Source organism: Pristiophorus japonicus, chromosome 2 (assembly GCF_044704955.1).
Source record: "Pristiophorus japonicus isolate sPriJap1 chromosome 2, sPriJap1.hap1, whole genome shotgun sequence".
In the NCBI taxonomy this organism is placed as follows: Eukaryota; Metazoa; Chordata; class Chondrichthyes; family Pristiophoridae; genus Pristiophorus; species Pristiophorus japonicus.
The window spans coordinates 222,765,669-222,837,757 of NC_091978.1; the positions used below are offsets into that span (position 1 = coordinate 222,765,669).

Here is a 72,089-nt window from a genome sequence, read left to right on the forward strand (position 1 = left end):
AAATCGGGGATTTACCTTCTGCATTGATCTTCTCCCGTCAGAGTCCTGCCATGGCCCAGAAAGTGAGTTCTGGTCGTTCGGGTTGGATTATCTCGCCGTTGGGTAGTGCGGTCTGTGTCATTGCCGCACAGTCGAGTTGGATGGTAGGATCTTCAGGTGCTGCGATGGATCCAAATTGGGGGCCATCAAGGATGTCGATCGCTGGGGCCTGGAGGTTTTCCCAGCTCCAACAGATTTGGATTTGCTTCATCCATCTTCTTCCTAGCAGCATTGGACCATCATCAGCAACGATCCACAAAGGTAGCTTGTGCATCGCGCCGCCGTAGGACACCTGGACCTCCACGCTGCCAACGACTGGGATGGTGTCATTTGTGTAAGTGAGCAGCTTCGCTGGATTGCCAGCATTTTAGGTTGTTCGATACGGTTGTCCCAGAGTTTCTCGAAGGCCGCCTGGTTCATCAGCGATTGGCTTGCCCCTGTGTCGACCTCCATCAAGACCGGAACACCATTGATTTCAACTTCTATCTTCAACGGGGAACTCTTGGTGGAGCAGGTAAACACTCCATACAGCTCTTCCTGGGGCTGAGCTGTCTCCTGGAATCTCTCTTTGTCTTCATCAGTGCTGAAGACCAGGTGATCGACCAACTCTTCAGCGACTCTGAGTAAAATTTATTTTACACATTTGTTACAGCCCTTGCAAGTATAGTGTCTGTATCTGCATTGGTAGGCTCTGTGATTTCCTCCACAGTGCCAGCAGGGGGCTGGCCACTTGGCCCCTGCGGCGGATTCAGAGTTGCGGGGCTCGGGGTCACAGTCTTGCCTTTGAAAAGCGCCATTCGGTTCACTGTACTTGCCGTGTTGGAGTCTTGGGGTTGAGTCATCATCCTTCATAGCTAGGGGATTTGAGTATAGGAGCAGGGAGGTCTTACTGCAATTGTACAGGGCCTTGGTGAGGCCTCACCTGGAATATTGTGTTCAGTTTTGGTCTCCTAATCTGAGGAAGGATATTCTTGCTATTGAGGGAGTGCAGCGAAAGTTCACCAGACTGATTCCAGGGATGGCTGGACTAACATATGAGGAGAGACTGGATCAACTGTGCCTTTATACACTGGAGTTTAGAAGGATGAGGGAATCTCATAGAAACGTATAAGATTCTGACAGGACGGGACAGGTTAGATGCGGGAAGAATGTTCCCGATGTTGGGGAAGTCCAGAACCAGGGGACACAGTCTTAGGATAAGGGGTAGGCCATTTAGGACTGAGATGAGGAGAAACTTCTTTACTCAGAGAGTTGTTAACCTGTGGAATTCCCTGCCGCAGAGAGTTGTTGATGCCAGTTCATTAGATGTATTTAAGAGGGAGTTAGATATGGCCCTTACGGCTAAAGGGATCAAGGGGTATGGAGAGAAAACGGGATAGGGGTACTGAGGTGAATGATTAGCCATAATCTTATTGAATGGTAGTGCAGGCTCGAAGGGCAGAATGGCCTACTCCTGCATCTATTTTCTATGTTTCTATGTTTCTGGAATCGCAGGCCGAGGCCATGAACACTTGGCTCACATTAATTGCTTTCTGCAGGACGACGGTGGTGTCCGCAGAGAGCACCTGTGGAGGAGGCCTTCATGGCCGATTATAATAACAAAGATGTCCCTCAGTGCTTCGGTGAGGTGGTCGCCAAAATCACACGGTGCAACCAATCGTCTCAGGTCTGCAGCATATTTTGCGATTTCTTGGCCTTTGGGCCGCCTGTGTGTGTAGAACCGCTGTCTGACTGTTAGGATGCTCTCTTTTGGCTTAAGCTGTTCCTGTATCAGCTTTACGAGCTCCGCGAACGTTTTCGGTCATTTTCTCTGGGGCTAGCAAGTCCCTGACAAGGCCATGAACGGTGGGCCCACAACTGCTGAGCAGGATGGCTCGGCGCTTATCAGCCAACAAGGTCAGTATGTTTATAGCCAAGTCGTTCGCGATGAAGTAATGTTCTAGCGTTTCCACAAAGGCATCCCAATCTTTTCCATCAGTGAATTATTGAAAGTTACCAAGGTTAGCCATTTTTCGTGTGGAATTCGTATTCTTGTCATCAATTGTGGTGTCTGTAAGCACTCTAGTAATGATTTCATGAGGTAAGGTATTGCACTTGAACTGTTGTGACCTTAGTCCATTTATTGCAGCTCCTGAATGAGGTTACAGTAAGGTGGGCTCCTTTTTATATCTGGTTACCTGCAGTGTGCAGGTGACCTCTAGGTCTCCACCAGTTGCACCCTCTGGTGGTACAGGCATATTGTATACAATGTAAAGATACATTCATTGATCTTATGTAACTGTACATTGAGTGTATAGGGTATATACATACACAACAGCCTGGATGAGTGCAGCTCCAACAACACTCAAGAAGCTCGACACCATCCAAGACAAAGCAACCAACTTGATTGGCGCCCCATTCATCACCTTAAACATTCACTCCCTCCACCACTGGCGCTCCGTGGCTGCAGTGTGTACCATCTACAAGATGCCCTGCTGCAACTCACCAAAGCTTCTTCAGCAGCACCTCGCAAAACCATGACCTCTACCACCTAGAAGGACAAGGGCAGGAGGCGCATGGGAACACCATCAATTCCAAGTTCCCCTCCAAGCCACATACCATCCTTACTTGGAAGTATATCACCATTCCTTCATCGTCACTGGGTCAAAATTCTGGAACTCCCTCCCTAACAGCACTATGGGAGTACCTTCACCACAAGGACTGCAGCGGTTCAAGAAGACAGTTCACCACCATCTTCTCAAGGGCAATTAGGATTGCTAATAAATGCTGGCCTTGCTAGCGATGCCCACATCCGATTAACAAATAAAATAAAATAAAATAGGGCAGGGACCAGTCATGCCGGCTCTCTGCACACACGTATTTGCAGTGCTGAATCTATTGGTGGTAGGAAGATATTGCTTTAAACACTGTCATATTTAAATGAAGTGAAAATAACATCTGCGAACATCTCCTTGGAGTACTCCACAAATATAACATTAGCTACAGTGCTTTACATTTTCCACGCAACTCACAAACCTTCCATTCACGCCACCCAATGGAACCTTTGATCGAAGATATTCTGCACACACATCATTTCTAAAGAACAAAGATGTGTGAGTGCCTAGTGTGTGTTGGCCCTGAGTGCGATATGTGCTCTTAGATCTATCTGATGGTTTGTCCAGGTGCTATCTCAGGTGGCTGGCTGCTGTGTCCTCTTTGGATTGAGGTGGCCGTCCAGAGACTAAGTCCTGAGATGGATCTGCTGTAGGTTGTGACATATCCATTGCTGTGGGCAGCCTGGCCCTGTGTGGTTTCCAGCACCTGTGGTGGCATCAGAGGGGTTAACAGCAGGATCCAGATGTGCTGGCATCCTAAGTGTCATTGTCCATGCCAACCCCAGCATGCCTCTAACAGCAGAACTAATGATGCCAGTGATCCCCAGCCTGTTGAAGCTGTAAGAGACAGCCCATGTTCGCTCTCAAACCCTGTGCCTCAATGGCAACAGTCTGAGCATCCAGGGGGAAAGTACTCACTGTTCTAAGGGCCTCTGGCATGGAAAGGCTCCGGTGTCCCTGGAGTTGCTACATGCTTCGTGCAGGACTGCAGAGTTGAGAAACCAATATGTAAAGCAGTTCACTAGTAGCCACCCCTTCTCATTTCCCTGAACTACCCTTCCTGGGGACCATTGGCATTCACTGATGAAGGTGGTTCACTTCATCCAGGAGAATCTTTGTGGCCCCATCCAAGAAATGCTTCTAGTTTCCTGAACTCCTTCCAGACATCGATCCCAGAAAAATCCTTGGTTAAAGCTCCAGTTATAAGTGTGGTGGAGCAGGCACTGTTGACTCCCGCTCCTGATCACACTGGAGGATCCAGCATCAGAGCAGGGGTGGCTCACTTTAATATCTTTGGCGGGTGCCCACACATTTAGGTGCCTGCTGCAGCACTAGATATTCTCTTGGGAGGGGTTGCAAGCTTCCAAAATTACAAACGCTTTAGATGATTAGCCCCCTTTATTTGAGGGCTGATCAAAACATTTTAGAAACATAGAAACATAGAAACATAGAAAATAGGTGCAGGAGTAGGCCATTCGCCCCTTCTAGCCTGCACCGCCATTCAATGAGTTCATGGCTGAACATGCAACTACAGTACCCCATTCCTGCTTTCTCACCATACCCCTTGATTCCCCTAGTAGTAAGGACTTCATCTAACTCCTTTTTGAATATATTTAGTGAATTGGCCTCAACAACTTTCTGTGGTAGAGAATTCCACAGGTTCACCACTCTCTGGGTGAAGAAATTCCTCCTCATCTCGGTCCTAAATGGCTTCCCCCTTATCCTTAGACTGTGTCCCCTGGTTCTGGACTTCCCCAACATTGGGAACATTCTTCCTGCATCTAACCTATCTAACCCCGTCAGAATTTTAAACGTTTCTATGAGGTCCCCTCTCATTCTTCTGAACTCCAGTGAATACAAGCCCAGTTGATCCAGTCTTTCTTGATAGGTCAGTCCCGCCATCCCGGGAATCAGTCTGGTGAACCTTTGCTGCACTCCCTCAATAGCAAGAATGTCCTTCCTCAGGTTAGGAGACCAAAACTGTACACAATACTCCAGGTGTGGCCTCACCAAGGCCCTGTACAATTGTAGCAACACCTCCCTGCCCTTGTACTCAAATCCCCTCGCTATGAAGGCCAACATGTCATTTGCTTTCTTAACCGCCTGCTGTACCTGCATGCCAACCTTCAATGACTGATGTACCATGACACCCAGGTCTCTTTGCACCTGCCCTTTTCCTAATCTGTCACCATTCAGATAATAGTCTGTCTCTCTGTTTTTACCACCAAAGTGGATAACCTCACATTTATCCACATTATACTTCATCTGCCATGCATTTGCCCACTCAGCTAACCTATCCAAGTCGCTCTGCAGCCTCATAGAATCCTCCTTGCAGCTCACACTGCCACCCAACTTAGTGTCATCCGCAAATTTGGAGATACTACATTTAATCCCCTCGTCTAAATCATTAATGTACAGTGTAAACAGCTGGGGCCCCAGCACAGAACCTTGCGGTACCCCACTAGTTACTGCCTGCCATTCTGAAAAGTCCCCATTTACTCCTACTCTTTGCTTCCTGTCGGACAACCAGTTCTCAATCCATGTCAGCACACTACCCCCAATCCCATGTGCTTTAACTTTGCACATTAATCTCTTGTGTGGGACCTTGTCGAAAGCCTTCTGAAAGTCCAAATATACCACATCAACTGGTTCTCCCTTGTCCACTCTACTGGAAACATCCTCAAAAAATTCCAGAAGATTTGTCAAGCATGATTTCCCTTTCACAAATCCATGCTGACTTGGACCTATCATATTACCTCTTTCCAAATGCACTGCTATGACATCCTTAATAATTGATTCCATCATTTTACCCACTACCGATGTCAGGCTGACCGGTCTGTAATTCCCTGTTTTCTCTCTCCCTCCTTTTTTAAAAAGTGGGGTTACATTGGCTACCCTCCACTCCATAGGAACTGATCCAGAGTCAATGGAATGTTGGAAAATGACTGTCAATGCATCCACTATTTCCAAGGCCACCTCCTTAAGTACTCTGGGATGCAGTCCATCAGGCCCTGGGGATTTATCGGCCTTCAATCCCATCAATTTCCTCAACACAATTTCCCGACTAATAAGGATTTCCCTCAGTTCCTCCTCCTTACTAGACCCTCTGACCCCTTTTATATCCGGAAGGTTGTTTGTGTCCTCCTCAGTGAATACCGAACCAAAGTACTTGTTCAATTGGTCCGCCATTTCTTTGTTCCCCGTTATGACTTCCCCTGATTCTGACTGCAGGGGACCTACGTTTGTCTTTACTAACCTTTTTCTCTTTACATATCTATAGAAACTTTTGCAATCCGTCTTAATGTTCCCTGCAAGCTTCTTCTCGTACTCTATTTTCCCTGCCCTAATCAAACCCTTTGTCCTCCTCTGCTGAGTTCTAAATTTCTCCCAGTCCCCGGGTTCTCTGCTATTTCTGGCCAATTTGTATGCCACTTCCTTGGCTTTAATGCTATCCCTGATTTCCCTTGATAGCCACGGTTGAGCCACCTTCCCTTTTTTTATTTTTACGACAGACAGGAATGTACAATTTTCTTGCATCATTTCTTCCAGGCCATGACCCGAATCGGGAGACTTAAGTAGCTACACTTCTACCGCTCAAGGTTCCTCCTGGTATCCAAATCACTGGACAAACAGGGAATTTGGGAAATTCTGGCATGGGAAAGTCCTTCCACCGACTACACCTCCTGATGTTAGGGGCCATGTTTGTGGTAAATGGAAGTTCTGCTTGCCCAGGCTCCCTCGGATACTTGCACCCTGATTTATGCTGGGCAAGCACCTTGAAGCCTTGAGGAAATTTGGGGCTTTTTTTCCCCCACACAGTTTCAAAAGAGTTTCAAATGAGATACCCCTGTCTCTTTAAGCTGCTGCAGGGCAGATGATTTTCCTCCCACCAATGGGCAAGCTCCCAGTCACTGGCATTTTCCACATGTGATGCCCACCCACAATTCTACACATGGGGTCTGGAAACTATATAGGCCCGTTTCGGGCTGTGCTTATGTCCGACCTGAAAATCGATGTTAATGTGTGAATTTCCTCACCACCTTTTTAAGGAAGCATCTCACCTCTGACCTGAAACTTTCCCAGGCATTCTTATCTGAGATCAAGGATGGAAAAGCATGTGAAACTGTACAGTACCATTAGCACTCTGGTGCAGTGCACCATTTCACCATAGCAAGAACATTATTCAAAATGTGTATAAACTGCTTTATAATGGTTTAATTACTTGGTACTTATTATGAGTCGAATGTGGTTTAAATAAGAGTGGAAAGATTATTCTGCTGAAATTGTCAGAAGCATATTGTTAACTTCGGAGCCTCTTTAGTTTGGGGCTTTTTCTCTCCAACTTTCTTCCTTTAGCCTTTCTTTCTTGATGGCAGTGAATCATACTGAACACAGCTCCATGTGTAGCAGCGGCCCTTTGGTAACACTCTCAATCTGCCACCCTTCACTTGTGTGATCCTGGATAAGTGTTAGCAGGCCATTCATCTCGGATGGAGGAGGGGAGGGGGACGTTAGAGCTGAGTTTGGTCCACTACCCTCCCAGAGTTCACACCTAAGCACTTCCAGCAGGAATTAATGAACATCAATCAGGAGCAGAAATTCCAGAAGATTTTATTGTCCTCCCTAATCTATGGGCGTGAAACAAATTGGGGGAGAAATTGGCATGGTTTGCACCTCCCGTTAGTGCCTTCGGGGGGGGGGCGATCACGGGACGCTAAGGGGTTACTGACTGGGCGCGACGAAATCAGCGATGTCAGTGAATTTCAGTGGCGAGTTTGCGCTGGTGCTAAACCTTACCACCTCGCTCTCTTGCACTCAAGAGATCGTGACGTCTTCCGGTGCGCAGCGCCCCATTAACGCCCCAGATGTAAAATAAGCTTCTGCCTCCTCCAGCCTCGCTGGGCATCAACAACGGCAACTGTGGGAGGCATTTTCACCTCGGCTGGCCGCTTGGGGAGCACTAATTAAAGGCAGTGGTGTTCAGATAGGCCAAAATTTAATTATGTCCTTAGTGTGTTGCATTTTGATTTCTTTGTACCCCACGATTGCTCAGCCCTGCACTCTCAGAGTGCTTGGGGCTGCTATGCACAAATCGCAGGTGCCATTGCCCAACATACATACCCTTTGGCTTCAATGAAGACCTTTCCCTTTAAGGAAGGGAAGGAGCCTATAAAGACAGCAGTGCTGTATGAAACATTGTTCAGCGCTCTGCCGCTACCAACCCTCTCACTTCCTTTAACGTTCAAAGGGAAGTGGTGGCGCTTGATTTAGCGCTCCACTTCTCTCTTGGAGCGCGAAAGCAGAAGTTCCCGGCAGAATCAAATGTTTAGCACCTGGTGATGCTTTTGTGCTCCCGTAAAAGTTAGCGCCCCAAATGCGGCACTATGCAGTTTCTAGCCCATTGCCCTTTAAAATTAATGAAATATTGTTAATGCTGTTTTTCTGTGGCTGGAAGAGGAAACTGAGCTTCCTAGTGAGTACTTAAGGAGGAGGGGGATAACTATACCCCTTTATACTCAATAATATTCGCTTTGTGCTAAAAAGTACATACTTTATGAATTATTATAGATCCTCAATAAAGATCTTTCGCACTTCCAAATATATGATGAATCTTGTAAATTAACTATTACAGTACTTGTAGACTTTTACAGAAACTGGGATGAAAACTGTGAGAGCTTAAAATATGCACAAATTTCATTTTTAATGGCCCAGAAATCCCGGTTTCTCCTTCCCGCGGGCGTTCGAATAGATTTTAGAAAAAAGATGCCCACCTACCTGAAGCTGCTGCGGCACACGAGATCCCAGTCCGGAGGCCTCTCCTGATGTGCACGCGCTGCGCGTGCACGTTGGGACGTGCGCAGGCCTGGAGCTCGAGACACATGGCTCTGGGCAGCCAATCAGGTGCAGTATATTCTCATTCATAGCAGTTGCGTAAGTCTGAAACTCCTGTTACTATGAATGAGAAACACCCCCAAACTGCTGCAAATTGGCTTTTCCGATGCCTTCCCGGGTCTGTAGAAACTGCGGGGAGGCCTCGATTTCCGGACCAATGTATTTTATACAATGGAGTAGATTTTTTTGTCTTCAGAGTGGATCACCTGTCTTTATAGATTTCAATGGAATTAAAATCAGGTAGATCTGTAAAGGGTGGGCGATATGCTCTGCCAGATTATTGCCCAGGTGGGGAAGATGAAAATCTATGCCAATATGTCTTCAAAGAAAAAAGAATGGACAAAAATCCCACAAAATGTAGGCATTGCTTCTCTAAGCTATAGCCTTATACCATTAACTAATTTTATCTGATTTGCTGTTTGTGGGACCTTGCTGTTCACAAAAATGACTGTCCTGTTTGCCTACAATAATAGCAGTGACTAGACTTAAAAACAAGTAATTGAATGGACGCGAAGCATGTTAGAATGTCCCAAGGATGTTATAGGCTGCTATATAAATGCAAGTTCTTCTTTTTATGTTCTGAGAGGAAGATGTGCTTCTTTTTCTTTTCTGAGAAGAAGATGTGTACAACTGCTGCTTGTTGTATGATCAGTAATTTCACAATTACCATACAAAGAAGTATCATATTGAATCTCAGAGCAGTGGTGTTGGGATAATTGAATATTTTGTTTAAGTGCATAGAAAAAGGGAGATGCTGTCCAGGTGAAATGAGCTTCATGTAGAAGCCATCATAATCTCTTTCTGCATCATTCCTGTGAATCAACTGCTGTGCCCTATAATATGTGGGATGTTCCAAGTTTATGACAAAAGTAACTTAGACAAACTTCTTAAGAAATAAATACCTTTTAGAAATCAAGATGCAACTTAAAGTAAAAATCTTTTAGAAATTATGTTTGTCACAAGAATGCTATTTTACTTCTGACAAGAGCTATGATCACAATAGGCTCTACATATTTTCAAAATATGTTTGAGTCATGTTTTCTGTGACACTTTTGGTTTAATATATAAACCAAATTTACCAGCAGTGTGTTCTCCCATGCAGAAAGGGATGAAGGGCTACAGTGAGTAGGAGGAAATGGGTGGGGGAGGAAAAGTGAGGTATAAGTTTCTAGAAGAGGATGAGGCACAAGATAAAAGTTCACGGGGTTGGGGGTAATATATTAGCATGGATAGAGGATTGGCTAACTAACAGAAAACAGAGAGTCGGGATAAATGGTTCATTCTCGGGTTGGCAATCAGTAACTGGTGGGGTGCCGCAGGGATCAGTGCTGGGACCCCAACTATTTACAATCTATATTAATGACTTGGATGAAGGGACTGAGTGTAATGTAGCCAAGTTTGCTGATGATACAAAGATGGGAGGAAAAGAAACGTGTGAGGACACAAAAAATCTGCAAAAGGACATAGGCAGGTTAAGTGACTGGGCAAAAATTTGGCAGATGGAGTATAATGTTGGAAAGTGTGAGGTTATGCACTTTGGCAGAAAAAATCAAAGATTTTTTAAATGAAGAAACATTGCAAAATGCTCAGCGGGACCTGGGGTACTTGTGCTTGAAACACAAAAGGTTAGTATGCAGGTACAGCAAGTGATCAGGAAGGCCAATGGAATCTTGGCCTTTATTGCAAAGGGGATGGAGTATCAAAGCAGGGAAATCTTGCTACAGTTATAAGGGTATTGGTGAGGCCACACCTGGAATACTGCGTGCAGTTTTGGTTTTCATATTTACAAAAGGATATACTTGCTTTGGAGGCAGTTCAGAGAAGGTTCACTGGGTTGATTCCAGAGATGAGGGGGTTGACTTATGAGGAAAAGTTAAGTAGGTTGGGCCTCTACTGATTGGAATTCAGAAGAATGAGAGGTAATCTTATCGAAATGTATAAGATTGTGAGGGGGCTTGACAAGGTGGATGCAGAGAGTATGTTTCCACTGATGGGGGAGACTAGAGGGTATGATCTTAGAATAAGGTGTCGTCCATTTAAAACTGAGATGAGGAGGAATAGCTACTCTCAGAGGGTTGTAAATCTGTGGAATTCACTATCTCAGAGAGCTGTGGAAGCGGAGACATTGAATAAATTTAAGACAGTGATAGACAGTTTCTTAACTGATAAGGGATTAAGGGGTTATGGGGAGTGGGCGGGGAAGTGGAACCGAGTCCATGATCGGATCAGCCATGATTGTATTAAATGGTGGAGCTGGCTCGAGGGGCCATATGGCCTACTCCTGCTCCTATTTCTTATGTTCTTATTAAAGAGGCAAAGGAAGAATGGAAGGGAAGAGGAAGGGGATGTGAAGGAGGAGAATAAGAGCACAGGCGTTCAAACTGACATCCAGATGTTAGGCGTCAGTGGAAGAATCCCAGAGGTGGTCAGATTTGTGTGTTAGTAAATTTCTACGATATTTAATATTTGTTGACTTACCAGTAAGTTATTTCTATTGCTGTGTCCTATGTTTTCTTTCAAATTTTGTGTGCCTTTGGTTAGCTGAACAGTCTTGTGTGTGGCCTTGAATTTGTGGTCGGTGGCGCACCTACGGATTACGCCACCGGCATCCGAATGAAATGCGCAATTTTCAGTCGGGGTTCCTCCTTTGAAAACTTGCTGGCAGATGCTGCGTAGTAGAGGGCAGCGGAGTGGCCCACAGACCCCAGGGGCGCAGCGTGTGCGGAAGTGTACCTGGAATCACATGGGGCAGTGTTCCAATCAGCAAACAGAAGGTCTCCCATTATTTATAACACAGATGTTTATACACATTAAATCCCGGAAGGCTCTCGTAATGAAGATTTTTTTTTCCCTCCACTTTCTGCACGTATTTTTTAAGCTTATGTTCCACAGCGATACAAAAAAAATAAAGCCCTCAACGCAGCACCCGCTTCCTCTGTACTTTTCATGGATAATAATTACTTTTCATGGATAAAAATCCTAAAATGCTTCCATTTCCGGCCTCGCATAGTTTTTTTAATTACTTGGATTTGTCAGGAGATATCGTCTTATGCTGTGGAAACAACTCTTTTGGGGGGGGGGTGGGGAACAAAATAAACGTTAGATCAAGTGCCCCCCGATCTGGGGGACACCAGACACTTAACTGCCCCTTTTTTTTAATAAATGTTTTTTTGTGGGTTTTTTTGTGATTTTTTGGGGGGGCATTAAAACCATATATTTTACAAGTGCCCCCTATAAAAGGGGAGGGGTGCTGTGGAAACAACTCTTTTGAGGAAAACATAATAAATTAAATCAAGTGCCTCCCGACCTGGGGGACACTCCACTTTTCACGTGCCCTTTTTTTTTGTTTTTTTGGTGATTTTTGTTTTTTTTGCAACAGCTCCACAACTCTTTTGGAGTAAACAATAAACAAACATTAAATCGTGCCCCCCCCCCCCCCGATCTGGGGGACACTCCAGACACTTAACTGCCCCTTTTTTTTATAAATTTTTTTTTGGGGGGGGGTTTTGTGGGGTTTTTTGTGATTTTTTGGGGGGGGGCATTAAAACCATATAATTTACAAATGCCCCCTATAAAAGGGGACGGGTGCTGTGGAAACAAGCCCTGCGCCTGTTTGCACCAGCTGTAAAATTTGCATACATAATTGCTGGGCAGCTGGTTGGGAATTTGCCCGCACTGCGTCACAATGACTATTTCCCGCTGGGTGCAGATCATGGAGTGGGAACTTGACAGATCGCAAGTTCGGGATTTAGCGCATGCGAACTTGCTGTCCATTGCAAGGCGGTGTGACGTCATACCCACTGCAAATTCTGGCCCAATATTTACTTAAGGCTCCCGCTCGGGAAGGTGTGAGCTGAGGAGGAAGGAGGCACTGAGAGCAGCCTGCGGTTGGGCGGAGGCTGTCCAGCACGTGATGGCTCTGTTTATCAAACGCTATAAAAGGAACTAAGCTGTGGCAGAACAGACCGAGAGCTGGGAACAAGTGATGGGATGTTCGTGTAAATTGTGATCTTATATAATAATAATCGGAGGAGAAAAACGCCCGCAGCAAGTTTGCCGACAGGGTCGGGTCGGGCCGGGCGGACAGTACGGGCAGTGCCGCGCGGACAGTGCCGGGCCGGGCGGGCAGTGCCCAGCAGCTGGCGACATGGCCACTCAGCTGTTCAGCAAAGAACGAACCCTTGAGCTCCGGGACAAGCACATCGGGTGAGTGCAGCACCTCTCCGGGTCTCCTCTAGTTCTATCCGTCCGCTCCCGAGTCATGCTTTTAAACTGTCTGTTGTCACCTGTTCCGTGCCGGGCCGTGCTTTCCCGGGGAGTTGCCGCTCAGTGAGTGAGGGGCCCAGGCACGCAGCCACTGCTCTTTTATACTGCAGAGTTTTTTGTTGTTGCCCCACTCATCTGCAGCAATAGGGTTTTTTTTTGGGGGGGGGTCTTTTGTAAATCAACAGTTCAGTACAGGTGTGGAATAAAAACAAACTGTTGGAACACCCAGCAGGTAAGGCAGCATCTGTGCACAATGACATTACATCGAATATACAGCACAGACACAGGCCATTCAGTCCAACAGGGTTTATGCTCCACACGAGCCTCCTCCAACTCGACTTCACCTCCATCATCATCATTATCATCATAGGCAGTCCCTCGAAGCGAGGATGACTTGCTTCCACGCCGAAAAGGGATGAGTTCACAGGTGTTTCAATGAAGGACCTAATATTCTGGATCGTGAACTACATGTTGAAGGGTGGAAGAGGCCTGTGTGTGGATTTTGTTAACATGTGGTGGCTGTTGCACGCCAGCCACCACACAGACTTGACAGAGCTAGGTCTTGGTCCAGTGGCAAGGATTAACCAAGATGACTGGAGACCAGCTTTGCTGCACGGACCTAGTGCACGCACACATCGCAGTGTGGGCTGGCCCGTGCTGCCCCCGGGCCCTCGCCTCTTGGCCCCGAAACTCTCGCCTGTCCTGGGCCCCGATCACACATCTCGACGAACTCTTGCTGCTTCTTTGCCCCGACATCACCACTCCTGCTGTAAGTGCCTTACTTCATCTAACCCCATGAACACATCCTTATACTCCTTTCTCCCTCATGTGTTTATCTAGCTTCCCCTTCAATGCCTCTGTTCACCTCAACTACTCCTTGTGGCAGCGAGTTTCACATTCCAACCACTCTCTGGGTAAAAGCAAGAGAAACACAGTTAACAGGTCGACGAGCTTTAATCAAGACCTGGAAGGCTACACGTAAGTGGGTCCAGAGCATGTCAAAGGGTGGAGGGCAGAGGTCTGTGAGATAGGGTGGAGGGCAGGAGATTATTAAATTGCAGAAGACAAAAGGAGTTGGTAATGAGAGAAATTAGAGAAACAAAAGATGGGTCCAGAGGAGGTGTAAATGGTCACAGCAGAACAGCGCTGGGACCAGTCCTACATGACCGGCACTGCTGATGTCGTAGCGTAGTGCTTAAGGAAAGCAGCACTTGTAATTTTTATGCTCTGGATAAAAGGCTGGTATAATAATCTCGTCAGATACAAGATCCAACATTTCTGTCAATAGAAATTGCATTGCTACTGAAGAACCTGTAAGACTGCAGTCATTGAACTGGTTTCACGAAGAACCTTGTTCCTGTGGAGAGAAAGAGTTAACGTTTTGGATCTGTGGCCTTTCGTCAGAACTGGAAAAGTTCAAGATGCAACAGGTTCTTAAGGAGGTGCAGGGGCAGTGAAAGGGGAGGGGAGGAAAGAACAAAAGGGAAGATCTTAAAAGGAGTGATTTAAGAGACAAAAGGGATGATGGGCAAAAATGAGATGATGGCACAAGTTAGGAAACAAAAGATGAGTCTAGATGGGGTGTGAATGACCGAATCATCACCAGCTGCCATGGGAAAGAGAAAAAAAGGGACGGGTATTTAAAAAAAAACGTGAGGAAAGAGAAAAAAAGTATGGGCAGAGGTTATGTAATTGTTGAACTCGATGTTGAGGCCAGAAGGCTGTAAAGTGCCTAAACGAAAGATGAGGTGCTGTTCCTCGAGCTTGCATTGAATTTCATTGGAACAGTGTAAGAAGCCAAGGATGGAGAGGTCAGAGTGGGAGTGGAGCGGAGAATTAAAGTGACTGGTGACCGGAAGCTCGGGGTCACGCTTACCAACTGAACGGAGGTGTTCTGCAAAGCCTTGTATCCTGTTACACACAGATGTGTTCTGTAGGTTCACTGGAAGTGCCCATTCTGTGAAGAACTGTGTGTGCAGCATGCCAGGTGTGCCTCTAACGAGTGGCCTGAAAATAATCAGTTGGTAAAATAAGGACATGGGGAAGAAATTAAAGATCAAAGCATCCGATTTTAATGCTGAAAAATAACGCTGAAGAGTCGTATTTTGGATTGTGATCTTCTGCACCTGATCTCCCCCCAAAAGTGCGCTGGCTGCAAATTGGAAGCCAGTGGCTTCTAGGTAGTCAGGGCATTGGGTGTCTTTCGTATGAAAATTGGGGTTGTAACACCAATGCAAAATCATTCACCAAATGGGCAGAGCTTATGCAGCACATGCTCCGCCCAGTTGTTCCGGGTCTACAGTGGCTTAATCAGCGGTACTTGCTCCTCCTATCTCCACAAAAATACTCCAGGCTGCAACCGGCTGGACGCTCACCCCCACTCCCAGCACCTACTGGCCACCTAGGCATTGGATCCAAATGAAAATCCCAATTGGCATCGGCAGCTAGCCGGCTTAATTCAGTTGAGGCCCGATGCAAAATTTGACATTCGCCTCTTGCCAATGTCTTCGGGCACGTGTTCAGATTGCGCTGGCCATTTCGTGCTAGAAATCAATTTTCTTCCCCCTTCCTGTCTGTGATGTCTTACTTGCGTATCTTGACCCAGGACAATCTAGACCAATAGGTATAAGATATGGCAAATGCTTTCACGAGGGCTGTTAATGGATTTAATATGGATATAAATGTAAGTTTTTCTTAATCGCCTTTAAATTGATTTAACATGCAAAGGAGATGGTAGAGAGTTGAATGCGATACAAAGATCATTTTAGTTGACTGTGAAAATGGATTCAAAAAAACAAAAGTTCAGTTAAATAGCTTAAGAATGCATGGGAAAGCAGTGGAATGTAAATGAGAGATTTCAGCAGGAAAGACAAGGAGGTTTGTTGGAATCATAATTCGGGCCAAGGACAGAAGAGAGCCTGGAGGAAAATGAGGCACTGTTTGTTTGTATTAAACTTGGCTGTAACAGCATGGAGGAGGAGGAGGAGGGGAGGGGGCGGATTCAGAGGAAGTTTGGGAGGGGGAGTTGAAGTGGCAAAGCAGCTGAGGGTAAATTTAATCTTTGGACTCCCAGTGCAGCAACAGCACCATATCAGGGATTCAAGTGCACGCCCACCCCCCATGATTTTCTGTACGTAGTGGGAGGGAATGCCTGAATTCTCAAAATGCACTCTGAACATGCAAAGTCCTGTGCCAGGAGCGTTGCAAGGTAGCTCAGAAGTTAAATGAAGCCCAATCTGCTTTTGATCTTCCCAATGGAAGGTTAGGAATTACTATTGGCAATGCTAACAAACAAAAGTTCATATGACATTCCTTTGTTTGCCAGAGGTATTAATCATTTCATCTTAAATAGATTAACACCCCTATTAGAATGGTAGATAGAGGAATGTCATATGATCTGCTAAAAGCAGAAATTTCCAGGTTATAGTGGAGATCACTCCTTAGAAAAGATATCAGGGCATAATTCCAAAACTTGTGTTGGTATTACTGTGATTACATTCTCAAAACTTAGCCGCTGCTGTTTCCAAATCTTCAGATTTACAAAACTATGGGTCAATCTTCAACAGTGCAAAATTATTTTCCCTAACACCACAAAAACTTCAATTGTATTTTTCAGACTGTACATTTCATTGTGTTTGGATATAAAGAGACATGAACATCCATTATAAATCCAAATCCTGATGTGTTTTTTCCCAAGAAAATGCATTGGTATCCAGCACGATCTTACTCCAGTGGGATTACAGCAGAAGCCCCGGGAAATAGGCTGGGACCCACATACACCAGCTCCCATTCTTTGCTGATAGTTTCTGGGAGGCGTTTTCTGTGGAAGTTCCTTAGTCCATCTGAAACATGGTCCCTCGTGTTAGAGGGGATGGGTTCTCCTTACACTTCCCGACCTCAGTGGGACCTGGAATTAATGTGGAGACTGGAAAACTGAGTGAGATGAGGCAGACCAGCCTCCTGAGTGGTGTAAGTAGGACCAGATGGGACCTTCCAGCCAGAGAAGTAACTTGGACAGCTGAAGAAAAGGACATTTTTTGGGGGGGGCCATATACTGTCGCAGGGTCCCAGAGTACGATCATAGAGTCACTGGAATGAGAGTAGTTAATTCAGCCACTCAAATCTGTTCCGCCATTCAATTAGACCATGGCTGCTCTGTACCTCAACTCCATTTACCCACCTTTGCTTGATATCCCTTGATACCCTTGCCTATCAAAAATCTAGCATTCACGGTCTTGGAAATTTCAATTGACCCAGCATCCAGTCTTCTGGGAGTAAGAGAAGTCCAGATTTCCAACACCCTTTGTGTGAAAGTGCTTCCTGATTTTGCTCCTAAATGGCCTAGCTCTAATTAAGGTTCCGCCCTCCCTTGTTCTTGATTTCCCCACCTGCACAACTGCCAGGCTTATGTCCCCATGCAATTTCAGGGCCAGGGTAGTGAGTTATAGTGTTTGGATTCAACAGAAATGGTCTCTTATTCCCTTAGTTTTACCATTAATGCAAAAGAATTCTGTGATATTAAAACATAAAGGTATGAAATTTGCGGTCCGGATGAAGGTGAACTGGCAGAGTTCGTCGTCATTTTGCCTTTGAAACTGACCACAACTTTGGGAATTGGCACATGTAGAAATCCTGAATTTGCAGTTGGTCATTGGACTTCGCTATGCATCCCCTGTCTACAGAGCTGGCAGTCTGTAATCGGCCAAATCATTGGGCTCAATTTTCCCCAAAACATTTATTTGGCGTACTTGAAGAGTTACGCCCGATTTTTGGGGGACCTAAGTACGCCAAAAAAAAGTTCTAAGTTTCCCCGTTGGATTTCTTCATTTTGGCGTGGCGTAACCCGACCTTGGATCTGCGCCAAAAAGATTGGGCTGCCATGGTAACCAGGGACACAATGCGAGCTGAGGCAGCAAAGTCCCAACACATTAAAAGAATTGAAAAACACATAGCAGCAACTTACCTGCAACCCTGCCTGAAAGGCTTGCCGGTCCAGCCACACACCCCCGCACACCCCCGCACACCCCGCACACCCCGCACCCACTGGGACTGGAAAGCCTACTGGCGGGGTTGGAGATAAGTTGTTACTATGTTTTTTTTTTCAATTCTTTTAGTGTGTCCGCGCCGCTTTCCTTACCTGTGCCGATTTCCTTAACTCTCCAGAAGGTTTTTCTGTAGAGGCCACATACACTGGCCTAAGCACAACTGGAATAGTTCTCAGCTGGCCAAACTTCCCCAAATGGCCAGAATTGGTGTAGGTGGCTGGTCACGCACTCTTTGGCTGAAAAAAAAACTGGCCTAAAAAAATCGTAACTAATCGAGTTAATCTGGTGCAAATTGATTGGGGAAACTGGTTTTTCAACTTAGGTCAAAAAGAGCAGCCTGCTCCAAAAAATCGGCGCAAATCACTGGGGAAAATTGAGCCCATTGAAATTGACACAAACTTCGGCTCTTCCACATTAAGTACGCTGTTAAATTCCCCACTAAATGTTAGACCCAAAGGGAGTAGATGTAACTGGGGTTTTGACAGCACCATTATTGCTAAACATATGTTAAGGGCCTATAAAATGAATTTTAATTTTGTGCAGAATGAAATTTGTCCATTAAAATAAAAATAAAAATTTTTAAGAAACTTTTCAAAATGTTCAAAAAAGATTTAAGTTTGTCCATCTTTATTTCAGGTGTGCCTTTTCCCCTTTGTGAAAGCCCCAGTCTTTGTTTTGCTCTCTCTAACATTTTTAAAAATTAGAATTTTAAGAGCTTACTCACTTCCTTGTTCACTGTCTGAGAATTCTACCTTTTGATTCGCAGCTTAGACAGCCTGTTGACATCATAGCAGTTCGCACAAGGGGATTTCCACTACAGTTCGTTGATTTGAATTGGGCTGGAAAACCCAAAGTTCTCAACACGGGGATTGCAAGATCCTTGTGCGAAGCGTCCTTTGGGGCCAGCGGCTCACTTCACTGTTGATCACAAATTCAGGGCCAATGACTTTGATTGCCACAGTTCTCCCACCGATCCAGCCTCCAATGCGCTCTCACCGACCCAGCCTGCGATCCACCTCGGCCTCCTAACTCTCGATCGCCAGCTTCACTTGCCTGCAGGCCACTGAAACGTTAAGAGCAGCCTGATCTTGGTTCCCTCTTCACCGACTCTATTGAAATAAGGCCTGAGGCCCAATATCGGGGGCACCTCTGGCCTCGCCATTCAGCTGTTCTTATTTCCTGATATATTGGACCATTGTCACTTATTTTATTGCCCATCAGGCTATTCAAAGTAAAGCCCCGGGGGGGGGGGGGGGGGGGGGGGTGGTTGTTGAAAATGTTGCACTTTACTGTGAAATGTTTAGTGCTAACATCGTGTAAATTGGTTTTTAGGTGAATAAATACCACAGGGAGTAGTGATTACAGACACGGCTGGTTCCTTTAGCACACCCTTTGTTAATTCTTCTAAGCATATTTGGGCAACTGGTTTGTTTCAGCAGGTGTCGATGGCCACTCAGGATTGGTTAACCACCTACTGGGAAAAGCCTCTTTTAGGTTTTTTAACCTGTAAATGGTCAGACACACTTTTTTCTTGTATTCGAATACGGTTCAGCTTTTGACCTATTACTTGTTTCTATTCAGGCCATCATGCAAGCTGTTCTTTTCGAAGGACCCACTCAAGATAATCCGTGCCCAGGGCCAGTATATGTATGATGAGAATGACAAAAAGTTCTTGGACTGTATTAACAATGTAGCTCACGGTAAGGAACTTCTGCTTACAAGTCTCTACAGTGCAACACTCTGTAATATTGATGCAAAATTTCCAGCTTAGCATTGAAGTTTTTATTTCAAAATTCAAGGAGACTGGGTGACGTAGGCCGAAGACCCTTTCAACTCTGGGAGTTGTTTTTAATCCAGCGCCGACTTGTGGGATGAAAGCTCAAGCTGTGACAGTGTTAGTGAACATAAATTAAGTGTGTCTGGCAGTCCAGCTGGATTCTAGAGGGTGGAAACAATTGCTCTCGACTGGCTTGTCTTTATCGACATTATAATAAACTGTTTGGGTCTTTATCAGGAATACAATCATCATCATCATAGGCAGTCCCTCAGAATCGAGGAAGACTTGCTTCCACTTTTAGAATAAGTCCTTAGGTGGCTGAACAGTCCAATATGAGAGCCACAGTCCCTGCCACAGGTGGGACAGACAGTCGTTAAGGATAAGGGAGGGTGGGACAGGTTTGCCGCATTTTCCTTCCACTGCCTGCGCTTGTTTTCTGCATGCTCTCGGCGATGAGACTCGAGGCGCTCAACGCCCTCCCGGATGCACTTCCTGCACTCAAGGCAGTCTTTGGCCAGGGACTCACAGGTGTCGGTGGGGAAGCCGCACTTTATCAGGGAGGCTTTGAGGGTGTCCTTGCAACGTTTCCTCTGTCCACCTTTGGCTCGTTTGCCATGAAGGAGTTCTGAGTAGAGCGCTTCCTTTGGGAGTCTTGTGTCAGGCATACGAACAATGTGGCCTGCCGAGCGGAGCTGATCAAGTGTGGTCAGTGCTTCAATGCTGGGGATGTTGGCCTGGTCGAGGACACTAATGTTGGTGCATCTGTCCTCCCAGGGGATTTGTAGGATCTTAAGGAGGCTTCGTTGGTATTTCTCCAGCGACTTGAGGTGTCTACTGTACATGGTCCATGCATCTGAGCCATACAGGAGGGCGGGTATTACTACAGCCCTGTAGACCATGAGCTTGAACAATGTGTGTCTTTATCAGGAATAGCTGGTATGGGAAACTATAGTGTTGTCCAGGTGTGGTTAGGTGTACCTTTAGGGTTAAATAGAGGGAGCTTGTTCTCTAATGCGTGCGTTATTGGAAATGCAGCCTACAAGGGGATGAAAAATGGATATCTGTATTGCACCATAATTAATGATATGCTGACAAAACCGCATTCTAAGTAATGCATTCCTGTGATTTCACTAGTGGGTGGTCGATCATGGACAATATCAAGCATTCTCTTTTGCTCAAAAAGGAATTTCAGACTTTGGTGTGATTAAACTTTTACTTGTAGTTAAAAATCCTTTTTTCCTTTTTTAGTGGGACATTGCCACCCGGAAGTGGTGCAAGCTGCTGTCAAGCAGATGGAATTGCTGAACACAAATTCTCGTTTTCTGCATGATAATCTCATCCAGTACGCTAAAGAGCTCACTGCAACTCTCCCGCCAAAACTTTCATTTTGCTACTTTGTCAACTCTGGGTAATGTCTAGCTCATATTTGCTAATGTTTGCATGTTTTTGAGGGAAATGGGTGGTATGGGGTATTGTGCATATACATACTTTTGAAAGCATTTTGGGGAAAGATGTGATCTTTAGGACCCATTACACTGACAACATTGATTTATCTTTTTGTACAATTTTATTTTAATATTTTTATGGTGTTGTGCTTCACACACTTTTTGGCACAACCAACCACTGGGAGATGTGGGGTCCCTGCTCCCTCAAGTACACACATGGATTATATCCCCTTCACTTCACCTCATTTTTAAAAAAAAAAAACTCTGATTTGCCATTGATGTGCCTCTCCAGCTCTTTATATGTGGTTGTTCACCTGCATGAGACCAGGCACTGATGTATGGGCCTAGTTGCTTACGGCAAGATGTTGGCCGCAAGCTCGGCACTGAGTAGCGCCCTTAATGGTAGGTGGTCCGAGGCTTGGTTGGGAGCAGGCATTGGGAGGGACAGTGGCCCACTGGAGTTCAGAGTGGCAGGTTGGGGTGGTCACAGCCATGGTACCGAGGACGAGGACGAGAACGAGGACGCGCCAGGCAACCTACCCGCCAGACGGGCCGAGGGTGGGCGGAGGAGGCCGTACAAGGCCGCCCTGATAAGGCGCACCATCCCCACTCGCACCTGGGAGGCCCCGGCCAAAGACCGCCCAAGTGGAGGAAGTGCATCCAGGAGAGCGCCGAGCACCTCGAGTCTCATTACTGAAACCATGTAGAAACCAAGCTCGGGCAGTGGAAAGAGCGTGCAGCAAATCTGTCTCTCCCACCCCTTCCCTCAGCGACTCTGTCCCACCTGTGACAGGGACTGTGGTTCTCGTATTGGACTGTTCGGCCACCTAGAGTAGAAGCAAGTCTTCCTCCATTCTGAGGGACTGCCTATGATGATGATCTGCATGAATAAGCTTGAGAGGAGAATATTGAATAAAATGGCCTGCAGTGGTGCGATGTTAGTATTTGTACTGATGATCAAATGAAAAGAAAACAAATTGACAATTAGAATTGTGATAAGTTTGTTTGATCACATCTCCATTGTATGAAATTAGTTAACTGTGCCATTTAGGACCGAGATGAGGAGAAACTTCTTCACTCAGTGGTTAACCTGTGGAATTCTCTATCACAGAAAGTTGTTGAGGCCAGTTCGTTAGATATATTCAAAAGGGAGTTAGATATGGCCTTTATGGCCAAAGGGGTCAAGGGGTATGGAGAGAAAACAGGAAAGGGGTACTGAGGTTGAAAGATCAGCCATGATCTTATTGAAGATCTTATAGGTATGTAAAGAGAAAAAGGTTGGTGAAGACAAACGTAGGTCCCCTGCAGTCAGAATCAGGGGAAGTCATAACGGGGAGCAAAGAAATGGCGGATCAATTGAACAAGTACTTTGGTTCGGTATTCACTAAGGAGGATACAAACAACCTTCCGGATATAAAAGGGGTCAGAGGGTCTAGTAAGGAAGAGGAACTGAGGGAAATCTTTATTAGTCGGGAAATTGTGTTGGGGAAATTGATGGGATTGAAGGCAGATAAATCCCCAGGGCCTGATGGCCTGCATCCTAGAGTACTTAAGGAGGTGGCCTTGGAAATAGCGGATGCATTGACAGTCATTTTCCAACATTCCATTGACTCTGGATCAGTTCCTATGGAGTGGAGGGTAGCCAATGTAACCCCACTTTTTAAAAAAGGAGGGAGAGAGAAAACAGGGAATTATAGACCGGTCAGCCTGACCTCAGTAGTGGGTAAAATGATGGAATCAATTATTAAGGATGTCATAGCAGTGCATCTGGAAAATGGTGACATGATAGGTCCAAGTCAGCATGGATTTGTGAAAGGGAAATCATGCTTGACAAATCTTCTGGAATTTTTTGAGGATGTTTCCAGTAAAGTGGACAAAGGAGAACCAGTTGATGTGGTATATTTGGACTTTCAGAAGGCTTTCGACAAGGTCCCACACAAGAGATTAATGTGCAAAGTTAAAGCACATGGGATTGGGGGTAGTGTGCTGACGTGGATTGAGAACTGGTTGTCAGACAGGAAGCAAAGAGTAGGAGTAAACGGGTACTTTTCAGAATGGCAGGCAGTGACTAGTGGAGTGCCGCAAGGTTCTGTGCTGGGGCCCCAGCTGTTTACATTGTACATTAATGATTTAGACGAGGGGATTAAATGCAGTATCTCCAAATTTGCGGATGATACTAAGTTGGGTGGCAGTGTGAGCTGCGAGGAGGATGCTATTAGGCTGCAGAGTGACTTGGATAGGTTAGGTGAGTGGGCAAATGCATGGCAGATGAAGTATAATGTGGATAAATGTGAGGTTATCCACTTTGGTGGTAAAAACAGAGAGACAGACTATTATCTGAATGGTGACAGATTAGGAAAAGGGAAGGTGCAACGAGACCTGGGTGTCATGGTACATCAGTCATTGAAGGTTGGCATGCAGGTACAGCAGGCGGTTAAGAAAGCAAATGGCATGTTGGCCTTCATAGCGAGGGGATTTGAATACAGGGGCAGGGAGGTGTTGCTACAGTTGTACAGGGCCTTGGTGAGGCCACACCTGGAGTATTGTGTACAGTTTTGGTCTCCTAACTTGAGGAAGGACATTCTTGCTATTGAGGGAGTGCAGCGAAGGTTCACCAGACTGATTCCCGGGATGGCGGGACTGACCTATCAAGAAAGATTGGATCAATTGGGCTTGTATTCACTGGAGTTCAGAAGAATGAGAGGGGACCTCATAGAAACGTTTAAAATTCTGACGGGTTTAGACAGGTTAGATGCAGAAAGAATGTTCCCAATGTTGGGGAAGTCCATAACCAGGGGTCACAGTCTGAGGATAAGGGGTAAGCCATTTAGGACCGAGATGAGGAGAAACTTCTTCACCCAGAGAGTGGTGAACCTGTGGAATTCTCTACCACAGAAAGTAGTTGAGGCCAATTCACTAAATATATTCAAAAGGGAGTTAGATGAAGTCCTTACTACTCGGGGGATCAAGGGTTATGGCGAGAAAGCAGGAAGGGGGTACTGAAGTTTCATGTTCAGCCATGAACTCATTGAATGGCGGTGCAGGCTAGAAGGGCTGAATGGCCTGCTCCTGCACCTATTTTCTATGTTTCTATGTTTCTAATGGCGGTGCAGGCTCGAAGGGCTGAATGTCCTACTCCTACACCTAATTTCTGTGTTTCTATGTTTCCTCAATTTTTCCAACATTCACACGTCATGCCTCATAGTGAAAGGTATACAATGTGGTTTTAATACAAGATGTCCATTTTTATTCTCCAGTTTAAAGTTTTTTCCCCCCCTTACCAACAGCAATTTATATGCAGTCATACAGATGTTCAGTCAAAGTATATGGACCATGAGTAAGTTGACCATTTAACTCTCTCCTGTTTCCTGTGTAAAGTTGTAACTTGAATATTGCCAGGAAATTCCACCACTCTGACACCTTGTGCTGATTGAACTTGGCAACAAATATACCTGCAGATTATTATCTTGTTGCAAGATCACAAGTACATGTTTGTTAAATCCACTCTTGTGATACTGTATTTTCTTTTCACAGCTCTGAAGCTAATGATCTTGCTCTTCGATTGGCTCGCCACTATACTGGTCACCATGATATCCTAACCCTTGACCAGTAAGTAGCAGAAATTATAGGAAAAACATATTGAAACTGGTCATTTTGATTCGTGAAAGTGAGACCAGATGTTAAACTGTTTTTAAACCAGGTACTGAATAGCAAGTGAGTTAGACACTATCCTTTTGGCTCTTGGATCTGGGTTCGGATGCAGCCTATTGTGCTTTTATATTGATGGATGCTTGTTATGTTTTGGATTGAGGGAGAAAGACCAGCTGTGCATTGGCTTCTTCTATTTATGCTGGTAAAAAACATTACTCTTATCCCAGCTGCAGGAATTGACGATCTGATTTTTTGTTTCAAGTTAAAGTACTAGAACAGAATTCCACCTTGCTGTTGTGCCATAAGAGTGAAGGGCAGGCAGTTCAGAAACTTATCTGAGCCGTGACGTGCTATAACATTAAATAATTGTATTGGTTGTTGACGTTGTGTTCAAGCCTTCACTGTCAAGTTTAATGGAAAAAATTTCCTCTGTCAGCTAGAGAATATGTGCTGCAGGGTTACAACATGGGAGGAAAACAGGAAGTCTTCTAATATTGTGACAGTTTACTTCATGCAGCAGGAAGCAGAGGTTTTGCAATAAAAAAACGTTCTGTTGTTGCACCTTGCTTTGTCTATAAAGGTGTGTCATATCATTATAATCTCAGTTCACCTCACGAATGCCTCCCAGCAAATTCCCAGTCATCTATTCTCTTCAGTTATTTCTGTTTACTACTTCGGCATCCTATTTTACCCTGAGGTAAGCCTTCAACCCCATATATGCTCGACCACAAAGACCACCGACTTCCACCTCCATAACATCACCTGTCTCCGCCCCTGCCTCAGCAAATCCGTTGCTGAAAATCTCATTCATGCATTTGTCAGCTACAGACTGAGCTATTCCAGTGCTCACCTGGCCGGCATCCCACCCTCCATCCGACTTGAACTCATCCAAAGCTCTGCTACCCATATCCTAACCAGCACCAAGTCCCATTCGACCCTGTGGTCGTTGACCTACATTGGTTCCCTGTGCTCCAATTCCTTTATAGCCTCGTTCTATCCTATCTCTGTAATATCCTCCAGCCCTACCGCTCTCTGAGAGCTCTGTGTTCCTCCAACTCTGGCTTCTTGCACATCCCCCACCTCCTTCACACCACCATTGGTGGCCATGCCTTCAGCCATCTGAGCTCTAAGCTGTGGGATTTCCTCTCCTCTCCTCTCCTCTCCTCTCCTCTCCTCCTTTAAGGCCCTCCTTAAAACCTACCAAACGTTTGGTCACCCCCTTGAAATATCTCCCCCTTGAAAGCGCGTGGGACATTTTCCTACATTAAACTCGCTTTATAAATGTAAGTGGTTGTTAGTATTTCAGGATTATCCACTTTCTCTCTCTGCATTTGTTGCGATTTTGTGAAGTATGTTAGTAGTTTCTGAAATTGACAGCATTTGTATGGCAAGATGATTACAGAAAGTAGGGAAAATCTGTAGATTTTAAAAGCTTTGCTGGTTTGTACTCTAAAAGGGATCGCCTCCTTTAACATTAGGGTCATGTAATTTTAAAATTTAAAATGCTCATTCTTATTTTCAAATCACTCCATGGCCTCTCCCTTCCCTATCTCTAATATCCTCCAGCCCTACACCTCTCCGAGATCTCTGCACTCCTCCAATGCTTGCCCCTTGCTCATCCCTGATTTTAATCGCTCCACCATTGGCGGCCATGCCCTCAGCAGTCTAGGCCCTAAGCTCTCGAATTTCCTCCCTAAACCTCTCTGTCTCTCTACCCTCTCTCCTCCTTTAAGATGCTCCTTAAAACCTAGCTCTGTGACCGAGCTTTTGATCATCTACTTATCATATTTCCTTATGTGGCTCAGTGTCAAATTGTGTTTTATGACACTCCTGTGAAACACTTGGGCTTTTTACTAAGTTACAGGTGCTATATAAATGCAAGTTGTTGTTGTAAAACCCCTGACTGACTGAATTCTGTTAGTGTTGTTCACTTTACCCCCTGACATTTGCAACTGTAATATGTCACCACATCAAGCAAGCTCCCGAAACACAACTCTGTGCTCAGCCTAGAAGCAGAAGTTGATTTGAACAAAGTTTTATCACATCTCCTAGTACAGGAGGCTGTGTAAAGTGTGAGAATAAGCCAGTGAGGGCAGCAAACATTCTACGGCAGAGCGAGGGAATAGATTGTTCCTCAAACAATTCCACTCATTGAGGGTGGAGGAGGAACATGGGATTTATTATTTCAAAGGCCTCATGCTGGTCTTTAGCAACCCTGGTTGCTAGTAACATGCTGATGTGATTTGGTTAAGTGTTGCTAAGGCGCTCCTGTGCTAGGAGATGTGATAAAACTTTGTTCAAATCCACTCCCACTTCTAGGCTGAGCACTGAGTTGTGTTTAGGTCTGAGCACTGAGTTGTTGTGCTTGATGGAGACACATTGCAGTTGCAAACTTCAGAGTGTAAAGTGTATGGTATGGTATCAGTTTGTCATTGCCACCTAATTCGAATATGAATTTGGGCAGGTTTAGTTATCCACCGTCACTTTCAGCACATAATCCGAGAAGTGGCAGTGATGAGTTGGCAGAGCAGCTTCTTAGTTGATTTCCTGCCCCGCCCATCCCAGTACTCCTGGAAATCGGGTGCTAAAACTGAGGAGATCCCACACCACCTGGTCTCCCTTTGTCTGATGAACCCACATAAAGCTAGAAATGAGTGAACGCACTGGTATAATATTTCTCTGCTATTTTAGCACGGCGTTTATCCATTTAAGAACATGGGTTACAATAGTTGGCAGACAAATGCATTAAATATTTGGCTGCTGTTAGTGCCAAGTGTAATTTCAAGGCTCTGGTGTAAAAGCAGTCTGACCATCTGTCCACAACGAGTGGCAGGGGGAAATTGCTGAAAGTATTTTGGTTTTCTGAAAACCTTTATAAAGGAGTCTTACACTACTAAAGAAACATGTGATGCAATTACACGCCCGAGAGTCCAAATGACACGTATTTGAATTAAACCTGGATTTCTTTCACCTCTCATACAGTGCTTACCATGGACATGTAACATCTTTGATTGACATCAGTCCCTATAAATTCCATGAGCTTCAAGCAGGAGGTCAGGAGGAGTTTGTGCATGTTGTGAGTATTGGCAACAGTTGGACATTTCTTGCTTTTTGCAAATTGTGTTAAGAAACAAATAGACTAGTAGTTCATGATGCTTAGTGAGTAAGTAGACACTTTTTAATCTACAGAATATCTGCCAAGTCTCTTAAAACTTTCCATGGTTCCATTATAAAAACACTCCATAGTCTGGAACTGAGCCATATGCACCAGATAAGATGCGACTTATCTGCTAAGTAGCTGATCTCGTGGTGGTAGGGGTGCTACAATTAACCTTAGTGCAGCAAGGCTGGGCAGAGAGAAAATCAGCTAAGTTTCCTGCTGCTGATTAATAGCCCACTGTATTGTGGATAAATGTAGGTGCGGACAGAATCCAGGTTAGTTGTGATGCAGTGTCGACTCGCGCATAAAGCATGGCCACCTGGGTGAGTTACTGGGCAATGGCTGCTGCTCAAATCTGCAAACCAGCACTAGTCAGCATCTTCAAAAGAGAATGGAAGGAGTAAAAATAGATGTAGTAAGTCATCAACTCAGAGTAATATGAACATGTGGCCATTTTAATCATAAGACTGCCGATGATGATTTTACAGGAATATTTCTTTATTTCTGTTCTACTGAGCCACTGGAAATAGATCCAGCACTCAAAACCTGCAGTCTAGTTTGGACAGCCTAGGGACATGAACACCTGAAACGGTTTCATTTTTGCTATTCTGCTGAATGGGGTTTGTAAATTGAATTGTACATTTTTGCTTATTCTCTTTGAGGCACCATCCCCAGACATCTACAGAGGCAAGTATAGAGAGGACCATCCTGATCCAGCCTCGGCCTACGCAGATGAAGTAAACTTTCTGATTCAAGAGGCAGAAAAGAAAGGCCGCAAGGTTTGTAGTCAGCTGAACAAAATTAGTTGGTTGCCTTGGTGGGATTAATATTATCCACCCAGTACTTTAGGTCAGAATTCAACATTACCCTGGAGTGCGAGATCCTCATACCTAGCCTGAAACAGGAACACCATTATTTTATGATGCTAAGCATTTGATCGTATTGATATGTAATATTTAATTTGTTGTATCTTTTTGTGCATATGTTCACTGACAGAAATAGTGTGAGAAAAATGTGGTTCTCCCTTTTTGTGATGAGCTTTACTTCAGTATATGTTTGCAAAAAGACTTTTCCCAAACTTAAATATTTTTGCGTGACCTAGCATTCACCTGCCAGAGGTTCCGTAACCGGAAACTGGTTTGAAAGTTTTTAAAAAGTGAAAAGTTTAGTTGTGTATTTCAAGAATGATCTCAATTCCTTGATAAAAGTTGCTTTGGTAAGGAAAACACAGTAAAGCTGTGTAAATGAGGTACAGTTGTGCTGTAATATAACACAGATGCCAGCTTGCTGTATTTAGTACAGACTTTTCAAGCTTTCCATTAAAATTTGGCTCTTTCACCCCTGAGTGCTGGGACCAAGTGCAGCACAGACCGATGGGATGAAAGCTGGAAGGGTGCAATGTGAAATGATTTGAGCTGTCTTAGTCAAACACAAAGTTCTCCCTAATTTGGCAATGATTGGCAAAATCACTCAAGCAGACTCAACATTGGTTGATGTGGAAATGGAAGGGAACAAATTGTCGTAATGGAAGGTGTTTTTATGAAGCACGTTGTAGGTAGTCAAGGGAGCTTTACACTTTGTGGAGCTCTGCTGCTGCTTACTGACTGTGTATGCTTACACTAGGTACCAGAAATGGGAATGTCCAATTTCCACTGAAGCTTGGAGAAATTGTAAGAAAATAAGGTTAGATGGAAAACACATAGGGGATGGATTTCTGTGGTGGTGGAAGGGGCGGGGGAGATCTTTTGTTTGTTCAGCGTAAACTTTAGAAGAAGAGCCATGTGAACCCTCAAAAAAAAATATACAAACCCTGTGTAAATTCATCCCCAGAATCTTTGTGTTTAAATACAACAAGTTGCCATTCTGGTTGCATCATAACACACAAACTTATTTCTTCACAGTGGTGCAATGACTGCTCAGATTGGGGTGCTGGCATTCTAAATTCTGACTGGTTTATGACTTGGGCCTTGGAATGTGAATGAAAGAATTGGTCCTGACGCTGTACCTGCCCACTGCTTGTGTTACAATGTAGTGCTAATTAATTTAATGTCTGGGAATTACCTCCGGGATGCTCCCAGTCGGGTCCACCACCATCACAACTTCGCCAGACATGCAATGCGATTTCTGCCGCACTTCCGACAAAGTTATGACGGTAGAGCGGGAGGAACTCCCAAGGAAATTCCCAGCCCATATCTTGAGACACTGATTGCATTGTAAATGTAATGTACCATCAGCGGGGCAAGTGATTTGATGCAGGTAGTGATTTACCAATTAGATCCACTCCAACACTAGCTTTTTCACTTCCTCTGGCACTTTATGTAAAATATGGAAATTCACAGGATATTGGGCCCAAGTTTCTACATGATTTGCGCCTGATTTTTAGGAGCAACTGGTGGAGAACGAACTATCTTAGAAATCGCAATTCTCCACATTTTTTTTCTGCAGTTCTAGTGAGGTAGAACAGTTCTACTTTAGAACAGAATTTTTTCTTCAAAAGGGGGCGTGTCCGGCCACTGACGCCTGATTTCAAAGTTTCCACAGTGAAAACATACTCCAAACTAAAGTAGAATGGAGCAAGTGAAGATTTTTGTAGAACTGAAAAAACCTGTTCTACACATTAAAAAATCAGGCGCAGGTTACAAATTAGGCGTCCAGAACGAGGTGGGGGGGGGGGGGAAAGGGAACTCATTAAATTCTACAATCAATCCTTATTTATACTTCTACAAATATTATACAAATAAATCCAACCTGAATAAACGTTTATAAGCAAAGAAAAGATTAAATAAACCATCTTCCTACCTGTGTGAAAGTGCTTCAGCCATCGTTCGAAGGAAACCGCCGTTTGTTGCCGCACAGGGGAGGGAGGGGAAGGAGACAGCGCCTTGTTGCCGCGCAGGGGAGGGAGGGGAAGGAGACAGCGCCTTGTTGCCGCGCAGGGGAGGGAGGGGAAGGAGACAGCAGCTTGTTGCCGCGCAGGGGAAGGAGACAGCGGCTTGTTGCCAGGGAGGGAGGGGAAGGAGACAGCGGCTTGTTGCCGCGCAGGGGAGGGAGTGGAAGGAGACAGCGGCTTGTTGCCGCGCAGGGGAGGGAGGGGAAGGAGACAGCAGCTTGTTGCCGCGCAGGGGAAGGAGACAGCGGCTTGTTGCCAGGGAGGGAGGGGAAGGAGACAGCGGCTTGTTGCCGCGCAGGGGAGGGAGTGGAAGGAGACAGCGGCTTGTTGCCGCGCAGGGGAGGGAGGGGAAGGAGACAGCAGCTTGTTGCCGCGGAGGGGAGGGAGGGGAAGGAGACAGTGAGAAGGGAAGCCTCTGTGCTGATGGCAATGTGGTTTTATTAAAAAATGTTCAAAAATTAAACAGCTACAAAGCACTACAAAAATGGCCGAGTGCCAATGTATTTTTTCACACTGAGCATGCGCGAATGCTCCAACGCGCACGCGCAGCGTTGCCGGCAGGAAAAAAACTAGTTTAAATAGTACCCGCCCCCTCCCACTTACAAAATCGGCGCGAGTGTAGGCTCCGCCCCCCTGGGCGCCGCGCCAAACAGACAAGAAGCTGCAGAGCGCTCGAATAGCGCGTTTTTTTTCTGGCGCCGTTTTAGGCGCGAAAGACGGGCGCCCAGCTCTGAGGGGCGCCCGTTTTTTATCCTGTGGAATCTTGGGCCCGTTATATTGCACTGTCTTGCCAAATCACTTGTCCTAACCATCAGTCCAAAAGCTTAGGTAGGTCATGACCTGATACATTTCTTTACTAATGGATAGTTTTTTTCTTTTTTTTTTTCCCCCTTTTGTTGGATATTTTTGCAGGTAGCCATGATGGTGGTCAGTCGCAGAGAGAGTAAAAGCTAGTGCCATGTGTGCAAGTGTGCAGTAATTTATTTGAAGCACCAGCTGGCTCAGTTACTCTCTAACTACTTCACCAAGGCCAGAGACGTGGTTTATTTCCAGGAGGACCATCTACTGTGGAATTGTAATATCCAGGGAGGGCTCTTAACTTTTTGCCTAATATTTGATAACTTTGCAAATCCAGACAGAGGACTGTGACTGTGAGTCCATATGATTTTGGAAAGCGAGCAAGTAAAATGTACTAAAATGGACTTCTGATGTCAAAGAGACGCAAATGAAGCCCATCGCATACTGTGCCTTTGACTTTTCCTGATAAAGATTTGCACTATTGCCAGGTTGCTGTTCTCTTCATACCAACATGTGTGAAACCAGTCAGGGTTTGAAATTCCACTGAAATAAACAAAACTGGTTAAACACTTTGTTGAAACAGTGCCCAAAGAAATTTTGCTTTGGGGCATTAATCATTGCACTAAAGATAGCAGTAGTCAGTGGGATTTCAGCCCTAGTTACTGAAACTTTCTTTATAACATGTTTTTACAAATGGCACTGCAACCTTGAAGAAACAATGAAATGCCCTGATGGGCAGAGTATGGTGAAGATGTACAGTGACTTCAAACATCCTTGCCTTGTATAAGTGACTGAAGTGATTAACTATTCTGTCCCCTGGCTTTCCATGCAAGCACTGACTATTTAATTCCTTTTTTGCACAGTGCAAGCTGGAGATGTGTAGTATTCATGTCATCTTCTTTTGTATAGATGGCTGCGTTTATTGCTGAATCCATGCAGAGTTGCGGAGGTCAAATAATCCCACCACCTGGCTACTTCCAGAAAGTGGCACAGTATGTACACAGTTTGTGTTTCTCTTTAAGGAAAGAAGGCCTCGTAACTTTTAATCTACTTTGTAGTTAACATCATCTTCTATCTTTCCCCAGAGTAAGAGTAGCTGGGACTTTTATAATGCACTGATTTGGGCTCTACTTTGTGTTTTGGGATGTAATAATTTGAAATTTGTGAATGCTGTTTATATATAATTTAACTTATTTTGTGGAAAATGTGTTATTGAACTTACTCTCGTGCCCTATTATGTTTCCCTATGCTGCATGTTAATACCCTAAAGAGACTGGGTAAGAAACTGCCCCTTCTCCCCCCCCCCCACCCCAGGTGAAAACACTGTTGCATCCCATTAGCGCCCCCAGAGGCGCTAACGAGGCACACAACAGAGGAACTTCGGCGCCCCCCCCCCCCCAAACTCCAGTTCTAAATCCTCCTCCATGATTCACACAGTTTAAAATGCAAAATGTTCTTATGACTTGATTATCTGAAGGAATCTACCAATGTATAACTGGTGTGGAGATACATTTTGTACAAAACCTAATTTGTATGGTCTGTGTATAAAGGACCTATTCAGCTGCTTATGGTTTGTTACCATGTATTCTGGAACTGGATTGCTGCTTTTGTTTTCAGATACGTGCGTAATGTGGGGGGAGTGTTTATAGCCGATGAAGTCCAGGTCGGTTTTGGCCGAGTCGGGAAACATTTCTGGGCTTTCCAGTTGCAAGGAGAGGACTTTGTTCCAGACATTGTCACTATGGGCAAACCCATTGGAAATGGCCATCCCATGTCCTGCGTGGTTACAACCAAGGAAATTGCAGAAGCGTTTGGAGCATCTGGGCTTGAATATTTTAACACTGTAAGTTATTGAAGATTCGAGATCGCTAACGATTTTAGAGCATTCCAAGTGTAAAACTGAACCACACAAGACATGAAGGTCCTGGATCCTAGGTCAGTGCTGACTTAATTGATCTTAGCTGGGCTGGTGGAAAGTCCACAATAGTTGGCCACAGCATCCTGAACTAGGGCGAAGTCAAATTAGCCAAGAGTTCATGCTTTTAATTATTATCCAGTGACCCCCTGATGGATGGGCTAAGCTGTCCTGGTCTCTATTTGAATAACCTACCAACACTCACTTCCAGGTTCACATGTAGAATGGGTGAGGTGCTAGAGGTTGCCGCTATATAGAAAAGTAAACTCAGTGAGATTTAGTGCTTTAATGAAAGGAGGAGAACCAGGGGCTTTAGAAGGGGGGGTGGGGGTTGGCGGGGTCGACTGGGGCAGCGGCATTTGAAGCTTTCAGTTGTGTAAAGGAAACTTAAAATTGTAAAATAACTAATGTCTGATCATGAGGATATTTTTGTAGAGGTAGTTTCACCATCTCCAACTTTCTGAAAAAACTTTTTAAAAAAAAAACCCCAATAAAACTATTGGGCCACTTACGGCCGCCCATTTGCGCCCTATTCCTAGAAATAAAAATGGTGGCTGCCGCTCAAACACCCGCCTCTCTGCAGGACTCGGCAGCTGCCATTTTGGTGAGGGCCTTAGCTCTGCCAATAGCCGTGCTGGTCCTGTACATGCAAATATGGAGGGAAAAAAGAAGAAAGAAAGACGGGCTTGGACTCATTGCGCCTTTCACAACCACCGGACGTCTCAAAGCGCTTTACAGCCAATGAAATACTTTTGGAGTAGTCACTGTTGTAATGTAGGAAACGCGGCAGCCAATTTGCGCACAAGCAAAGGAGAGCATGATATCAGGAGGCATGCAATGCCGACTTAACATCACGCTCTATGAAATTGGACCTTTGCGCTGATTTGAGTGCTGGGTCTGAAGCTCGCTCTGAAAACTCAGCGTGCACCAGACTGACCAGGAGGCTGTCAGCACTTCTTAAAGGGACAGGCACATCTTTCAGGTAAGTTTGCATTTAAGCTTATGGACTGGATTTTAAAAATATTTTATTGAAGTAGTGGCTTGGTGCAATATATTTTAAAAGTTTTAAAGTGTTCAGGATGCTGGATGCTTGCAAGGCCTCTGAAAAAACATAAAATGCTGGAAATACTCAGCAGGTCAGGCAGCATCTGTGGAGAGAGAGAGAAACCGAGTTCACACCTCTGGTTGAGATGCTACCTGACCTGCTGAATATTTCCAGCATTTTATGCTTTTATTTCAGATTTCCAACATCAGCTTGTAGAGAGAGGAGGAGGGCGCAGAAGGAAAGATGCAACCCAGACAGCCCCTTTCTGGCTGGGATATCTGGGATGGACTCATCTGCCTGCAGTCCCAGTGACCACAACCCCAATTCCCTTTTCAACATTAGTCCCACACCTTACCTTCCCTCTGTTACTGACCATCGCAGCATCCTCTTGGCCACGATGCTGAAATAAAAGCCACCACAAAGCAAACTTTCCAATCCAACTTTATACATCTATCCATCCAATATGACATCAGGAAATCAACTCATCACCCTTATGGATTCCCTTAATGACTGTCCTGTGTGTGCCTTTGCCTATCCTACTGATGTCACGCAGTGCTACCCCAGTGGCTGCAGCATGGCTGGTGGAAGGCTGCTGACTTTCAGTGGGGGACACTAGAGATGGCCTTGGTGGTCGATTTTGAGCTGGTGGCTGGGAGTGTTAAATCAAGTGACGTTATTTCTTCTTCACTTTCCTCTCCCTCTTCTTGGCCAACCACTGGTTGGGCAGGCAGCATTTCTTGGGTGTCAGAAATTAGGAAGGCACAGGGGTGGAGTTGTGGTCACGAGAGGGCAAGAGTGCATGCGAGAAGGAGGATAACGTATGAGGATATCAGCATCTTTTATCCTTTCAGCCCTGCCACTGGCCAAGGGCTCAGCCATGCCCTTGCCAAGAATGGTCCAGCAACATCTCCTCCAAAGAGGTGAGGCTCGGCTTGGAATGGGAGGTGTGCTTCGTGTTTGGTACAGATTATTGGTAGGTGAGTGATTTTGGGAGGGGGGGTGGGGGGGGAAGGGAAAGAGAGTCATGCATTGAGAAGTGTTGGGTCAAAATCTTGGAGCTCCCTCCCTAACAGCACTATAGGAGTACCTTCACCACCACCTTCTCGAGGACAATTGGAGATGGATAATAAATTCTGTCCTTGCCAGCGACGACCACATCCCAGAAGCAATTTTTTTTTATAGTGTGTATGGCTAGTGGTGGAGTTGCTAGGAGACTGCTTTTGAAGATGCATTCACTGCCCTTGACCACTGGTCTGAGGTCATGAAGCTTCTTTGAGCCAGGTCGTGGGGGCAACACTGTTGGCAGTGACGGCCTCGGTGATCTGATCCCGCATCATTCTCTCTAGAGGGCCTCCTGGCCCCTGTAGATAGAGGACCTGTCTTGCAGTGTTGTCCCCCTACACAAAGCTGCAGTACTGTGTGCGAGATCCTGGGTGTCCCTTTCCTGGCTTGTTGAGCCATTTGTGTTAGTGCTGAATCACTTTTAGCATTTTTTTTTAGGTGCGGAAGGCAATTCCCTAAGAGCTGAAGATTCCCATTTGGGAATTCTTTATAATTTTTTTTTTCAGAAGGCAGTTGAGCTGTAAGAGCTAAAAACTGCCGATTTGTAAATGATTTTCATTTGATTTCACTTTAAAAGGCAGTTCCCCTTTAAGGGAATTCTGCTTTCTAGAATGACAGTCTTGCTTTAAGAGAAAGCTGGTCTTGCTGCAATGTTGCTAAGGCCTCACTACATTGGGCCTCCTGCTGGGACGATCGCCGCACGGTAAGTTTAGCACTATGCTAATGTTAATTAGCCACCAGCATCAATATTCCAGTCTTGCCAGTGGCATTATTATTGGCAGCCGTTAACACCGACCCATGGTGGCACCCGCAGGTTTCTAACGATCTCTAATCTCTAGGCCATTCTTTGTGAAAGGAGTTTTGATTACCCCAGAAAACTGGCTCGCAGTCGTGACTGCTGCTAACAGTGCAAGGATCTTAATTAGTTATAGCTGAAATCATGATTTAATAATATAATAAACCAATGGAGTATCAATTGTTTCTCCATCAAACTAATTCTCTCCCCATCTCCTCCTACCCATTGAAAATCTCCCCTGTGCTTGCAGGATAATCTGGTTGTATTTTTTAAGTTTTTCTCTTCTCGTTCAGTCAGAGAATGCTAATATAGATTGGCAAAGAGGAGACGTTTTCTTTCAATATTGTTCTCATGCCAATGACTACTAGATCTCCATGACCTATTACATGATGGTACAGCTGGGTTAATTCGAAAAGAGAGTAGAAGCTCTTAAGTCATTTGCTTAAAAAAATGCAGTTATATTATGTGTTGACAAAAATGAAGCATTTTTGTCTTAGAATGAAAAAAGCCCAGACCATGTTAAATCTGTCATGCTTAAAAAAATCAGCCTTATTCACAAAGTTACCTGAGCTTGACTTAATACAATTGTTGCACCAATTAATCAATTTCTCTCTGAGCCCGGTGTCCAAGGGAGGGGCCAAGCCATTCAATTTAAGTGAAGGTGAGTGTACAAATCCACCAGTTGGGGGAGGTGGGGCCTCAGCCAAAGCCTGAAAAGATTCAACACTACTTTTGCACTGCCCCCAACCCCAGGAGCAGGCATTTCTGCCAGGATTCCTGGTCTCAGGTCTGGCAGGAGCCTGAGACGCTCTCCTTGTGGCACAAGTGCTGACTTGAGGTGATTGCCCCTTGACCCCGCATATGTTAGCAGAGTCAGCAGACAGATCCCAGCATTTACCCTGGGATCCAAAGCGTCTGAGTTTTTGGGACCCTATTCCTTTACTGTTTAATAAATTTGTTGACAGTTACAAGACTCAAGTCAAAGTCCAGTACAGCTTATGTACTGCTGCCTTCCAAGACGGGAAAGATCACCTGAAGGAATGAGATAAAACCAGAAATTGAGTAGAGCTCTGTTAGATCACCTAAGAATCATTAAAAAAAATAATAGATATCCAGGCATAGGGAGTTGGGATCACTTATAAAAGTAGTCTGAGATGCTGAAGGCAAAAAAAGAAATCTCCAAAAAGTAACAGTTGCTTTATATGGAAACATCTCACACACACTGAGAAACCTTTGAAGTGCAGTGACTACAATTTAGCAGATCACGATACACCTTGATGGAGCAGTAGGCTGCCCACTGCTGTGTCAATACCTCCACCAACCACAGCTAAACGCTACTTAAAAATAAACAAAAGGCTGCAACATTAGTCAAAGTTTTCACTTAGCTCATGGTGAAGCTTAGCATAGTGTGATCAGGCAATCTGGTACATTTCTTTGCTATTACTGTTATAGGTACTGATGGGGTTAACATGTCTCCTTTATGGGAAAGACTGTAATTTTGTGAGAAGGTATCATTTGCATTTGTTAGCTTCATTTAAAAAAAAAAAGATTTTGTATACTTCAAGTTCCTTTTTTGGTTTTGAGGTGAAGTTCTTGACCCTAACCTACATGTACTGTCTCAGTTTGGAGGTAACCCAGTATCGTGCGCTATTGGTCTGGCAGTCCTCAGTGTTCTCGAGAAGGAGGATCTCCGTGGCAATGCAACAAAAGTAGGAAATTATCTGATGGATTTGCTGAAAGGACAACAAGCCAAACATCAGCTTATTGGGGATGTCAGGTAATGTTTTTGCCAAACCAGATTGTTAGCAGTAGGTTAATAAAACTAACCTCCATTAGAGAGAACACATAACAAATGGAAAATTGCTGTGGTGTATTCGTAACACAATCCAGCCAGTGACTCGGATAGCAGGACTTTTCACCTAGATTCATGGAGACATTGGGGAAAATTTTAACCCCCCAAAACAGGTGTTAAAATGTTAAACCCAGCCTGTCTACTTCTGGTTCTAACGAGGCGGGACAGTGGTGCGGACAACCAACCTGCTCCCAGGAGGCAGGTTGCTCATTTAAAGATTTTAATGAGGCTGCGTGCCTCAGATTTTACGAACATTTTTAATTTTAGGCTTACCGGCTGAGTTTCCCTCAGCCCACCAAACTCACCTGTAAACTACATCTGCGATTGGCCGACGCCCCCTCCTGCCTCCGGTCAGGATCTCCCACTGACCTGGCCTTTCCAATCTCCTCCCCCTCCCCCACCACCCCGTGGCCTTTCTGATCTCTCCCTCTCTGCTGCTCCTCAGCTGGGCCCTGAGACAGAAGGCGTACCCACCTGACAGCCAGCCAATTTTCCAATCTGGCAGATTGCAGCTAGGAAACGGAGGAAAAAATATTAATCATGCCCTGCTGTTAAATTCTTGTGTATTTCCAGAACACAAAACTGCATCCCTGTAAATATTGAGTCATTATTGCTTTGGTTACTGTGCTGCTCTTTTTGATATGTGACAAATCACATTACCAAGCTGCTGAGAATTCCACATGGGAAGTTTCTGTTCAGTTGATAGTGAGTTTACATGCTCTCCTTTAGGGACAACCCCCACTTGCCTAAGTCCAGAGAGCTTAGATGCAGGTTGGTAAGAACCAAGGTTTAGGGACCCCAAAGTGTGCACAGGAATATTGCTAGAGTTCAACCAGTTAAAAGTGCACAGTAGATGAGTGAATTTTGATGCCAGTAGGGGAATGCCAATGAAGCAAACTGCTGTGTCCTGGATGCTGTCAATCTTCTTGACTGCAACTGCACCCATCCATTCCACTTCTGACTTGATCCTTGTAGATGGTAGCAATGCTTTGAGGAGTCAGGAAATCAACCACTTAGTGCAAAGTACCTAGCCTCTGCCCTGTTCTTGTAGCCGCATTGTTGATCTAACATTCAATTAGGCTTCTGGTCAATGGTGATGCCCAAGATGTTGATGTTGGGGAATGCAGTGATGGTGGTGCCATTGAAAGCAAGAGAGAAGTGATTGGCCGCCTTTTGTTGGAGATGCCCTTATGTGGTGCAGTTAGTTGGCATTTGTCGGACCAAGTCCAAATGTTATCCTGTTGTAGGCTGGCATGGGCTGCTTCATTATCAGAGGAGCTGTGAATGGATCTGAACACTGGAATCATCAGTGTACAGCCCCACTCCTGGCTTTCTAACTGAGGGAAGATCATTGATGAACAGCTGAAGATGGTTGGACCTCAAATGCCCTGAAGAAGTTCTGACGCAGTGTCCTGGGACTGTGATGATTTGGCTTGCACCATAAACATACTGACCTCAGTCCTTGTTTACCCTCCCTGCCCCAACGAGGATATTCTGTACAATTCCTGAAGGCTGTAAAAAACTGATAGATCAGATCTTGTGCACCTGGTGAAACAATCTGCTTCTCTAATGAGTTTAATATTTCTCCCACTGCAGAGGCATAGGATTGTTTATTGGAGTTGACCTGGTTAAAGATCTTAAGAAGAGAACACCAGCCATGGCAGAAGCACAACATATAATCTACAGGTAAAGAGCGACCATATATCCCAAGACACTTTGGGGCCGAAAATCAGGGTTCATATGCGGCGGAATCGAGTGGCCACCTTGTTGCAGTCTAATGGCCGCCCCGGCTCAAATTCAGGTTGGGGATTTTTCGGCCTCTCCCCACTTCCGTCCCTCTGCTGCCTACCGCCACAAGCGTGTCATCATAATGCGCACTGCCGCTCTCCCGCACCTCCAGAATACTGCGACTGAAATTTTGTGAAAAAAATCATTGCCCTACCGCGTGATGCCCCCGACAGCTTTCTCTGTCGGTGCAGCTTATCCTGTGTGTGTGGGGCCCGGCAGATGAGGCAGGCGGTCCTTCAAGAAGAGGGCACACTGCCGCAGCCGCCATGTCTTTATTTTTGCCGGCCGATTTCCCGATCGGCTGGCAAAATATTGCCTGCGGTTTCGGCCGGGCCGCCAACATGCAGCCTGGCGCTCCCTCTTGGGTGCCAGGTCACTAGCCCAGCGAAAACCCTCCCTGGTGGCCACTGGGCCACCAGGGAGATTAAAAAAAAAATGCCAGATTCTCTCCCCTTTAATGGAGGGCAGAGACGTGGTGACGCACACGCGCTGTGATGTCATCACCGCTCTGCCGCTGAGTGACAGCAGCGGAGACTCGATCCCACCCCAACTTCCGCCCCTCAGCCTGATGTACCGCTGCACTTCCGCCCCCACTATGACCGACTTCCGGTCAGACGGCAAAAAACGTACAAAGTCCGGAAATTCGATGGAAAGGCTACCTCAATGCTCCCGGCAGAGAAAACTTTATTTAAAAAAAAAGGTAGGTGTGCCAGCTTTCTGGCAGCCCTGAATTTCGGTCCCTTTGTTTTGGTAACTGCTAATTGAAATCCCAGAGGTGACCAGAAAGTCGACGCCTGGAAGTTTGAAATAAAAACAGAAAATGCTTGAAAGGCGCTGGAGGTCAGTCAGCATTTGAAAGATAGATTCTTGTTTCAGATGTTATTAGCACTGACTGACAATTTCAATGTATATTTTGGCTATCAATCCACAGTGTTGTTAGTCAGTAGAGTGAGCTGATAATTTGAAACACTCCGTGGGTATCATGGAGATAGTGGCCGAGAAATAAAACTTTCCCGCAAAGTGGAAGCAAAGTCAGCAGAGCAACCGCTCCATGCGGCCATTCTTGCGGCGAAGCCCGAACCAAATTCAGGTACGAGTCCCGGTTTAATTGCCACCAGCGAGCTGCAGGCACTAAACAGGTGACCCGCTGCAGCTCACTAGTTGTGGCGGGGCGGGGAGGCGGGAGGTTTTAATCTTAAGGCTCCTATGCTGAGCCGGCTTACAGATCGGGACTTGGGGAAGGGGAAGGCAATCCCAGAGGGGTCAAACACTCCCACAAAAATAAAAACGCCTTCTATTTTTAGCCTTAACTATGGCATATGAGTGGTGCAGTGCTGATTTTTAGCAAGGAAAATGTGGGTAAATGATTTCCGCTGCTTTTGCACTGAAAAATTGCTACCCTCGAGTTCCCTCACTTTTTTTCTTTCTGGCCACTTCCACCAACTGTCCATCGGAACCCTGTTCTCCTTTCCGTAGCTCTTCCCTCATCACTATAGATTATGACACTACTGTCTCTCTCTGCAGCTGACATTTTTTAGACTCCAACATGTTCAGAATGACTGAGCAGTGGGTATGGGCTATCCAATGGGTCTATCTCTGTGCTCCATTATAATGGAGGGGGAAGAGCAGCAGCAGAGGCAAGAGGCTGTGTGAAGTATCATAGCAGAAGTCAGTAGCCCACATGCCCTCCTCCACCCTGTGTACGGCAGCGTAGATCATACCAAGACCTTTAAGGAGTTGTGTGCCAGGAGACTGCGATCTCCAAAGAAACCATAGGTTACCCGTGTGACATTTTGAAAGTTAGATTTAGTTGAAAGAGAAGCAAATCTGGAAAGGGAGGGCATTTTGGTGGTACCTGTAGTGATCATAATTTAGTTAGATTTAGCATTGTCATGGAAAAGGACAAAGATAGATCATAGAAACATAGAAACATAGAAAATAGGTGCAGGAGTAGGCCATTTGGCCCTTAGAGCCTGCACCGCCATTCAAATGAGTTCATGGCTGAACATGCAACTTCAGTTTCCTGCTTTCTCGCCATACCCCTTGATCCCCCTAGTAGTAAGGACTACATCTAACTCCTTTTTGAATATATTTAGTGAATTGGCCTCAACAACTTTCTGTGGTAGAGAATTCCACAGGTTCACCACTCTCTGGGTGAAGAAGTTTCTCCTCATCTCGATCCTAAATGGCTTACCTCTTATCCTTAGACTGTGACCCCTGGTTCTGGACTTCCCCAACATTGAGAACATTCTTCCTGCATCTAACCTGTCTCAACCCATCAGAATTTTAAATGTTTCTATGAGATCCCCTCTCATTCATCTGAACTCCAGTGAATACAAGCCCAGTTGATCCAGTCTTTCTTGATAGGTCAGTCCCGCCACCCCGGGAATCAGTCCGGTGAACCTTCGCTGCACTCCCTCAATAGCAAGAATGTCCTTCCTCAAGTTAGGAGACCAAAACTGTACACAATACTCCAGGTATGGCCTCACCAAGGCCCTGTACAACTGTAGTAACACCTCCCTGCCCCTGTACGCAAATCCCCTCACTATGAAGGCCAACATGCCATTTGCTTTCTTAACCGCCTGCTGTACCTGCAATCCAACCTTCAATGACTGATGTACCATGACACCCAGGTCTCGTTGCACCTCTCCTTTTCCTAATCTGTCACCATTCAGATAATAGTCTGTGTCTCTGTTTTTACCACCAAAGTGGATAACCTCACATTTATCCACATTATACTTCATCTGCCATGCATTTGCCCACTCACCTAACCTATCCAAGTCACTCTGCAGCCTCATAGCATCCTTCTCGCAGCTCACACTGCCACCCAACTTAGTATCATCTACAAATTTGGAGATACTACATTTAATCCCCTCGTCTAAATCATTAATGTACAATGTAAACAGCTGGGGCCCCAGCACAGAACCTTGCGGTACCCCACTAGTCACTGCCTGCCATTCTGAAAAGTACCTATTTACTCCTACTCTTTGCTTCCTGTCTGCCAACCAGTTCTCAATCCATGTCATCACACTACCCCCAATCCCATGTGCTTTAACTTTGCACATTAATCTCTTGTGTGGGACCTTGTCGAAAGCCTTCTGAAAGTCCAAATATACCACATCAACTGGTTCTCCCTTGTCCACTCTACTGGAAACATCCTCAAAAAATTCCAGAAGATTTGTCAAGCATGATTTCCCTTTCACAAATCCATGCTGACTTGGACCTATCATGTCACCTCTTTCCAAATGCACTGCTATGACATCCTTAATAATTGATTCCATCATTTTACCCACTACTGATGTCAGGCTGACCGGTCTATTATTCCCTGTTTTCTCTCTCCCTCCTATTTTTAAAAAGTGGGGTTACATTAGCTACCCTCCACTCCATAGGATCAGAACTAAAAGTTCTCAATTGGGAAAGGCCAATTTTACTAAGCTAAGATGTGATTTAGCAAAAGTGGACTGGAAACAGCTACTTGAAGGTAAATCAATGTCAGAGCAGCGGGAGGCATTCAAAGAGGAGATCCTGAGGGTCCAGAGCAAGGATGGAGCTCTCAAATCTAGAGCCCCCTGGATGTCACTGGCATAAAAGGTAAGACAAGGCAAAAAATGGAAGCTTTTGTCAGATACCGAGAGCTAAATACTGCAGAAAGCCTAGAGAACTATAGAAAGTTCAGGGGTGAAATTGAAAAGAAAATTAGGAAAACAAAGAGAGAGCATGAAAAAATATTGGCAAGTAAAATCAAGGAAAACCCAAAGATGTTTTATCGATACGTAAAGAGCAAGCGAATAACGAAAGAAAGAGTCAGGCCTATTAAAGACAAAAAGGTAACCTGTGTATGGAGGCAGAAGATGTGGGTATGGTTGTTAATGAAAACTTTGCATCTGTCTTCACAGGAGAGGGGCGATGCAGATTTTTGTAATTAAGGAGGAGGAATGTGAAATATTAGATGGGATAAACCAAGAGACGAAGTATTAAGAGGATCAGCATCTTTGAAAGTAGATAATCCCCAGGCCCGGATGAAATGTATCCCAGGCTGTTGGGAAGCAAGGGAGGAAATGGCAGAGGCTCTGGCCATCATTTTCCAAGCCTTTCTGGCTACAGGTGTGCTGCCAGAAGACTGGAGGACTGCTAACATTGTGCTTTGTTTAAAAAAGATAAAAGGGATAGACCAAGTAATTTTAGGCCAGTCAGCCTAACCTCGATGGTGGAAAAATTATGAGACTGTCACGGATTAATCAAGGACAGTCAGCACGATTTGTTAAGGGAAGGTTGTATCTGACTAAGTTGATTGAATTATTTGAAGAAGTAACAAGGAGGGTCAATGACTGACTAGGGTAGTGCATTTGATGTAGTCTACATGGATTTTAGAAAAACTTTTGACAAGGTCCCACATGACAGGTTGGTCAAAAAAGTAAAAGCCCATGGGATCGAATGGAAAGTGGTAAATTGGATCCAAAATTGGCTCAGTGGTAGGAAGCAAAAGGTCATGGTTGACTGGTGTTTTTGTGACTGGAAGGATGTTTCCAGTCTGCATCGTCCCTCCTGTGAAGACAGACACAAAGTATTCTTTAAGATACCCACATCTTCTTCCTCCACACAAAGGTTACCTATTTGGTCTCTAATCGACCCTACTCATTCCTTTGTTATCCTCTTGTTCTTTATGTATTTATAAAACATATTTTCCTTGATTTTACTTGCCAATAGTTTTCCATGCCCACTCTTTGTTTTCCTAATTTTCTTTTTAATTTCACCCCTGCACTTTCTATGCTCCTCTCAGCTTGCTGCAATATTCAGCTCTTTCTCTCTCCCCACCCCCCCCCCCCCTTATTCTACCCTGTATGCTTCTTGACATCTAGGAGGCTCTAGATTTGAGAATTCCACCCTTTGTTTGTGGGAACATATTTGTTCAGGACCCTCACTATCTCCTCAGGGCTCAGTACTAGGTCCTGTGCTTTTTGTGATATATATCAATGATTTAGACTTCAATGTAAGGGCCACAATTAAGAAGTTTGCAGATGATACAAACACTGGCCGTGTAATTGATCGTGAGGAAAAAAGCTGTAGACTGCAGGAAGATATGAATGGCCTGTCAGGTGGGTAGAAAAGTGGCAAATGGAATTCAATCTGGAGAAGTGTGAGGTAACGTACTTGAGGAGGGCTAACAAAGCAAGGGAATACACAATAAATATTAGGATACTGAGAAGTGTAGAGTAACAGAGGGACTTTGGAGTGCATGCCCACAGATCCCTGAAGGTAGCATGTCCAGAAGATAAGGTGGTTAAGAAGGCATACGGGGTACTTTCCTTTATTAGCCGAGGCATAGAATACAAGAGCAGGGAGGTTATGCTAGAATTGTATAAATCACTAGTTACGCTACAGCTAGAGTACTGCATACAGTACTAGTCACCACTTTACAGGAAGGATGTGATTGCGCTGGAGAGGGTAGATTCACAAGGATGTTGCTAGGACTGGAGAATTTTAGCTATGAGGTAAGATTGTATAGACTAGGGTTGTTCTCTTTTTGGAACAGATGTGGCTGAGTGGAGATTTAATTAAGGTGTACAAAATTATGAGGGGCCTAGATAGAGTGGATAGGAAGGACCTATTTCCCTTAGCAGAAGGGTTGATAGCCAGGGGACATAGATTTAAAGTACTTTGTAGTTGAGGAGAAATATTTTCACCTAGAAGGTTGTGGCGGTCTGGAATGTACTACCTGAAAGAGTGGTAAAGGCAGAAACCCTCCTCGCATTTTAAAAATACTTGGATGTGCACTTGAAGTGCCGTAACCTACAAGGCTACGGACCAAGAGCTGGAAAATGGGATTAGGCTGGATAGCTCATTTCGATCGGTGCAGACACAATGAGCCAAATGGCCTCCTTCTGTGCCATAAATTTCTATGAATCTAAGACCTTAAGCTGCAATCAACTGCCCCCACAGAGTATTATCCATGCAGAAAGGTCACCATGGCCCTGAATCTTTATGGCTCTGTAACTTTCCTGTCAGCCAAAGGGGACTGTAAGGGCCTTCACCAGGTGACAACAGTGGCCCTTTTCTGAGGGCACCTGACCCCATCACCATGACCCATGCAGAGCAGAAAGACAGAGCCATTTAAGTTTAAGGGTTCACAGGCCTCTCTATTGGTCCCCATGTGGCTCTGAAAGTACCAACTCGGAACCCATTGTCAACTGGAAGGGGTTTCGCTCGCTGAATGTGGCAGCTTGTCTGTGATGCACAGCAATGGATGCTGCATGTCAACACTTGGCATGTGGGAAGCCGCCATGGTGCATTCATCCGATGGTATTCAGCCATTATAGTTATTCGTGGAGGAGCGACAGTCAACAGATGGGTCCTGGGGGTAAGGCCTGGCCCCTGAGGTCATGGCTGATGCCAGCATTCCAAGTGACCTGCAATGAAGAAGTGCATTATAATCGAGTCCATGCAGGAACCAGGCAGGTGGTGGAAAGGACCATAGGCCTTCTGAAAGGCCCATTCGGATGCCTGGAGAAGTCTGGGGCTGACTTGCAGTACATATCAGAGGGTGGCAATAATAATTGAGACCTGCTGCACACTTCACAATTTAACCTTGCATCAAGGGCTCAGTCTGGGCATACCTGGTGAGGAATCCTTTGCATCAGATGATACTGAGCTACAGGCCCCGGAGCTCATGGGTGATATCTATGCAGCTGAATTGTTGCTTGAAGCTACCAGGACTGTCGGAGGGCAGCCTGCTACAGAGGTCTTCAGCCCTGATTGCTTCTCCCTACAGAACACCGCTTATCCACTTTCTCTGCCACTTTCCAATAAAGATTGTCTGAAACCCACCCAAGCACTTGACGACATATCAACCCTCTTTGCCCTGACATGACTGTGCCAAGTATCATCGCCTGCACATCAAATGAATACAGTCGTTCCTGTATGATGTGATCACCATGATTTAAGAAATAAGTACAAATTCAACCTGAATACATTAATGGCAAAATAACAAACCAGCCTCCAAAGATCATTGAATTGTAATATAGGGTCGGTCACAGACAAACAGGCCCCCATCAATAAATCAATAGAATAAGTGCACTGTCAATCATCATAAAGTTATGGCAATGTACAAAGCAGTCTCCGTGAATAACTGAGCAAATTAAATGCACTTTGAACTTGATATGATCAATTTCTAGATACATCTAAATAGTCACCCTACTGTTTCCTAACACAGAGCATCCCCTCGATGCCTAGATATGCCTTTCTATCACTTATCTCAGTGCTGCATCTCACAGTGCCCTGAGGGCCAGGAAGATGGGAAGTGTTGGTTTCCCGATGCTGGACTAAAGGGTCAAGGTTTTGAGTTGGCTGCTAACTCATGACAGCTGGCTCCTGGCATTGGGGTGGTCATCTTTCTGTAAAAGGCTAAATGAAAATTCTGAAAACAGACTATAGAAATTTAAAAAGAAATGAAAGACCGACTTGCCTCCTATTTCAAAGGCTGCTGCTGAGTAATGTTGTATTAACAGTGCGTTTATGGGTCTGCACACAAGTTTCCTTGAACCATTATTGGTTATGTCGAAGTTGCATATGTTCCATGCCAGTATTTACATTTCAGCACAAGCAAATGACTTCCACAAGAAACTGGCATGTAATTTGCAGAAGAGATGGGCACAGATCTGAGAGGTGACCACACAATGAGGACTTTAGAGGGGAAAGGGAGGTTGGAGATGGAGCAATAATTTGCTGGAGGGGTCAAACATGGATTTTCTGTAGAGGAGGGGATGACAGTTTTGAAAGGGAGGCGACAGTGCTTGAAGAAAGGGAACCATTTAGAATGTCAGCTAGCACGGGGCCCAGAAGTGGTGGATAGTCAGTAGTTTTGTGAGAGAGGGTTCGAGGAAGCAGGAGGTGAGCCTTATGAATACAACAATGCCTGAAAAATTGACATTTTGGAATGAATGTCTTTTAGGTGTCCTTGGGAGACTAATTGGGCCTTCCTATGGCCATTTCACACCTGTATAACGGGTGCAATGGGTTTAATTTCTACCCCAAGTTTCTAAGTTGAATACAAAGAAGTCCATTAGTTCCTCGCACCTGTTATTAGAAGTGAGGTGCTGAAAGGAGATGGGGAGAGGGGTTTCACAAGGCATTTGGTAGAGGAGAAAAGAAGCTTGGAGGTCATCTTTGCTTTCCAGGATGATCCTGAAGTACTGGGCTGTTTTGATAGAGAAATGTAAGGCACAATTAAGCTTGATGTGGTCCAATCACATCTGGTGATGAATGACTAATCCAGTTGTGCACCAGATATATTCCTGTATGCACCCCTTGGACTTGAGGATCTGAAGTTGGCCATACCAAGGAGAATGAGCGGGATGGTTTAAGCTGGGGCAAGGCTATCACAGCTGGAGACGCGGCGACAAGGAGTGTGTCACTGCCTGTTCAATGCAGTAAACCTTTTTTTTACTCCCGTAGGCTCAAGGAACAAAATATACTGTTGAGTGCTGATGGGCCCCATCGGAATGTTCTGAAATTCAAACCACCAATGTGTTTTACTATGGAGGATGCCAAGTTTGTGGTAGAGGAAATAGATGAAATACTCACAGGTAGGCTATACTATAGGAAAGTGAATACCTGTGCAGTTAACTAATGCACTCCAGGGGTGGGGGATGCAACTACTACAGCACCCCCCCACCCCCCAAGGAGATCCACCCTGACATATCTTTGAAGTAGAGGAAGTCTGCTCGAGGTAATATTCGGGGTCATAATATTTTGAAAACTGCTCCAACTGTTTTTGTTCCCATTCCAATTTTTTATGACTAACACTGAACCACAACTACCAAAGTATACTATCCGGAGCATAAACCCATGTTGATATCCAGTCCAGCATGTATAATGTCAGTCCCCAAAGGGTAGAGTGTAATACTCTCTGTTCCAGCTCATGACTGCCTAGCTTCCCTTTGCTCTCAGACCTGGAAGGCAGATGGGGTATGAACTTAATAACTAAGTTCTCCCCTCTCCCCAGTAATGGTGGCTCCCCATAATTCAATTTTGTATGCCTTCCCAAATTTGATGCAAACTCCACCATCTGCACATTATCATTGGGCGGGCTGTGCTTTACAAAACCCTTTTGTAGTAAATGTTTCTGCATTTTAAAAACCTAACCGAGAAGGGACTGGGTAATGTAGTGGGGTTAAAACACCAGCCTATCTGAGATCTTGGTTTAAATCTAGCACATATGATGGGATAAAAATCTCCCGCTTCTGACTGTAAGGGACCAATGTAAAATGAGTTTGGGCAGTCTCAATTCAGTCCCACTGAAATACTGAACTGGGAGTCTCACTTCGAGGGGCCATTAGGATAGCTGGTGTGGGAAATGGTAACGCCATACTGGGGTGATGTTGTGACACTGAGTTTTAAGGCACATTTTTGAGGCAGAGTAGGTTCATTCATTAAACTTATGCTGTACTTGACTTAGGAGTGCTTGTTGTTGACACTGGATGCCCAAAAGGGAAAGGGCTGGATTTTCAGCTTGTTGTCCCTTCTGTCTTTGCCCCGGAGGGACGGCAGTGGTGGCAGTAAGCTCTTCTGGGTGGGTGGCCAGCTTCCAATGCCCCACCGGGGTTTTCGGGGCCGGTTTCGGCAAGGCGCAGAGCATCACCGCCTGGAAGAGGCAAGCAATTGTGCATCAGGTTTTGCGACACAGGCTCACTTTTTGGATCGCGCCCGACCCGTAGCGCTGTGTAGAGGGCAGTGCTGGGACCACCTATGAAAGCGGTGGTCCAACCTGTAGCAGCCACAGTGATGTAAGTAATGTCGAGCTCAGGTAAGTGTGATTGATTTTTGGGGGTTTTTTGCGATTTATGTTGTGGTGGCGTGAATTATTTATTGGGAATGTTTTTGGTGGATTTTTTTTTTACTCCCCAGACTTTGGCTAGAGCGCACTGAGGCCGGATGTTTAGCTCGGGATTTTTGCATGTTCAGCCGGCTAAGCATCCTAAGAGAGGTGGACAATGCCTCCTTTAGCGCTCTGCCCCACTCTTGGGGCCCAGCTGACTGAGGAGCAAGCTTTTTCCAGGCAGTATCAGGACTGCCCCACCGTCATTAATGCCCCGAAATCTTAAAAGCTGAAAATCCAGCCCAAAATGTTCTATTTTCCAGCACTGGTATGTCCCATCATGCGCACAAATATACAACAAAAGAGAGGTGGTGGGCGGGGTGAGGGAGGAAACTCCACAAGTATGCATGTTTTTTTTATGGGTATTACTTCAAAATGGCAGTCCTAGTTTTATTCTGCTGTCCTGTGTAGTCCATGATCGATGATTTATAGAGTTCCGTGCGTAAAAGCTTGATTTAATAAAAGGCAAGATTCATCGTTGCAGCGAGGGAAAAATTGAAATGTTTAAACTGTAATGGAAGAAACATGATAATAAGTAACTGCTTTCTAATGTGTAAGCAGAAGCTTGATATTGTTTATCTGGATTTTTTAAAAGCCTTTGGTAAAGTGCCTCACAAAAGGATACTGAGTAAGGTTGTGTCTTGTGGGATTGGCAGATAGATATTAGGTTGGATAGCGATTGGTTACATTTTTGTAGACAGCAGTTAGTTATTAATGGCAGTGGTTCTGTTTGGGGATCAATCACTAGTGGCATTCCACAGGGATCCATGTTAGCACCAACGTTGGCGTCCTTGACCAGGCCAACATCCCCAGCATTGAAGCACTGACCACACTTGATCAGCTCTGCTGAGCAGTCCACATAGTTTGCATGCCAGACACAAGACTCCCAAAGCAAGTGCTCTACTCTGAACTCCTTCACGGCAAACGAGCCAAAGGTGGGCAGCAGAAACATTACAAGGACACCCTCAAAGCCTCCCTGATAAAGTGCAACATCCCCACTGACATCTGGGAGTCCCTGGCCAAAGACCGCCCTAAGTGGAGGAAGTGCATCCGGGAGGTCGCTGAACACCTCGAGTTTCGTTGCCGAGAGCGTGCAGAAATCAAGCGCAGGCAGCGGAAAGAGCGTGCGGCAAACCAGTCCCACCCACCCCTTCCCTCAACGACTATCTGTCCCACCTGTGACAGAGACTGTGGTTTCCATATTGGACTGTACAGCCACCTAAGAACTCGTGTTAAGAGTGGAAACAAGTCTTCCTCGATTCTGAGGGACTGCCTATGATGATGATAATGGGATGATCCACAGGGATCCATGTTATGTCCATTGCTTGACAGCATTTTTATTTAAGAATTTGGATGCGGGTATCTGGGAATGATCCACACGTTTGCAAATGACATAAAGATATACGTGGGAATTAGGACCATGGTTGAAAAAAAATAGTTTGCAAGTAAATCTAGACACATTAGGGGAATCGGCCTCTGTCTGGTAGATATTTTTCAATAAGACAAGTGCAGCATGATACATTTGGGCCTGGACAATTCTTGGCAAGAATATACCATGCAAGATTATGTGCTCAAGGCTGCTGAGCATGAAAACGTTCTGGTTCATGAATCATTGAAAGGCCATGACCAAATCTTGAGACCATTGCAAAAGCAAGTAGAATATTGGGATGTATAACTAAGACAAATAAATATAAAACCATATTCTTACCATGTACAAGGCTTTGGTCTGGTCACATTTAGAATATTGTGTCCACTTTTTGTCCCCTCACATGGTGGATATCGAGGCCCTGGAAGAGATTCAGAGGAAGACCAAGCAATTAATACCTAGTTAAAGTGCCCTTAGTTACCAGCTCAGACTTATGAGCTGTGGATTTTTGCACTGGGTTTTGTTTTGAATTCAGGGAGTTATGAATGAGGTTGTTAAAATACTGAAGGGATTGAATTCCAAGGGGATAGGTTATTTCATTTAGCTAAGCAATGGAGGGCCAGAGGGTATCAGTAGAATCTGCAAAGAAAGGTTCGGTACCAGGAAAAACTTCTTTTTAAAGAGAGTTGTCGGTCTCTGGAACCGGTTGAGTGCATGCAGTGAGTGTAGACATACTATGGGCCTTCAACAGGGTGCATCATGAGTCCCTGTGAGTGGAAGAAATCTTGTAGAGTAACTGAGATTAGTACGATCAGTCGTCATGGGCTCCTGAAGCTTGTTTCATTGCTTTGATCAAAAAGAAAATCCCCAGAGTTCTTTCCTGAATTGGCCTACGGTTATTTTCTCTTTCTTTTGCCTCTCTCAAGCTGGGTGGGGTGCACCATATCAGAAGACGTGTTGGTGCACTGTATTAGGGTGGGGCAGGCTCAATGGACTAGCTCGTCTTGTTTTGTATGTTTGTAAATTAGCAACCACCACCTTGTTATGTCTTGTTTTGACATAGATCTTGAAAAAGGGACCCGGGCAAGAGTTCCAAATGAGGAGCCGAGGCCTTTGGGAAATGGAGTCCCCTCGACACTCAGTGGCAGCAAGAGAAAGGTACGTACATTCTTTTTCTCATTAAAACATTTTCTTAGGTATTCAAGTTCAATGTGAATTTAAAGACAAGGATAACATTCGAGCTTGTTGAATGCTATCACTGGGTCCAGGTTAATCACCTTCAATCTTATTTTCATAAATAAAACACAACCACATTAACCAAGAGAAGTTTAGAATTTCATTTTATCTCTGTGCTGATATGGATTGCTACTTGGGTTATCCCAATTATAGGGGTTTAATTTCCTAACACGGTTAGGAATTAAGCACAGATGTGTATGGTTAAGAAAATCTCAGAGGAAATTAAATCCCATAGTAGGTAAATACTGTAGGTACGTACTGAGCCATACAAACCAGGAGGCCTTCCAAGTTCAGTCATTGCTTCGTGCTGACTTAATTGATGCTGAGAACACTGGAAAGGTACTAAAATTGGCCTCTGCATCTCTGAGCTAGGAAAGGGAAAAATCAGCCACAAGTGCTTAGTCTCTATTGACCCACCCACAATGGGATTCTGCATTTGTGGACATCAGGTGAGAACACAATCGGGCTACATTATGACACTAAGTGATAGCTCACTGTCCAGACTACGTTATGACATTAAGTGATAGAACGCAGCTTGGACAGTGAGCTAACATTAAGTGATAGCTCACTGTCCAGACTGCGTTATAACGTTAAGTGATAGCTCACTGTACAGGCTCAGTTGTGACATTAAGTGATAGCTCACTCAGTTGAAGAGCAGTGACTTGTGTAAGACACCAGGGGCCTGCCGGGACCTCTGCAGCCATACTCCATAAAATTCAGGAAGAAGGAAGAAAAGCTGGGGGTTGGGCATTGATTCCTTTTCTAATACTTTTGAACATGTTTTCTGTCGTGGGTAAGCTCTGAAGAAAAAAACATGTTTGTTCATTGCTTCTCTGTTTGTTTGTGTTTGTGAAACAGACTCCTCATGCCAGCGTTCCTGCGTTGAGCAACGGCTGCATAAATGAGCTCTGCAATACTGAGGCCTTACAGAGTGAAGAGTTTCCTGATGAAAACAGTAGCCATTACAACAGAACTGCTTGTGGGCAACAACAGAGTTCCTATCGCTCATCATGCAAAAGGATTAGGACATGATCTGCTTGCCTCATTATTTTTATGTTGTCCTCCTTGCATGTTATCACATTCTGGTTGCATAGAAGAGGTTTGCAGCGCCTTATCACATGTACCATTTAGACTGAGCTGCAACGGTGTCCAGGGTTTTAACAAAAGTTTTTATTTTAACAAATTTGCACGTTGGCTATTAACTAGCGCTGGGAATCAACATAGGGGTTCTTGATCGGGTACCGTTTACGTGGTACATCCTGGGTTTCACCTGAAGTTATAGCAGGCAATCGGGAGAAAACCACCCCCCCTGCCCCGCCCAGGAAAATCCTGGTGTATATTTTGAATTTGAAAGGGTTTTTAATTTTTTCTTGAAAGGATTTTTTTTCCCATTCTGCAGAGACAAAGTACTGCTGCTGGTAAGTGTGCCGACATCATTGTTCATGTGCTAGACCAGGAGCGGTAGGTTCTGAGAATTGGCTGCAAGTCACCACTCAGCCTAGCCTTCCCTCCACTGAGGCTGCCTTAACCTCATGCAGTACACCAGGGGGGCGAAATTGCCCTCCGCCCCAAACGGGACGCACTTAGCGTTTTTTAAAATGTTTTTCTCCACCCCAATCCATGGGGCAGAGACTCGACCGATATTGAGCATTTATATATTTTTTTGCAGTGGGGCGGTATTCTGGGCGGCTGTTCTGTCAGGTCTGCCGCCATTCAGAGTCATCAGTGCCGTGCTGACACATCACAACGTCCCTCCCCTTCAGTTAAAGGGGAGGGCCGCTGCGAACTCTGCATATATTTTAGTTAGGTCCACTGGGCCACCAGGGAGGGTTTCGGCTGGGCCAGCAGCCTGGCACCCAAGAGTGGGTGCCAGGCTGCCTGTTGGCGGCCCGGCTGAGCCTGTGGCCACCATTGTCGGGCCGACCTTGGAGTCGGCTGACAATTAAAATAAAATGGAGGCGCCGGCGGTGCGCCCTCCTCTTTAAGGGCGGATGCGCTGCTCAGCTACACATGGCTTCCCGCAGGGGGCACCGACCGGTGGCGGCACTGCTCCAGTGGGGCAATTTGCCGTGGGATCGTAAAGTGGCTCCCTGCCGGGTGGTGTGGGGTTAACACGTGCCCAATGGGGCGGGAACAAGGGCAGTGCGGAAACCTGTCCCCATCGCTCCCGGCCCAGGGGCAATTTCGGCCAGGTCAGCCCATCCGTCTGCCCCCACTCGCTGAGGCCTATCCTCTTGGAGGTTGTAATGGAGCTTATAGAGGGGGGAAATTTTGGACCCCGGGGCTCTTACCCTACACCCTCAAGGCTCAGGCAATGCAGTCCTCGCTTTGTCCTCTAAGGACAAATATTATGATTTCTCCCATGACGAATGGAAAATTCCTTGGGGCCTTTGCACTGAATTCCTGGTGAAGTTCTGTGCCATTGGTGCAAGTTTATTAAATTATTCCTCATTTCTTTTCTTCTTGGTTTGTCATATTTGACTTTTGTGGGATTTAGAAAGGAACATTTTAGGAGCTGTTGGCTGAATTGTGGATAAATTCTAACTCCGGATACATAGATATGTTGGTATCAGCAACTTAACATATATGTAAGCTACTGGAAACATGAATTTAAACTTTACACGTGTTCCCTGAGGCTTCACTGTATGCACCTATGTGACTCACTAAGACAAAAACTTGTGACATCCCTGCAGTTATACAATCAGATTATTGGCTCGCTATCATGTCTGTCCCTGCAACTCAGAAGGGACAGCATTTGAAGACACATTTTTAATTATGACACCTACTTGAAAGCAACTTTTTTTATTTTCTAATTTAAAAATATCTAGAGCCTAAATTAGACAGATAATATTATAGTAACAGTTTTATCTCTAATCAAACACTAGTTCAGGCTCTCTTCAATTTTTTTTTTATCCATAACATTAAAACCTCATTTACAGAAAGTTTCCATTTGGATCTTATAGAATAGTGATATTTTTAAAGATAATCACAGATTATTGTGATTCTGAGACTGCTGCTTGTGTCGCATTTCTTAATACCAATTTGGTTCTTAATTGCAGGTTGAGAAAGAAAATTGGAGTATAAAAAATATGTAATGGAGTCTAGTTTTTAATGGAATATGTTGGTTTTCAAAAGTTCAAATCAAATTTCTGCAGAAACTGTCGTTCAAGTGTTAGGAAGTCCAAGTTGCAAACTAACCAATCTTAGAGTCAAAGTAGAGAAATGTTATTTTTGTATAAAAAAAATAATAATTTTAATGCTGTATAAAACAAGGAAATGTGCAAACTAGAACAACTCAAACTAAAGAGCACTTCATACTGTCTCTTAATCTAGATGGGGATTTGTTTCATACACTGATACCACAATCATACTAGTAAACACTTATTCATATCTTGGCATAATTCAGAACAAACCTCAACTTCCAAACAGAAAACTAGGATATCACACTGATGTATATAACAGACAAATGTGCTTTCCTTTAGAGAATTTTAAAATTACTTGCAAAGTATGCGGGCCTGAATTGGTTGCCACGGTGAAGATTTCTGCTGTTAATTAGTCAAAGCAAAATCATAAACACATTCTTCATAACTGTTTATAATTTCCCCTTTTTAGCAAGATCTTTGAAATATGTTGACTAGAAAATATATGAACTGAAATGATATAGAGATCCTAAAACTGCAGAGCAGAAACAACCAAACATTTTCAACATTTATATTAAAAACAAGACTTGTACAAAATATTGGACCACAACAATTGTTTTAACAATTGAAATCTGTTCAAGGGAGAAATTTAAGAGAATTGAGAAAATAATGAAGTGACCAGGAGCAAAATGGCACACAATCACCAGTCCATCGAGCTTGCCCCAAACAGTCAATGATGCTGCTAAGCACCAAGACCCCCAGTGTTATCTCACCAGCAGTCCTGTAATCTCCTGGGAGAGGCAACAAAAGATTGTAAAATCCTAGGGCAATTCAGAGAAAGAAAATCTGGGAAATTCCTCTCCAACCTCCGAAGGCAATCAAAATGAGTTCCAGGAGATCACCTTGACCATGAGATAAATCACCCACCATCACACCTACATTTTGTACAAGGTGATATTGGGCTCGTCTTCCTCCTCTTTGAAATGTTGCAGTGAATCAGCACTTGCCACACGAACCAGAAACTTATTTTAAACATTGATAACTCCCTGTGTAACAAAACCTCTAGTCATATAACCTAGTTCGATGCTTAAATAGCTTATATGAATGATCCCTCATTTTCCCTAACCTATCTGGTTCAAATCATCTGTCCAGACAGACAGTCTAATCTCGTCATCATTTTAAATACTTTAATTAAACCATCCCGAAGTTTACGCCTTTTTAGAGTAAACAGACCCAGCTCTCTAAGCCTAACGTGGTAACTAAAGGCTTTTGAACAAGGGATAATTCTAGTGGCCCTCCTTTGAATATTTTCAAGGGCCTCTATATCACCATGTCATTCGAGTCTTCTCCAGCCTCCACCCACTAATTCCACATTGTAACTGATTGCTATGTTGGGCTGTAATGCAGTATGGATGCTTATCAGTTTACAGCATTCAGTATCAATGTCTCAACTACCTCTTACAAATTAAGTAATAGGAGCTTTAAGGTAGCAGTAACGTTTTTCTTTTATGTGTATACAATCTATAGAATCATATGTTCTTAACTTGCTTTTCTCTGTTATGGTGCATTAATGTAACAATTTTACTGAAATGGTTTCTCCTCACATTATGATAATAGTGTAACACAGATCTGTACAAATGTAATAAAATACTTGAAACACAACTAGCAAATGGTGATGTGTAATTTTAGGGAAAACTGTGCAGGTGTGTTATTTCTAGCATCAGTGTGCTGTGTCCCACACAAGTTTTCATGGGGTCTCTGGGTGTGATCGTCAATTAAAAACTGTTGTGCTGTGAGTTTGGTTTAGAGTGCCCAAACACATTTTAGTAAAGACCTTTGCAGCTGGCAGAGAAGAAATATTTGCTGGATTCCAGCCCAGGTCCTGAAGTGAAAGGACAGCACAGTTTATGAACTTTTTATTAAGTCTGGGATATGGGTGTCGCTGGCCAGGCAAGCATTTATTGCCCATCTCTAATTACCCTTGACGAGGTGGTGGTGAGCCACTGCCTTGAACAGCTGCAGTCCTTGTGGTGAAGATGTTCCCACAGTGCTGTTGGGGAGGGAGTTCCAGAATGTTGACCCAGCGATGATAAAGGAATGGCAATATATTTCCAAGTCAAGATGGTGCATGACCTGGAGGGGAACATGGAGGTGATAGTGTTCCAATGCGCCTGCTGCCCTTGTCCTTCCAGATGGTAGAGGTCGCGGGTTTGGGAGGTGCTGCTGAAGAAGCCATGGCGAGTTGCTGTAGTGCACCTTGTAGATGGTACACACTGCAGCCACGGTGCGCCGGTGGTGCAGGGAGTGTATGTTGAAAGTGGTGATTAGGGTGCTAATCAAGCGGACTGCTTTATTCTGGATAGTGTCAAGCTTCTTGAGTGTTGTTGGAGCTGCATTCATCCAGGAGAGTATTCCATCACATTCCTGATTTGTGCCTTGTCGGTGATGGAAAGGCTTTGAGGAGCCAGGAGGTGAGACACTCGCAGCCTCTGACCTGCTCTTGTTGCCACAGTATTTATGTGGCTGGTCCAGTTAAGTTTCTGGTCAATGGTGACCCCCAGGATATTGATGATGGGGGATTCAGCAATGGTAATGCCGTTGAATGTCAAGGGGTGGTGGTTAGACTCTCGCTTGTTGGAGATGGTCATAACCTAGCACTTGTGTAGCGCGAATGTTACTTGCCACTTATCAGCCCAAGCCTGAATGTCGTCCAGGTCTTGCTGCATGTGGGTATGAATTGCTTCATTTTCTGAGGGGTTGCAAATGGAACTGAACACTGTGCAATCATCAGCAAACATTCTGACTTCTGACCTTAATGATGGAGGGAAGATCATTGATGAAGCAGCTGAAGATGGTTGGGCCTAGCACACTACCCTGAGGAACTCCTGCAGTGATGTCCTGGGGCTGGGATGACTTACCTCCAACAACCACAGCCATCTTCCTTTGTGCTAGGTATGACTCCAGCCAGTGGAGAGTTTTCCCCCTGATTCCCATTGACTTCAATTTCACTAGGGCTCCTTGATGCCATACCCAGTCAAATGCTGCCTTGATTTCAAGGGCAGTCACTCTCACCTCACCTCTGGAATTCAGTTCTTTTGTCCATGTTTGGATCAAGGCTGTAATGAGATCTGGAGCCAAGTGGTCTTGGCGGAACCCAAACTGAGCATTGGTGAGCAGGTTATTGGTGAGTATGTGCTGCTTGATAGCACTGTTGACAACACCTTCCATTACTTTGCTGATGATTGTGTGTAGACTGATGGGCCGATAATTATCCAGATTGGATTTGTCCTGATTTCTATGGGCAGGACATACATGGGCAGTTTTCCACATTGCCGGATAGATGCCAGTGTTGTAGTTGTAGTGGACAGAGGCTAATTCTGAAACATGACAGCCGGGATGTTGTTGGGGCCCATAGTCATTGTTGTATCCAGTGCGCTAAGTCGCTTCTTGATATCACATGGAGTGAATCGAATTGGCTGAAGACTGGCTTCTGTGATGGTGGGGACCTCAGGAGAAGGCCGATATGGATCATCCTCTCGACGCTTCTGGCTGAAGGTGGTTGCAAACATTTCAGCCTCGTCTTTTTCACTTGCGTGCTGGGCTCCGCCCTCATTGAGGATGCAAATATTCTCCGGTTAGTTGTTTAATTGTCCTCTACCATTCACGACTGGATGTGGTAGGACTACAGAGCTTTGATCTAATCCATTGATTGTGGGATCGCTTACCTCTGTTTATAACATGCTGCTTCCACTGCTTAGCATGCATGTAGCCCTGTGTTGCAGCATCCCCAGGTTGGTACCTCATTTTTAGGTATGTCTGGTGCTGCTCCTGGCTTGCTCTTCTGCAGTCCTCATTGAACCAGGGTTGGTCCACTGACTTGATGGTAATGGTAGAGTGGGGGATATGCCGGGCCATCAGGTCACAGATTGTGGTGGAATACAATTCTGCTGCTGCTGATGGCCCACAGCGCCTCATGGATGCCTAGTATAAAGCTGCTAAATCTGTTCTAAATCTATCCCATTTAGCATGGAGGGTGTCCTCCGTGTGAAGATGGGACTTTGTCTCCACAATGACTGTGCGGTGGTCACTGCTACTAATTCTGCAACAGATAGCCTTACATTGGGCACCATTTTGAAACCATCAATATTTAAAAGCAATAAAGCAGACCTAACTAGCAGAGGCTAGTAAATAATTCATCATTTGAGCAGATGCTTCAGGAGGAGCTTGGGTGGCATTGATGAGATTTTTTAAAAAAACAATGGCTAGAAGTCTGAAGTAAAACAGAAATTCTGCAAGCACATAGTAAATCAATCATCGTCGGAAAGGAGAATTGATCAGTTGACATTTTGGCCAATCTTCACTTTGAGTCATGGCAGGACTGGATCAGCCAGCCATTGTGCACCTGGCCTAATTTTCCTTTCCATTGAAGTCGGGTGTGGAACAGACCCCACCCACTATTGCCGATTTTCTGCCACTGCCGAAAGTGAAAATTACGCCCCACCCCCGCCCAGAAGTCTTGTGCATAACTAAAAAGCCAAATACTGCAGATGCTCAAAATTTGAAAGAAAAGGCTGGAAACACTCAGCAGTTGAGTCAGCATCTGTGGAAAGAAACAGGCAAGTCAATTGTCTTAGGTTTGCAGCCTCTGTTTTATTCATTTTTAACTGCTGTTCATCTGTAATTCTTACAGTTCTGATGGAGCGTGGGCACCCATAGTATCAACTTCCGTTCTCCCCATAGAGGCTGACTGAATGAATATTTTCTGTTTTTGTCTTATGTGTAAGACCACTATGATTATTCTCTGATGTGGAGTATGACAAAGACACTCAACACAGGCCTGTTGTGGAGAAACTAATTGTTTAATTGCTTGATCAAGGAAGATACGGCTACACCAGTTCCTCAACTGAGTGGGTTACCAACCATTCTCGTTTGAACACATTCGGAGCTGTTTCTTTATACAAGATTTTTGCAAAGTCATCATTTACATTATCATTGGTCAGTCTTTCTACCGCATGACGATTTTTTTTTGCTTTGTTACAGAATGTTTAATTTTAACTTTATTAATTGTTCCAACATCCTCCTTGGGTATGAACATATGTATCCTGCATCCTGCCTCCTGCCACTAACAGGAATTTATTTCTTGGGTCTGAATAAAAACAGGAAGCCACTTCCTAGGCTCATGACCTTAGCTCTGAATAACTTGAACTCGCACCTGATAATGTTGCAACATCAGCAACTTGTGTTCTTGTCTCACTAACATAGTACGTGTTTAACTCTTTAATCCCCACTACAATCTCCATTTTGGTCATATGGTTATTCTATTAATCCACCGTAGCCAATTCTTTTACCTTACTAAACTTGTTGATCAGGCGATAGGATTGGCACACTCACGACTCATATCAGGTATTCGTATTGGTTTGGTTCATCTCCCCTGTTACCTACTTTCAGCGAAGGCTTTGTTTCATATTTCTCAGCGGCTTTTACCAGCACTTTCATCCTTCTCCTCCTACATCTAAAGCACCATTCAAACAGTAACATAAGTATAACCAACATCTGCACTATCACTAATACATGTGACATCATTCTTATCCAAGGATGTACATGAAAATTAAGTCCAAAATCCCATAGTCGTGTATACCAGGATTGATTGGCCAGCACTTTTTTTGTGTCCTTTTGCAGCTCAACAATCTCTTTCATCAGGATGATGTATTTTGTCATTGCTCATGGACACTCTACACCAATGTTGTCTGTTCCTCACTTAGTTTGGGAATGGTTTTTCCCTGAGGCTCTTCGAAGCACTCATACCCCGCCTTTATAGTGTCTACCACCATTCCATTGACAGTTTCTTCTTTTAATTCTGGGTATATAATATGTCCCTGAACATTAGCCTCTTCTCTGGTCGTAAAGCAAAAGTTGGTGGTAGTGATGGGACAGTGCATTACTCCTCCCACAGTCATGTTAGTTCATGGTGCTGCTGTTGTCTCGAAATCCAGCGTCAGCAGGGTTATGCTTAGGATGCATCCTTCGGTGTAGCTGTATCCACAGTAATCTTGATCAAATTTGGTATGTTCTTGGCACAAAACAACCTGGTTATTCTTATAACAATCTTTAATGCACACATCCTTGGTATCATCTCCCTTCTTAATAACGTATTGGTGCAGTTTGTGGTATCTGACCCATGTTTGTTTTCTTATTTCTTCTATATTGTCAACTTTATACGGGAGGTTTCCCTTGGTCACGTCATATTGTGATATTGACAGTACAAATCCGATTATATTCTGGTGACCAGTTACACATTTAGTTTTAGGAACACGTGCATGGCTGTTTCGCCTGATTTCACAGGCGTCTATTGCCCTTTTTCTCAAGGTCCATTCCCTGAATACATCATTGGTTATCCAATCTGGGACCTCTCCATTTTATAGCTGTTCTAAGTTATGTTCTATTGTACTTATCATCCATGCTCCATACCCGGCGCATACCGTGGCATTTCGTCCGCTTTCGTTATTGTACTTTTGGTTCGCGTTTATTAAGTTAATTGTCTTGGCATGATCCCTTAGTGTGTGGGGCACTTGTAACAATTCTTGTTTGGCCCCATCTCCCAATTGGGCCTGCATTTTCTCATTATCATTTCCCCTTTCCAGCAACCCTCTTAGGGTTTGGGTGAGTGTGTCAACCTGCTCTTCTACCATCTGGAGATCTATGGCATTTACCGTGGCTACGCCTGCCGCATATCCCATGTCCTTCATTTCTAATAGCCCCCTTTTTCGTCTAACCTTCCCTTTTAATGTGATAAACCTCAGGGTCTTAGACTCAGGTCCATCTAAGGCCCGCAGTGTCAGATTTTTATACATTCTTATTGTTTTTGACCCGCAGAAACTGGGGATCGTTAGATTGGTCAGATTTAGAAATATCGTGATTATCGTCTGGCGTATTCCAAAGTGTATCTTTTCCTTTGTCTTCTTTATCACCAGCCCTCCACTTGCTCCTTCCTCTGTTTGAGGACAATCTAGTGGTGGGGGATTCGGAGTTTCTGGCGTGGGTGTAGGGGTTAGTTCTGAGCTCCAACATCCAAGCGCTGCCCGATCTGCTATGACATAAGAACATAAGAATTAGGAATAGGAGTAGGCCATCTAGCCCCTCGAGCATGCTCCGCCATTCAACAATATCATGGCTGATCTGGCCGTGGACTCGGCTCCACTTACCCGCCCGCTCCCCGTAACCCTTAATTCCTTTATTGGTTTACCCTATTATTCAGGCACGCAAGGTCTTTATAGGTGGTCTGTCCCCCCCACTTTCGGTCTTGGTTATCCAGGGACAATCTAGCAACTTATGTCCCGGATCACACCCTACCTTCCAGCACTCTGGGGCCGACGGACTAACGCATTGGCCGCTATCCTCACCCTCAGATCCTTTATAGATGGGGTAAGAATTAGGGTGACACTCCCAACGTTGTTTCTTCTGGTTCTTGAAGTAGTGTGTGATCCCCTTTTCGTCCTCGGGATCATACTCTCGCTGTCGTATCTGTTGGACAGCGTCACCATGTATTCTGTTCCTCTGGCCAGTCCCAGCAGGCCCAGCAAGGCCAATACCACATCCTTTTGACTCACCTGTTTGGGGGAACACAATCTGGACATCCCGTACTGCGGTCAGAGCCTTACCATCTCCATTTCCACTTGGCCATTCCTATTCCTCTCGTGGGTCCTCCCCCACAGCCAGATTATCACAACGACTATGCTTCACATTACAAATATGATACACATTCCTACTATTAGTCTGCCTACTAGTCCATTTACCCAACTGTCGTATGTCTCTGCATATCATTCAGAGAGGTATATTGGTACAAATTTGGGGCCAGTCATTGGTCAGGTCCCTTATATTCTTTCAGTTGAGACCAGTGTTTCCACCTGCCCCCACTTTTCATATTTATGCATGCACACGTTTCTCCGCTAATCAGTACCTCATAGGGTCCGCTCCTTCGAGGGGCGAATCCAGGTTTTTCTGGTAACACCCTAACCATTACCCTTGCCCCCACCTCGGGTACTACCGCTGTGGGTTTTGTTCCTTTATCCACATCTTCCTCTTCCTGCTTATCTCGCACTTCCTGTCGCATACCTTTCAACTGCCTACTCAGTTCCATCACATACTCCCCAATTCTATCGCGTAAAGGTCCTAACTCTACTCCTAATGTAACTATTCCCTCAGGGAGTTTCATTGCTCGTTCAGTCATTAGTTCATAAGGGATGAGTCCTGTTGTGTGGTTCGGTGTAGCACGCAGTCTCATCAATATGGTGGGCAGGAGTTCCGGCCCTGCCTGTCCGGTTCCCTGGTTGCTTTACTCAGGGAGGTTTTGAGGGTTCTATTCATTCTTTCTACCATTCCCGAACTCTGGGGATGGTAGAGGATTTGGAATTTCTCCTTAATGTTCAGTATTTTACAAGTTTCCTTCATTACCTTTCCTGTAAAATGAGTCCCTTGGTCTGAATCTATCTGAATGGGAATCCCCATCTAGGAGTTACCTCTTCCGCTAATATACGGGCTACCGTGGTCATGGTACCATGGTTGGCGAATGCTTCCACCCACCTTGTAAACTGGTCAATAATCACCAAGCAGTATTTCCTTCCCCTGGAGTTTATTAAGGGCCCAGTAAAATCAATCTGTGTGTTTTCCCATGGTCCCCGTGGGCGGGATTGGTGCGCCATCCTTATGTTTATTGCTTTTCCCGGATTATGTTGGGCGCACGTAACACGAAGCTGACAATGTTTAGCAACGTCATGCCCAATTCCCGGCCACCACCAATGCAGTGAGATATTGGATATCATGGCGTTACGCCCGGTGTGGTTAATGCCGTGGTGTAGCTCCATGATTATTTGCCAAATGCAGGAAGGGGCTACCACCTTTCCGTCCTTTCTCCACATGGAGTCTATACCGGCTGATCCTCCCTTTCTCTCCCATTCTGCTCTTGCTTCCTCGTTCGTATCTGCGTTCAGTTTAACTATGTTTATGTCCTCTTCTGTGGTAATGCTACAGACTGACTCTATTTTTATGTTTGCGGATGTGGCTGCTTCTCGAGCAACATTGTCTGCAGCCTCATTTCCACGCTTTATTTCATCCACTACTCGTTGATGGGCCTTTACCTTTATCACTGCTGCTTTAGCTGGTTTGCTGGCTGCTTCTAATAGTAATTTTATATGTTCATCATGTTTGATGGCCTCGCCGCCAGAAGTAACACACCCTCTCCTTCCCCATGCTACCATGTAGTCATGTACTACCCCAAAGGCATACCTGCTATCTGTATATATATTCACTGTCTTTCCCTCTGCCAGTAATAAGGCTTCCGTCAGTGCGGTTAATTCTGCTACTTGGGCCAAAAGGCCTCCGTCCAGCGCTCCCTGCATCACTACCTCGAGATGCTGGTTTAATACCGCCCATCCCATACATGGTTGGCCGTCGACGTACTGTCGGGATCTGTCCACATAAAATGTGAGGTCTGGGTTTTCGAGAGCTACCTCACTTACATTCCCTAGGGAATCTTCCCATTCTAATGCGTTACACTCGTGGGGCTCCCCCCTAGTGAGGATTCCTTCTGCCGGATTTTCCCGGGTGTCTCTGACTATCTTTACTGATTCATCGTGGGGCAGTATAACGGCTTCCCACTTCGCTTGGCGGACATTGAAGACGGTCCGGAGCTTTCCAATTATCAACATTTCTACCAGAGTGTGTTTGGTGTGTAAGACAATTTTGCCTGTCATCACGACAGGTTCGCTGACTTTGACTGCCCATGTGACGCAGTCTAGTATAGCTACGCAGCTGGACAAGCCCACGGCTACTGGTGATTGTTGGGTTGAATAGTAAGCTATGGGTCTCATTCTGTCCCCGTACATTTGTGTTACCACGTCTCCATAAAAGCCTTCTTGGTTCTCACAGTAAACGTGGAAAGGGAGGTCCATATTCGGGAGTCCCAATCCTGGGGCGGATATTAGGGCCTCCTTCAGATTTCCATATGTCATCTCTTGCTCGGGACCCCATTCTATGGTCTCAAGGGACGGTTTTCCCCCTTTTACCAACCTCTGCAAGGGTTCCACAATTGCAGCGGTTAGGTATAAAATTCCTGCAGTAGTTAAAGAGTCCTAGTACCTTGCACACTTGCACACTCCTCGGACTGTTTTTGGACGAGGCATGATTCTAATGACTTCTTTCTTATCCTTGGACATTGACCGAGTGCCTTGGGAGATCTCATGTCCCAAGTACTGTGCTGTGGCTTGTCCAATCTGTGCCTTTTTGGGGTTTACCTTAAACCTTGCTTCTCGTAAGGCATCTAGGACCTCTATAAATGCCCCTGTGTGCTCCCTTTCATCTTCTGAGGCTATCAACAGTTCGTCTACATACTGCAGTATCGTACTTTTGTATGGTGTCAGGTCCACTTTTTCTATGGCCCGGCTCATGGTTTGGTGAAATATTGCTGGACTATTGTGGATACCACCAAGTATACTGCTGGTCACCCACCGTAAAGGCAAATTTATCCTGGGATTGCTTTGCCAGGGGTATGGACCAAAAGCCGTTGGCTATGTCTAGTACTGTGAACAGCTGGTGTTCGGGCTTCACCCATTAAATATGGTAGCGGGGCTTGCCACAATGGGGTGCTGTTTTGGGGTTACCTTATTCAAAGCTGTATAGTCAATGGTCAGCCTGTATGACCTGTCTTGCTTCTTCACTGGCCACACCGGGGAGTTGGTAGTTCCTTCTGCTTCTCTAGGTATCCCATTATTTAATAATTCCTTTATGATTTGTTTTACGGCGGTCATTGCCTCTGGTTTAATGGGATATTGTTTATGTGAGGTATGTTCGGGTCCTGGGATCACCACAGGGACCTCCCCTACCAACCCGCAGTCTTGCTTGGACATTGTCCAAACTCCACTGAAGTGCCGGCAGACGTTCCCCCACTGTCCTAGTACATCCCAATCCTTTGTTATGATCTGGGCACTTCCTACTTTAGCATGCCCATCGAACCTATCTTGCCTTCCTGACATACTAGTCTTCTGACCATTGGCCTGTACCCAAATTACCTTCTTTCCCCGGGAGTCCACCAGCGCCCCTAATTGAACCAATAAATCTATTCCTAGTAGCGTACCCTCATTGTTGGGCATTACATAAAATTGGGCCGGTAGTAAGATCCCAGCTACTTCCAATAATACAACCACGCTTAATTTGGCAGTCGAATTGGTCCCTTCCACCCCCGTTACCATCATGATTTTTCAGGTAGTTGGCAAAAGGATGTCTGTAATAGAGACCAATGGCCGATTATCCACTAAAATATCACACTGCCGGCCCTCTAACACTGCTGTCAAGTGAATACGCGGATCACCTTCACTCCGTAGGGGGGCCGCTGACCTTCAATCACGCCCCAGTTCCTTCTAGGCCTGGAGTAGTTGTTGCCTAGTTGTTCCGGTTAGGTTAGCCTGTGGGGTTTCCTTATCTGGTCCCTATCCTTCCTGCACCCCATCCTTTTGCCCAGCAACGGTCCTTGGGCTGGCCGGTTCTGCCGCAGTTAGGGCATTTCTGTGGGGATGATCTACACTTGATTTTTTGATGTCCCATCTTTCCACAATTATAGCTCTCCTGACTAGGAATTGCAGGATAGCTCAGATGAATACGTGGCTTGAGGAGTGGTGCAGAAGATAGGGATTCAAATTCCTGCGACATTGGAACCGGTTCTGGGGGAGGTGGGACCAGTACAAACCGGACGGTCTGCACCTGGGCAGGACCGGAACAAATGTCCTAGGGGGAGTGTTTGCTAGTGCTGTTGGGGAGGAGTTAAACTAATATGGCAGGGGGGTGGGAACCTATGCAGGGAGACAGAGAGAAGTAGAATGAGTGCAAAAGCAAAAGATAGAAAGAAGAAAAGTAAAAGTGGAGGGCAGAGAAACCCAAGCCAAAAAGCTAAAAGGGCCACATTACAGGAAAATTCTAAAGAGGCAAAGGGTAGTAAAAAGATAAGCCTGAAGGCTCTGTGCCTCAAAGTAAGAAGTATTTGGAATAAGGTGGATGAATTAACTGTGCAGATAGCAGTTAATGGATATGATGTCATTGGCATCATGGAGACATGGCTCCAGGGTGACCAAGGCTGGGAACTCAACATCCAGGGGTATTCAACATTTAGGAAGGATAGACAGAAAGGAAAAGGAGGTGAGGTGGTGTTGCTGGTTAAAGAGGAAATTAATGCAATAGTAAGGAAGGACATTAGCTTGGATGATGTGGAATCGGTATGGGTGGAGCTATAGAATACCAAAGGGCAGAAAACGCTAGTGGGAGTTGTGTACAGATCACCAAACAGTAGTAGTGAGGTTGGGGACAGCATAAAACAAGAAATTAGGCATGCGTGCAAAAAAGGTACAGCAGTTATCATGGGCGACTTTAATCTTCATATTGATTGGGCTAACCAAACTGGGAGCAATGCGGTGGAGGAAGATTTCCTGGATTGTATTAGGGATGGTTTTCTAGACCAATATGTTGAGGAGCCAACGAGAGGGCTGACCATCCTAGACTGGGTGATGTGTAATGAGAAAGGACTAATTAACAATCTTGTTGTGTGAGGCCCCTTGGGGAAGAGTGACCATAATATGGTAGAATTCTTTATTAAGATGGAGAGTGACACAGTTAATTCAGAGACTAGGATCCTGAACTTAAGGAAAGGTAACTTTGATGGTATGAGACGTGAATTGGCTAGAATAGACTGGCAAAGGATACTTAAAGGGTTGACGGTGGATAGGCAATGGCAAACATTTAAAGATCACATGGATGAACTTCAACAATTGTACATCCCTGTCTGGAGTAAAAATAAAATGGAGAAAGTGGCTCAACCGTGGCTAACAAGGGAAATTAAGGATAGTGTTAAATCCAAGGAAGAGGCATATAAATTGGCCACAAAAAGCAGCAAACCTGAGGAATGGAAGAAATTTAGAATTCAGCAGAGGAGGACAAAGGGTTTAATTAGGAAGGGGAAAATAGAGTATCAGAGGAAGCTTGCTGGGAACGTAAAAACTGACCGCAAAAGCTTCTACAGATATGTGAAGAGAAAAAGATTAGTGAAAACAAGCGTAGGTCCATTGCAGTCAGATTCAGGTGAATTTATAATGGGGAACAAAGAAATGGCGGACCAGTTAAACAAGTACTTTGGTTCTGTCTTCACGAAGGAAGACACAAATAACCTTCCAGAAATACTCGGGGACCGAGGGTCTAGTGAGAAGGAGGAACTGAAGGAAATCCTTATTTGGCGGGATATTGTGTTCGGGAAATTGATGGGATTGAAGGTCGATAAATCCCCAGGGCCTGATAGTCTGCATCCCAGAGTACTTAAGGAAGCAGCCCCAGAAATAATGGATGCATTGGTAATCATTTTCCAACAGTCTATCGACTCTAGAACGGTTCCTATTGACTGGAGGGTAGCTAATGTAACACCACTTTTCAAGAAAGGAGAGAGAGAGAAAACAGGTAACAATAGACTGATTAGCCTGACATCAGTAGTGGCAAAAATGTTGGAATCAATTATTAAAGATGAAATAGCAGCATATTTGGAAAGCAGTGATGGGATCGGTCCAAGTCAGCATGGATTTATGAAATGGAAATCCTGCTTGACAAATTTTCCAGAATTTTTTGAGGATGTAACTAGTAGAGTGGACAAGGGAGAATCAGTGGATGTGGTGTATTTGGACTTTCAAAAGGCTTTTGACAAGGTCCCACACGAGAGATTGGTGTGCAAAATTAAAGCACGTGGTATTGGGGGTAATGTACTGATGTGGATAGATAATTGGTTGGCAGACAGGAAGCAGAGAGTCGGGATAAACGGGTCCTTTTCAGAATGGCAGGCAGTGACTAGTGGGGTGCCGCAGGGCTCAGTGCTGGGACTCCAGCTATTTACAATATACATTAATGATTTGAATGAGGAAATTGAGTGTAATACCTCCAAGTTTGCAGATGACACTAAGCTGGGTGGCGGTGTGAGCTGTGAGGAGGACGCTAAAAGGCTGCAGGGTGACTTGGACAGGTTAGGTGAGTGGGCAAACGCGTGGCAGATGTAGTATAATGTGGATAAATGTGAGGTTATCCAATTTAGTGGCAAAAACACGAAGGCAGAATATTATCTGAATGGTGGCAGATTAGGAAAAAGGGAGGTGCAACGAGACCTGGGTGTCATGGTACATCAGTCATTGAAAGTTGGCATGGAGGTACAGCAGGCGGTGAAGAAGGCAAATGGTATGTTGGCCTTCATAGCTAGGGGTTTTGAGTATAGGAGTAGGGAGGTCTCACTGCAGTTGTACAGGCCCTTAGTGAGGCCTCACCTGGAATATTGTGTTCAGTTTTGGTCTCCTAATCTGAGGAAGGATGTTCTTGCTATTGAGTGAGTGCAGCGAAGGTTCACCAGACTGATTCCCGGGATGGCAGGACTGACATATGAGGAGAGACTGGATCGACTGGGCCTGTATTCACTGGAGTTTAGAAGGATGAGAGGGGATCTCATAGAAACATATAAAATTCTGACGGGACTGGACAGGTTAGATGCAGGAAGAATGTTCCCGATGTTGGGGAAGTCCAGAACTAGGGGACATAGTCTAAGGATAAGGGGTAAGCCATTTAGGACTGAGATGAGGAGAAACTTCTTCACTCAGAGAGTTGCTAACCTGTGGAATTCCCTACCGCAGAGAGTTGTTGATGCCAGTTCATTGGATATATCCAAGAGGGAGTTAGATATGGTCCTTACGGCTAAAGGGATCAAGGGGTATGGAGAGAAAGCAAGAAAGGGGTACTGAGGTGAATGATCAGCCATGATCTTATTGAATGGTGGTGAAGACTTGAAGGGCCGAATGGCCTACTCCTGCACCTATTTTCTATGTTTCTATGTTTCCCCACTCTCACGGCCGCCACCTTGGTCTTTATCTGTTTTGTTATCTCGCTAGCTACCTGACTTGCCCATTGTACCAATCCATCATAAGTATTAGCTGCTATTACCCCCATTTTGAGAATATTTTGATGCTCTGCCGACAACCCATCTTTAAACATTTTACAGAAGGGGATATTATTCTGGTCTGGGTTGGCCTGGCCTGATGACTCCTGATATGCTGTCCATAAATGCTCTCCATATTCATTACTGTTCTCATTTTTCTTTTGTTTTAACAACATTATAAGGCGCCAATTGAGCTGTGATGGTCCCAAGACAGTCTGCATGGAGGCCTTGAATCCGTCGTATGCAGCCTGCCTTGCGGCCCGGGTGGCGTTTATGTTGGGAACCCAGGTCCCGACCCTAAGATTTAGTGCCAGGGTATTCCATTGTCACATGGACACTTTGCCCTTACTAGTTGGTGAACGTCCCGTTCATGCATATCATGAATGTCATACATTTCTTGCAGGGATTTCCAAAACTCTATGTTTGTGTTGCGGGGTTTTATTACACCCAAATCCTTAAGTATGCCCTGTTTTTCCAGGGGAGTGAAGGCCCTATATTTGTGTGCCCCTGCATTGGGACCTCCTACTGTCACAGGTGTGACGGAGGTTTTGTCTTCGTCGTCACTGCTGTCCCCTTTTGGGGCAGTTGGAACTATTTTCTCATAGGGCGGGGACATGTCATTTGTCTCACTCTTTATCTCGTCATCCTGGTCATTGCGTAGGGGCCCAAAGTGTCCCTCTGTCTGCTGTTTTAAACTACTTACTTCTACCCTTAACCTACCCTTAATTCTTCTAGCTGAGGCCTGACCATGGTCTTATATTGCAAACATTGACTGACCACCATCAAACACGCTTTGGCCATCTTTTTGTTTTTTGTTTCTCCCACCATAATTTTTGTTTTGCGGGGTCTTCTTTGGGATCCCATTCTTTACTTAACATAGTAACTATCAATTTTCTATGGTTGTCGGCAAAATCCCAACTCAGTGAACCTTCCGGCCCCCAATCTAGCACATCTTTTCATGCCATCTATTTTTGGTACGTCTACCCCTCTCTCGGTTCGTTGTCCCCTTTAACCTGGTTTCCTCAAACCTAGGGTTTGCAATTACAAACCTACGAAGCTGATTCCACTTTGATAATTACTATTGTGACCTTTTAACTATCCTCAAGTCTTTTACACCATTACAGATCTTTCACAGATTCAGATACTCTGGGCAACTGACATGTTTCAGAACAGATTACATTGGATTATTGATTGGTAGTTTAAATATACTCACTCGTGATGGCCTGTAAACACCCGTCTGTTGTTCGCCCGAATGTATTCTGCCGACTAGGCCAAAATGATGTGAAGTATGACAAAGACACTCAACACAGGCCTGTTGTGGAGAAGAGAATTGTTTAATTGCTTGATCAAGGGAGATACGGCTACACCAGTTCCTCAACTGAGTGGGTTACCAACCATTCTCGTTTGAACACATTCGGAGCTGCTTCTTTATACAAGATTTTTGCAAAGTCATCATTTAC

General features: G+C 45.0%; 1 protein-coding gene across 1 annotated transcript; it reads left to right on the forward strand.

Annotated features, from left to right (window-relative positions):
- The first annotated feature begins 12,254 nt into the window (after positions 1–12,254).
- Positions 12,255–55,425, forward strand: LOC139244024 (ethanolamine-phosphate phospho-lyase-like). Its single transcript, XM_070870952.1, has 13 exons — positions 12,255–12,731; positions 19,418–19,536; positions 20,862–21,021; positions 24,593–24,667; positions 27,692–27,785; positions 28,532–28,648; positions 32,467–32,549; positions 33,175–33,400; positions 37,998–38,152; positions 39,824–39,913; positions 48,467–48,597; positions 52,319–52,413; positions 53,350–55,425. The coding sequence occupies exons 1-13, from the start codon at positions 12,673–12,675 to the stop codon at positions 53,521–53,523; spliced, it is 1,578 nt and encodes a 525-aa protein (XP_070727053.1). The 5' UTR covers positions 12,255–12,672; the 3' UTR covers positions 53,524–55,425.
- The last annotated feature ends 16,664 nt before the right edge of the window (positions 55,426–72,089 follow it).

Excerpts from the sequence above, each read along its gene's own strand:
- LOC139244024 (XM_070870952.1), top strand. The coding sequence starts at position 12,673 with ATGGCCACTCAGCTGTTCAGCAAAGAACGAACCCTTGAGCTCCGGGAC. Across the intron at positions 21,022-24,592 it reads TGCTACTTTGTCAACTCTGG|CTCTGAAGCTAATGATCTTG; the intron begins GTAATGTCTAGC and ends TTCTTTTCACAG. Across the intron at positions 48,598-52,318 it reads AATAGATGAAATACTCACAG|ATCTTGAAAAAGGGACCCGG; the intron begins GTAGGCTATACT and ends GTTTTGACATAG.